Source organism: Gasterosteus aculeatus, chromosome 12 (assembly GCF_964276395.1).
Source record: "Gasterosteus aculeatus chromosome 12, fGasAcu3.hap1.1, whole genome shotgun sequence".
Lineage (NCBI taxonomy): Eukaryota > Metazoa > Chordata > Actinopteri > Perciformes > Gasterosteidae > Gasterosteus > Gasterosteus aculeatus.
This window is the reverse complement of record NC_135700.1, coordinates 23,766,724-23,836,804: the sequence shown is the minus strand read 5'-3', so window position 1 is coordinate 23,836,804 and position 70,081 is coordinate 23,766,724. Positions and strand designations below refer to the sequence as shown.

The 70,081-nt window shown below is 48.5% G+C and overlaps 2 protein-coding genes and 1 long non-coding RNA gene across 6 annotated transcripts in view; 2 read left to right on the top strand and 1 right to left on the bottom strand.

Moving 5' to 3' along the window:
- The first annotated feature begins 14,954 nt into the window (after positions 1–14,954).
- Positions 14,955–44,829, top strand: iqgap1 (IQ motif containing GTPase activating protein 1). Its single transcript, XM_040195478.2, has 37 exons — positions 14,955–15,367; positions 16,559–16,661; positions 27,742–27,898; positions 28,149–28,226; positions 28,814–28,890; positions 29,467–29,534; positions 29,778–29,891; positions 30,393–30,571; positions 30,799–30,886; positions 30,961–31,118; positions 31,202–31,286; positions 31,364–31,527; positions 32,043–32,203; positions 32,940–33,064; positions 33,257–33,420; positions 36,473–36,563; positions 36,638–36,805; positions 37,280–37,422; positions 37,521–37,691; positions 37,779–37,862; positions 38,189–38,260; positions 38,620–38,689; positions 38,829–39,193; positions 39,269–39,432; positions 39,958–40,182; positions 40,296–40,436; positions 40,563–40,647; positions 40,856–41,088; positions 41,167–41,299; positions 41,638–41,740; positions 41,982–42,117; positions 42,202–42,289; positions 42,586–42,795; positions 42,883–43,049; positions 43,581–43,703; positions 43,973–44,081; positions 44,390–44,829. Exons 1-37 carry the CDS (start codon positions 15,322–15,324, stop codon positions 44,501–44,503), a joined length of 4,962 nt encoding a protein of 1,653 aa, XP_040051412.2. The 5' UTR covers positions 14,955–15,321; the 3' UTR covers positions 44,504–44,829.
- Positions 44,830–46,169: 1,340 nt separating this feature from the next.
- On the top strand, positions 46,170–68,497 carry crtc3 (CREB regulated transcription coactivator 3). Of its 4 annotated transcripts, none has more exons than XM_078085925.1 (15): positions 46,170–47,545; positions 49,856–49,963; positions 52,270–52,401; positions 54,597–54,655; positions 57,564–57,626; positions 58,581–58,684; positions 59,441–59,479; positions 59,578–59,663; positions 60,556–60,605; positions 61,156–61,376; positions 62,387–62,622; positions 62,959–63,264; positions 63,952–64,035; positions 65,396–65,597; positions 65,966–68,497. In XM_078085925.1, the coding sequence occupies exons 1-15, from the start codon at positions 47,414–47,416 to the stop codon at positions 66,169–66,171; spliced, it is 2,028 nt and encodes a 675-aa protein (XP_077942051.1). In that variant the 5' UTR covers positions 46,170–47,413; the 3' UTR covers positions 66,172–68,497. The 4 variants fall into 4 exon arrangements, with proteins under 4 accessions (XP_077942051.1, XP_077942050.1, XP_077942054.1 ...); XM_078085924.1 differs by having other exon boundaries at positions 59,429–59,479; XM_078085928.1 differs by lacking the exon at positions 57,564–57,626.
- Positions 68,498–68,818: 321 nt separating this feature from the next.
- Positions 68,819–70,081, bottom strand: part of LOC120830695 (uncharacterized) — a 7,568-nt gene continuing 6,305 nt past the window's right edge. Inside the window, exon 2 of the long non-coding RNA XR_005713934.2 lies at positions 68,819–69,154. This is a non-coding gene — a long non-coding RNA (uncharacterized LOC120830695). The remainder of the gene's footprint in view (positions 69,155–70,081) is intronic.

Below are 70,081 nucleotides of genomic sequence, written 5' to 3'. Positions count from 1 at the left end.
AGAGCTGAATGGCGTTGGCGATGCGGTTTATGGAAGCATGCATGAGTTGGAATAGAGAGAAGAAACACACTGCTCATATCCACCGAGTTGCACCTGAATCAAATCTAAATGCACGCATAAAAATACTCCCACTTTGGGTTCGACTCACTGCCACAAATGATATCATGTTACCGGTCATGCAGCCGGTGTAACGAGGCGGAGGACCAACGTCTCCGTCACAATGCTGCTGCAGACAGATGTGTTCCTCTCTGCGCTGATCGCTGGTGTTGGAGCCGCTGACGGAGACGGAGGAGCAGGAAGCTTTGATTGAGCTCCGGGCTGCATGACTCATGTTTCTGTCTCCCCCACTTATAATGACCGAGGCATCAATTTAGCGTCTCGTTCACAACCACCGGGCGACATTTCATTCACCGCCCCGACTTCATTAGTGCATGCGCGTCGTCCCCGGGAGGCCCGCGAGGACGGGAGGTCACGTGGCCCGAATCAGCGCCACATAACAGGTTATGAGAGAATAAGAATTCCCAAATTGTGGTTAAAAACTGACTTAGCTGTCAATCACAGAAGCCCCGCCCTAAAGCATCATTTCATGAATGTTCTATTTGTCTCTAAATGGACCATAATTCACTAAATGAACATCATGATGTGTTGAAGAACACTTTAAACTAGAGACTGAGACCGTAAACTCATGTTTACAACGTTTACTGAGGGAATAAATCAACAGAGAAGTAGAGTCATTTCCTCATAGACGTCTATGGGAGCAGAGGAGTCGCCCCCTGCTGGTCACTACAGAGAAGTAGAGTCATTTCCTCATAGACGTCTATGGGAGCAGAGGAGTCGCCCCCTGGTGGTCACTACAGAGAAGTAGAGTCATTTCCTCATAGACGTCTATGGGAGCAGAGGAGTCGCCCCCTGCTGGTCACTACAGAGAAGTAGAGTCATTTCCTCATAGACGTCTATGGGAGCAGAGGAGTCGCCCCCTGCTGGTCACTACAGAGAAGTAGAGTCATTTCCTCATAGACGTCTATGGGAGCAGAGGAGTCGCCCCCTGCTGGTCACTACAGAGAAGTAGAGTCATTTCCTCATAGACGTCTATGGGAGCAGAGGAGTCGCCCCCTGCTGGTCACTACAGAGAAGTAGAGTCATTTCCTCATAGACGTCTATGGGAGCAGAGGAGTCGCCCCCTGCTGGTCACTACAGAGAAGTAGAGTCATTTCCTCATAGACGTCTATGGGAGCAGAGGAGTCGCCCCCTGCTGGTCACTACAGAGAAGTAGAGTCATTTCCTCATAGACGTCTATGGGAGCAGAGGAGTCGCCCCCTGCTGGTCACTACAGAGAAGTAGAGTCATTTCCTCATAGACGTCTATGGGAGCAGAGGAGTCGCCCCCTGCTGGTCATTTAATGCAAAATATTGATAAGATCAGCTTTGATCACTAGAAACATAATTAATAGAGTGGGAACTTGGTGGAGTTCTTTTTGTACCATGACAATTTTTACTTCTATTTTCAACAAAACTATTTTCAGTGGTTCTCCCACGAGGCAGCGGAGACTAAACGCGAGTCGAGAGTTTCCATCAGTGCTTTGTACAGTTTATTGATCAGCTGATTGATCCCCCTGAGAGCAGAAAAGGAAAGTTATCAGAAACACAGCTTACATGTCTCACATCCAAATGCTCACAAGATAATAAGAGTTCTCCTTTATTATCATTGAATCGTTTCCTCACCAAGGAAACATATAGAATTATGAAGATAATCACATACCTACAGGAAATGTTACATCTGAACTGGGGCAAAAAAGTATATGAGACCAAGCAGGAAATATACTGACGAAAGAAATACAATCTATTATAAAATATTATAAAAAGTGGTTTCAAACTGTGAAGCAAAAGGGCGATGCGAGTCCATTTATTTCATAATACACACTCAATGAAATTGAAACAACAGAGATATTAAATAAAATGAGCTTCCTTCACAATGTTATATATTCAAAGCAGTTTTTCTTTTTTCTTTTATTATTTCAATACACGTTTATATTAATTCTCATCAATATCTCTCGTGTTTTTTTTTTAATAGGAAAAAAAACAGTTCCTTGAAATCCAGGATAAAGAAGCAAAAAGGAAACCCCAGACTCTGCATGTTGTGCTTCCTTCTCCTCCTCATCGTTTCAAGTAGAAGTCTCAATAAAATGCTTTTCATCATTACAAACACATGGATGAAGGTGCAGAGTGTTAGGGATTTAAGCCAGAAGTGCACCCCTAGTCAGGGAATTATAGTATGTGTAATAATGTTTAGTGTTAGAATTATAGGTTGTGTGATGTTAGATATTAGTTATTACATTAACATGTTAGATGAAGTGAATGCAATTTCAATCAAACACAATTCATAGTCATGTTAATCATATAAACACTGTACACATTAACATTCTGTCACAATGTGATGTTAAAACCTGGGGACGGATGCCAATTGCCGTTCTTTATGGATTTCTTCCAATTTTTCCCCAAAGAGGGTTTTTTGGGAGTTTTTTCTCCTGTCAGGTAATAAATGAACAACTTATTGCGAGGCAGCCGACTGAGGCAAATGTCTTGAGAATTGAACCACATGAACTGTCTTAGATCTTATGATGAAGTGTGATGAACGGTGATCATTAGTGATGGGTTGTTGTAATTAAAGTCTACTAGTTATAAGATGAAGACTTAAACGATGTATGCTTTGTTAAATTCACTCATTGGGGCATAAAGCCGAATGTACCTACATTGAGTGCATTGGAGTGTGAGGGACAGATAGGACAGAGAGGTTTCAGGTTACAGCTGCAGCTTCACACCTCGACGTGAAGGGGACAATGGAGGAGGTGACCCTTTGGAGAAGAGGCCAATGACATTCAAATGCACCAAGGAAGACACACCTCAAGAGGTTTCAAAGGGCCATGGCGGGGGAAAGACTGTTAGATCTTCTCCTGCAGCCGCGTTGATAAGTCACTTGTAAGAATACGTGTTCAAGATTTGGAGCCTGGTCGGGGTTATCAAAAATTCAGCCGAATGACTTCTCTCGTTCTGGAAAATTTATTTGTCAGATCACAGGTCAAGTATCAGCGCTGCGTTTGCAAAGGCAGGAGCAGTTCAGGCAGCACACAGGCCGGAAGAACAACTAACTAACATCAGCAAGAACATCATGTTTTATAACCCTTGAAAGACAGAGAAGGAAATATTTCTATTGGCCCTAAACTGGCGTAGAGGAGGACCTTCCACCTCCCGCATCTAAGATCCGGTCACATCCAATGTCCAGACTCCTGACTTAACGTAAACATCGTAAACAGAGTGTGTATGTTGAATAGTGTTGGTGTGTCTCTAACCCCCTTTGGCTGGTAAATCTTCTAGTTGACCCGCAGACCTTACATTCCTCAGCCAGGACAGAAACTGACTCCCCATCCTGTCAGACTCGTGTCTGCCTGCTTGGCAGATCCTGCTTACCCCCTTACCTAACTCTTAAATCAAGACAAGACAGCAAACCCCCAACTAAGCCCATGAAAATAACTTTTGATTATCACACTTCAGACTTGCTCAGAGGATTCTCTATTTCGCGAAATATTCCACTGTTCGCTTAGTATTTCACTTTGTAATTGTAATCCCTATTACGTTGTTCAGTTATTAAATAACTTTTGATTTTTGAATTTAAACGAATTGACTCATTCGTGTCCTCGTTTCCGGCCGGGACGAGAACAAAGGATTGAGTCCTCCCTCGAGAGCTTCCGAAACCTTAACAAGAGATATTCTTATGAATGATATCTGGTGAAACGAGACTTCCCGTCTCTCATCTCGGGGCGCCGATCGGCCAGTTGGAGGAAGTGTTCTCCTCGGCAGGTGAGCCCACCTGTCGCCCCGGCGATGATGAGAGTTCATCAGCAGCCGGCGGGAAGGAAGAAACACGGGTGCTGCTTCGAGTCACAACCGATGATTGGACCTTTTTTTGCTGCTGCCGGTGGGCTCTGGTGTGTTACGTTGTGTCTGTGTCTGGAAAGACGTTTATTGTGTGTTTTTTGCACGTGACTAGACGTCACCAGAAAGGCCTTTTGTGTGAGGATGTGAGATTCAAGATTATGGTTCTGAACAAATGACATTTCTGAGCATTTCCTGTTGCTGAAATAAGGTTCAGATAACCCTCGCTGCTCTACTTGGTCCCCCACAAACGGCATCAGAATCCATCAATGAATGATTTCCTCTTATTTCCCGGCCTGATGGGATCCCCCCCATGTCTCTGGAATCAGATAAACCACCAAAAAACGTCTCCAGACCTAAAAATAGCCTCCTCTCTTTGCTCTGGCGGTGTCCGATCACAGAAACCTAGTTCAGGTAAAAGTAATAAAGGGGATTATGGTCGGGCTTAAGTTATTCCTCTGATTACATAACATCTTTGTCACGTCTGCAGTCGGTAAATCGCCGGCTGAATTGTTCTTTAAACTGATGCATCAGTTCCTCCTCTCGGCTCGTTTCACTGCTGGGATCCTAATCTCGTGTCTGTGTTATTTATGTGTCCTCCATCCGTCCTTCTGTCAGTCCCTCTGTGTCCTCCTCCTTCCCTCCATCAGAAGTGCAGGGAGGGTGGAGGGGGGGGGGGGGTGGTGTCGTCCATCTGCAGCGCCTTAATCACACTCACAGCATTAACGCTGCTGCTGAGCCGAAGCAGGAAGACGAGATGACATATAGGAAGATTACTCTAGAGCCGTTCTGTTAATACTCCTGTCCTCCCAGCGCTGGGTTCTGATTGGTCGTCACATAGCGTTTGCGGCCAGCGCCGCCTGTAAAGGACGGCGAGGGTCGGGAGTCCGTTCCTGTGATGAGTCATTGGTAATTGCTGTATCTCGAGTCCCAGGCGGTCGCCGTGAAACACGAGCCGGATCGATGAGCGCCGTCACGTCTCCTGGTGTGTGTTGAAGGCTCCGCGAGTCCATCAGTCGCCGTCACGTGTGATCTCATGACCGAGTGACCCGTCGGCGGGATCGTCCTCCTTCTCAGACTGAACAGTATCCTGCGTAAGTTGAGTAGGTTCTGCGAGGAACGTTCCTCGGGGGAAGACGGACACGATGCAGGTGGGCTGCAGGTTAAGGCGTCCGCGAAGCAAAGAAACCCTGATTATTGACACGGACGCTGACACCGACGGCTTCGCTTGGGCTTTGGCCTCTTGACCTTCCCGCCATGTGTGATTCTTGATAGCCTTGATTTGGGATGAGTGGTTAAACAAGACGTGGCAGGTGACAATTCTACAGCGCCAGAAGCCAAAGGAAGCCAAAGGAAGAGGGAAAGACGCAGCAGGGGTTAGCCGCTAACCGTTAGCTTCACCGTGCTCGTTATTATGACCCACTCGCTGACACACACACACACACACAGATGTTCTGTGTCGACGGCCGTGGTGAGGAGCCCGATCAGACCCGGCCCGGAGAAAACATCCGGCCTGTGGATGTGTTTTCAAAACCCTGCGTGGGTGGAGGAGATGATTAATGCAACAAAAAAAAAAAGGAAGTAAATCCTCAGTTGCTGCCGTGAAGCCACAATGCTAATCCGCTAAAAGGCTGCCCGCTGCACTGAAGACACGAGACGCGTCCCAGCGTGGGTCACAGAGGTCCATTTTTAAACTGTCTGTCATGTCGCGGGAACATTTCAGGCGTGTTAAAAGGGAAGATGAAGCCGCTTTGATCCTCCCCTCAGCGGGATTCATATTTCAACTTTCATCAACTGAGAGAAAAGAATACTAACGAGCAGAATATCAAAGAACAGAGAAATGCAACAACGTCGCCCTGAATAATGAACTATTCGGGAGGACGGGCACCTTGCTCCGCCCTTTTCCCTTTTGAACCCTCTGAAAGATTAAAAAAAAAGCTCTGAGTTCACTGGATCGGTAAATAACATACACAAGTTGACTCTGTCAGCCCGGCGTCCCTCGGAGGCGCTGTTGTGCGTCACTGTGTGGTAATTAAGGGTTGTGGGTTCTGGACCTTTCTGCCTCTCTCTGCCTACGGTGCTCCTTAAATAATGCACACTGCTCCCCGCGCTCTAATTGCAGTGTGGAGAAACAGTCCGGTGACAGTTTTTGCAGCAATAATTTCCCTCATTTCTGCTGCCTCTCTACACGCGTGTGTGTGTGTGTGTGCTTGTACGGCTGTCCTTGCGAGGACCAGAGACATTCAGAGTGAGATACTTCTGGCCCGTCCTCAACCCGGCGGTGTGCTCCGGTTCTGCCGAGTGAAGCCGATGTTACGCGTGTTAAAGCTGCATTTAAGGGGGCGACTCCTCTGCTCCCATAGACGTCTATGAGGAAATGACTCTACTTCTCTGTAGTGACCAGCAGGGGGCGACTCCTCTGCTCCCATAGACGTCTATGAGGAAATGACTCTACTTCTCTGTAGTGACCAGCAGGGGGCGACTCCTCTGCTCCCATAGACGTCTATGAGGAAATGACTCTACTTCTCTGTAGTGACCAGCAGGGGGCGACTCCTCTGCTCCCATAGACGTCTATGAGGAAATGACTCTACTTCTCTGTAGTGACCAGCAGGGGGCGACTCCTCTGCTCCCATAGACGTCTATGAGGAAATGACTCTACTTCTCTCTTGATTTATTCCCTCAGTAAACGTTGTAAACATGAGTTTATGGTCTCAGTCTCTAGATTTAAGTCTTCGTCTATACAGCGTGACGTTCATTCAGTAAATGATGGTCCATTTAGAGTCAAACAGACCATAAAGCAGAGGACGTTTTGGGTCAGCACCTGGAGCTGATTCAGGATCAGTTACTACCTGCAGAAATGGCTGTTAAACAACAGGCATATTTAGTTTGATATTACATAACATACAGAATCATGAAATCTTTGTTCTTAATTAGAGCTCTACTCCCAACGGGACGTGAATCCATTTCAATCTAAAGTTTCTGTGATTGTCAGGAGATACAAAGTCCTCGCTCTGAGCCTGAAGAGAGGAGAAAAGAATCAATAATTCCTGAACTATTCCCAGCTTTTCACAGCCACAACGGAGCAACTCGAAGAGACAAGGGAGGTCACTTGGAAGCAAAGATACCAACAGCCTGGAAACAGGGACCAGGTTCCATTCTCTAACAATTCTCAAATAAACAATCTGCTGTGTCCATCAGTTTGAAGATCACGCTGAAGATGGAGCGGTGTAATCAAACAGAAGCCACCTCGTGCTTTCCAACCAGTAAACAACAATGGCCGCTTTTCTTCCTCTGAGGTGTTTGAGGGTTTTCCAGTGCAGAAAGTCTCCCAGGACACCAGACTGGTGCTCGGAGGAGAGACGGCTCCTAATGAACCAGGAAAAGATAAGCATGCATCCCAACAGCCTCCTGAGTTAAGGGAAGCCATCAGCCTAATGAGGTACGTTCAAAAGCTGCTTTTTATATATATATATATATATATATATATATATATATATATATATATATATATTTATATATTTATTTCATTTTTTGTGTAATGAAGTTGGTGAAGTTTGAGAACTTTTTTTTGAAGGAGCACAAATGTTATGAACTTAAAAAATCCAGCATGCACCTGTGAACACAGTCCAGATTTCAGATGACAGATATCTCACATTTCTTTTTTTTGTGTTGATAAAGAAAGATAACTGAGAAAACATTATATGTAAGACATTATATAAACAGCATGTTTGTAATCATTATGCCAGTAATCAGTGAGGAGAAATGCAGGCGAGCCTCCTTAAACCTTTACATCTACAATGACGAGCAGCAGCGGATTCCTTCAGGAGAGACATTAGAAAAATGTCAGATGTGTCTATTTTCCTCCCGAGACGTCTTCAAACTGTCATCTCCGTCGACGCTCACTCCCAAAGGAAACTCTCACGCTGACTTTCCCCAGACGCTCACTTGTTCTACTCTCCCGTTTCCCTTTTCCCCCTTAATGGCTTTCTGAGAAGGTTCCCAATTTAATCGGGTCGGATCGGAGAAGGCCGTGCGGAGAGGGAACGTCGGGCGGGACGAGACGTGCTCTCACTCGCGAAAACAGAAAAAGCCGCTTTCCAACGAGCATCCAATTGTGATCACGGCTCCTGGATAATGAATGTCTGAGAGCGGCGGTCATTAGAGGAGATGTGATGGCTCACATTACTCACTGAGCTTCTTTCCTCCTCAGCCTGGTTGCGTTTGACAGTCGGAGGAGAGTAACGTCTCCTTTAGCGAAATGCCTCCAGGCCCAAAAGGTCACCAGGGAGCATCTTTAATCGAATCCCCGATGAAGCATCAGTCACGTCGGAATCTGCAGAAAGAAGAAAGCGTTTTATTGTTTTAACGTCTCTCGTCTAACAGTGAAACGGACATTTAATGATTCACACAGCGCTACCCTCTCATCAAATGTCAAGGTGGTGACGACGATTTCTGTACTTTTGGATCCAGTTTTGTTATTCTGTCTCTTGTATAACGGCATTGACCTGAAAGAGACGATTCACTTTAGCTTTTATAAAATCCTTCCTGACGAGTCTTCACTCCGCTTTATGCCGAGGTTCATAGTTCCTTCTAAAACCAATAAATATCAAATCCATCATCTGGAGAGTTCACTCCATCTGAAGCTGTGGGCGGTAATATGGAAAAAACTGCTGGATTCCAAACCCAAAACTAAGCTTGCTGAATATTTTCAATAGCTCTAAAGGTTGCTTATTATAGCAAGAAAATGGTTGTCTCTCACTCCCCTGCCCCTCCCCCAAAGCCCCTCCCCCAAAGCCACTCCCCCAATTTCCTCATGAAGATAAACAGGAAATCATTGCATCGCCCAGAAAGGCAATCAGCTGGTTGCGTGCCCTGTTTTTCTTTGCGTTTCGGACGGTTCCCCAAAACCCGACAAAGTGGTTTTGACGCCTCAACTTAACTTTTGTTTTGCTGAAAAATTATCATTATTTGAACCAAAACATGTTACTTTTTCATCTCTGGTTTACATCGTGCAAGAAGCAAACAAACAGGGAAAAAGCCTCGTCAGATATTTTTTTGCTTCTTCACGTAGAAGATAAACGAAGGAGAAGCTGCACGTTTCAGAAACCAAGCCGACGTGTGTCTCCAGAGGAGGAACCAACCAGTGGACTCTGCTGCGGTGTGTGTGTGTGTGCGCGTGTGTGTGCGTCGTGGGGCTCAGCGGGTATTTGTGAAGAAACGGCACCACCGTGTGTCAAAGCTCCTTCTTCTGCGTCCCTCTGTGCTCCAAGCTGCATTTTAACGACATTGTTAGGTTTCCACAGCAGGTGAAGCACTAAACATCCGTTAATGAGTCATCAGCATGTGTGCAGATAAGAAGACGTCCAATGGCCCCTTGAGATTAATCTATGCCACGTTCTTTCTAAATGGAGGGGCGTTGAAGGAATGAGCCGACGTCGAAGGTTCATCACAGCCTGGCGGAGAGGAGGTGAAGCGGGGGAAGCTCTCCTCGAGGAATCATTCACAAATGACAAGAGAAATCTACTTTTGGAGATTTGCAGGGAGGCAGATTTCAGTTCTCCACATGCTGAGCACAGAAAACGATTCTTTTGTTGGAGTAGATACTGTCAATGAGCACATGCAATGTGCCTTTAGTAGCAGAAGGAGATTTTAAAAGCTACTGACATTAGATGGAAGAGGTGAATGAATTGTTGTAGGGGGGGTGGGCGTTGGCGTTCTCCTCCCCTGCAGGTTTATCCCTATGCAATAATGTGAGACGCCAGCTGGAACCCGCAGTGATCGCATCCTCGTTGTTGTGCGTGCATCCATAAAACACACGCGACCAAAGTGTGTTTGTTAAGGTGTCAAACACCTCAACGTAATGGATGTCCGTGCACGCCGCTGCGCTCGCTCACCACTGGAGCACTTTCACATGAAGGAAACAGACACACAATCACACGCACAAAGATATGCATGATGGATCCTTTTCATAAGCTGCATGGTGTGCAGAAGTGCATTATTATGATTCATGAACACGGAAGGTGGAGGTTTTTTCATGAACTGATTCTTCTATTAATCTGAAGAAATGTAAATTTAACTCATGGTTCATTTAAACTAAATTATTCGGTTTATCTTCCCGTCGCAGAAACCCTCTCTTGTTGCCGTACATCACTTTCTGCATCATCCATTTGGATTCACTCAACGCAGCGGTCATATTTTTCTCACTGTTCAGCCGCAGAAACACGATGACAGAATCTGTAAACTGATTAAATGTGCACAGGTTTATCACCTGGTTCCTCTCCTCTTTTACTACTTTTATAGGAAAAATGATCCTGGTTTTACATCAATTAACTTCTGAGCAACTAAGATGACTTCTTATTTTTTAAAGTTCCAATAATGTCTTTTGTTACCTGTAATTTCTCTGAATTGTATTCGATATTTGATATTTTTGGGGTGAAAAAATGTGTTGTTTTGATTTGCCGTTGACACTTTCTGTTACTTTCCCCTCAGGTTCCTCTGTCAGCACTGCTGTTGTTGTTAGCACGTTAGCACGTTAGCTGCTAGCCACGTGCTCAGCTTTAGGCATGTTGAGAGCAACGTGGTGGGAAGTATTATTAATTAGTGCATATGTAAAGTGTTTCCCACTCTTTCTATGGAAAGCACATAACCGTTAGCATTGAGATAGATTGATACTTTATTGATCCCTCAAGAGGGAAATTTTAGTATCACAGCAGCATGTGAAGAAAATAGAATAAAAAGATACACATTGTATACAATATAATAAGATAGAAATATTAAATTAAATTAAACTAAATTAAATAAACTAAAACTGAAACAAAAGAATAACCTTCCAAAAGAGACAATAATAATAATTTGTAAAAGGAGAAGAGGAAGAGCAGCAGCATCACAGCAGTACAGGGTTGTTATTGTCATTATTTAGCCTGGGATGATTTATTGTAGAGAGTTGTTGCACTGGACAGGAATGATCTCCTGTATCGGTCCTTGTGACAGCGGAGCTGAAGGAGTCTGATGGAGGACGTGCTCCGCTGTCCCTGTAGCAGGTGGTCAGGATTATCCAATATGGATAACAGTTTCTTCAGTGACCTCCCCTCCAACACCTTCTCCAAGCCGTCCTGTTTGCAGCCAACGATGGAGCCGGCCTTCTTAACAAGTTTGTTAAGTCTGCTGGTGTCACCGGCTCCAATGCTGCTCCCCCAGCAGACCCCGGCAAGTACAAAGCACCGACCACAACAGACTGATGGAACATCTCCAACATCTGGCTGCACACATGGAAGGATCGAAGCTTCCTCAGGAAAAAGAGTCGACTCGTCCCCTTCCTGTAGACGGCGTTGATGTTGGTCTTCCAGTTCAGTCTGTTGTCGATGGAGACACCCAGGTACTTGCAGTCCTCGACCACGGCCACCTCCTCTCCCAGAACCCTCAGCGGTAGCGGAGCCGTCGTCTTCCTCCCGAAGTCGACCACCATCTCTCGGGTCTTGGCCACGTTCAGGAGCAGGAGTTTTCTGCCCGCCCACACCACAAAGTCCTCCACTGCTGCCCTGTACTACTCCTCCCGTCCATCCCACTGCAGAGTCATCAGAGAATTATATACAAACTTTGGGTTTTTGGCTGAAATATCTTTGTTTTAATTGTCTGCTCTGCTTCTGAAATATAACATGTTTTTCAAGTTTCTGGCACGTTATCAGCACACAACAAGTCAACCGGCTCGCACCTGATTTTTAATCAAAGGTTGGCATCTGCAGATGTATTAATCAAATTTATCTTTTTACATTTGTGTAGCTTGTCATGGCACCGGGGGAAGAAAACACATTCATTTTGCAAATTGCACGGGAGAAAAATCAATTTGCGTCTGTTTTTGTCAATTGTGCTTCATTATCTTTATTGTTTGCCATGAGGCCGTAAAAGAGAATAATACCGTAAACATGCATTAGCTTCTGTCTGTATGAGTCACCCTCCACCATCCATCCCCTCAGAGGGGATCCTTGGTATTGATCAACTTTCACTGGGCTGGAATTGATCCATATTGTGTCTCTCAGTGTGTTGAGTAAAATAATGAGATTGGTGCTCTGGTCATCACCGATTAACAAAACCTGAGGACGTTATCATGTGCAGTACACCTCTGTGAGAGGATGTCTTTCCATGCACAGAACATCCTAAAAAGAAAGAAATGCTTTAGAACATTCAGACACTGTACTGCACCTGTTATGTGGATGTCCACTCAGCACTAATAAATTAAAAAAATAACTGATTAAATAGGGAGTTGTTCTTTATTTTCACAGTTTTCAGTCACAAAATGAGTGTGCAGCTCCTTTTTGCGATCTATCAAATCTCTAATCAGTTATTGGTGTTGTGTAACAGACGCAGCGCAGCAACACTATTTCATCCCAGGGTCAAAGGTTAACAGCAAACCCACCATGACATTTCCTTCACTAAAGGACTCTCCATCAGTCTGCAGGTTGATTGAAGTGATGAAGGTCTCTCCATCCATCTCCAAGTCTCCTGGTGAAACGCTGTCTGTCTGGAGCAAAGGATCGATGATCAATAACCTTAATGGTCTAATTTGAACAACACTGGTAGGAATGACAGCGGCCCGGTGCTCGTCCACTGCAGCGAGATCGCATTACGCGAGTGAACGCCAGGAACAACCAACACAGGGCCTCCTGGTTGGCATCCATTGAGCCAAAGACGGGAAGATGACAGGAAAGGGAACATGTTGTCTCCCCGGGTTGGACTCTAAATGGCCTTTGTCACGACGCCTTTTGTGAAATAAAATACTTTGGGAAAGCAGAGGCTTGAATAAAACACCCGTAGCATGGATGATCAAAGGCTCGGCACCGGAACCATTCATCTCATGCCCTCATTTAGACCAATGACAATGTGGGTTTGAAACAGGAATAGCAATTCTTAATAACAGCGACCCTTCCGCTCATGACATCACAATAGGTACTAGTCTGTGCTGCAGCAGTACATCAAACACAACATGCACAATATAATGAAAAAAAACAGTATTTCAGAGACGCCCGACCGGACCCCCCCCCCATGGGAGCTGTGTGGATGAAGCCAGAGAAACGTGGTTGTCTTGTGAGCGAGTGAGCAACTATTTCACGCAACTGATTGTTAGCTGGCTTAGCCGTGTCAGTGCAAGATGAGGCTTGCAGATTGAAGAGCTGTCCGCTCAGCGCCGTTTGGCAGAGGATTGGCCAGTAGACTTCCACGTGGAACCCGCCGGCTCCGTTTCCTGGCTCAAGGCCCGTAACGAGGCAGCGTAAATGATCAAAAGTGATTCGTCTAACAAAGGGATAAGCGTCTCTGTAACTTGTCATGAGCGCGCCGAGCGGCGTGCTCAGGCCCTGGTTGACGTCTGGATCGCAGCGAGGAGAGCGAGGTGTAGCCTGACCAGGCGGCGCTTTATCCCCTTTGGCTCACGGCTCCCAGGTGCACCCGACCTGCCATCAGCTCAGCACAAAGACGGTGAAGACCAGAGAGACGTATCACTCCCACAGAGCGGCCTCACCCAACCGCACAGAGGCCGCCACACTATTTAAATATATCCGCCGCGAGGAATTGTGGGTAGGAATGATCTCCTTTCCGTTGGGGAAGGATGGTCCAGTGGTTCCTAAAGTAGGGAAGCATTGAAGCTCCTTTCCTCAACATTAGACGTACTTACACTACTTGCTCGTTTCACTCAGTTAGGAAGAACATTTGACAATTCAAATCCAGCCCAGGACTCGGGGAGAAGCGGGTTGGCAGCAGGTCCACCGCCGCTGTCAAGCGTTAAGCCCCGCCCCCGCAGGCCTCACGTGATTATCCAATTAGAAGTAGAACATGGGATCATGCGTCTCCAGCTGGTCCCATCAGGGGGGAAGGAAAGCCACCCGGTCACGTGATACAGGCTTTAATTCAGTCAGCTACTTTTTCATTAAACACCGTAAAGCACAGAGAAACTCATTAAAACACCATCATTTATTACAATGAGTGTATTATTGATCCGCCTGAGGTCTCTAAAGTAAGTTGTGACTGTTATTAATGAGTCAATCAGACGTTTCTTCAGCGGTGATAGGGGGACGTGTTCAACACAACCGGGAAAACTTCTACTAGTTGATTAATGCTGTTCAGACCAAAGTTGTTTGTATTGGGAGTTTTCTGCAAATACAACACAAGTGTGTGTTCCGCTTCATGTTGTTGACATGTTTGAGTCAAAGGCAGGAGCCCCTTGCGCGTGCGTGTCCATTGCGTGTCTTTTCACCCCCCGTCTTGCGTGCGCCGAAGGTTTATTGTAAGAGTTGAGATTTGTAAGAAGAATTATAACGATGGAATCCTTTGAATTTTTGGTTTAAACTGAATACTTAAGCCTTAAATCAAATGAAATGTAATCACCAAAGACCCCTCAACCCACGGTCAGCATATTTGATGAGATAACAATTTAATATAACTGTGACAAAGAATTCAGTTAATGAAGACGTTATGTTGGAAAATTAACAAAAACTCCTCATAAACTTGAGGCCACGTTAGGATGCAATTTGTTTCTTCTTAAGTCTTGTGAGAAGAGATTTAAGATGACACATTCACAAAATACTAAAAATAAGATATATATAAAATATATGTATAGAGCATGCAAACAATGTAAATTAAATGAATTAATTTAAATAAATGTTTTAAAGTTTAATAAAAATAAATCAATGCAACAGAGGTGAGAGTAGAAGTGAAATAAAGGAGTATTTTCTTTATTGCACAAATTACACTGACCATATGAAATGAATACAAAACATTAGGTTATTAATTACTTTATTATTTTAAAGAGTTTTTTAAAAGGCGAAATAAACCATTAAACCATTCGACAAAGAGACAAAAATAAAGCTGATTACAATAATACAAAATTATTTTTGTAACATTGTTTTTTTTTGTCATTTTTGTTGTCATTTCATTTTCTTTCTCCCCGTCGTTTTCAATCAAACATTGAATTGAACCCACTCGGCTTTCTGTATGTTTTTGGTAACTGAACCATAAACCCTCAACCCGTTCGGCTCGCAGTGGCCCTGTTGAGGGTCCCCGGACCACAGGTTGGACCCCGGCCCGTCAGCCAGCAGGGGGCGCTGCGCGCGCAGGTTCGTCCGCCCCGCGGGCCGCGAGCTCCGTTTCCTGAAACGCATACTTCAGGATCAGGAGGAACACACCCAGTGACATCAGTGAGGTCTGAAGAAGAAGAAGAAGAAGAAGAAGAAGAAGAAGAAAAAGTCTCCAGTCGCGCTGCGAGGGAAGGAACTGCGGCGCCGAAGGTTTCCGTCGCTGTTCGGGGACTTTTCTTTTCTTTTCTTTATTTAAAGTGTGGGAGACAAACTGTCCGAAGCTGCGCGTGAAACTTTCTACTTTGTTCGCTGCAGCGCTGAAGAGGATGTCAACTTCTGACGAGACGGACGGGCTGCGGCCGAGATATGGCTGTAAGTTCCCCCCCCGGCTCCTCTTTCTCCTCCTGTCTCCTTCTCCTGCTCACCTGGACGGCCCGGCCGGGCGGGGGCCCCGCGGGCCCCCCGAAACCCCGCGCGGGGTTGGTTCTGTGTGTCGTTCGGACGTGTGACAGCGTGGCTGCAGCCGCATCGTGACTTCCGCCTTCTTAATTGTAAAGCGGCGCGCGGGCAGGAGCGAGGAGGCCCGCGAGGAAAGTCCCACGCGCACGCTCCTCGCTCCTCGCGCCTCGCTTTTTATTTTTTTTTAATTTTTTTTAGGGCCTCTGAGATGCTTTTACTTTAGTGGCAAATATTGAAAACAAGCCAGAACGTGTTTTTGTTTTGTACAGTTTTGTGTTCGAGCGCTTTATAAAAACGTTATGGAAAAGGTGGGATCTAGTCCTCCATCTTTTATCTGGATTACACAACACTGTACACTCCTTTTTTATCCAGAAAGCACGGAGAGCGAGGAGCGTTTAGCCTAGCTGGCATTTGTTTACACTTCTGTGTTTTGGGTGAAAACTTTTAACTCGTAAAAAGGTCAGTTTGTCGAGTTTCTCCAGTGTGAGGCCCCATCTGAAATCAGGATTTACCTGTTGATGGCGTGCCCCCCCCCCCCACACACCTCTGATGACAGGGGGCTGCAGTCATGTCAGCATTCTGTGTTTCCAGCGCATTGATAAGCGTGCACACAAAGCCGCACTGAGCTGGCATGTGGACTAATAAGCGACTTTCCTTTTGTAAAACTTCCTTCACATCATCCGCCGCAAACTAAAGACACACCTCTTCAGACTCTATCTCGACTAAAGACTAACAAATTGTAGCACTTAAATTGTACTTGTGACGTCACTCATCTATAGCAAATTGTAAATTCGCTTATTTGAGGAAATTGCACTTTCTTGTTTCTTGTTCTCCTGAGTTTGTACCCTATGGTTGAATGCACTTATTGTACGTCGCTTTGGATAAAAGCGTCAGCTAAATGACATGTAATGTAATGTAATGTAAAACGCCTCCTGTGTTTACGCCAGGTGCTCCCGAGAGGCCGCTGAGCCGCTGGAAAAGTCCATAAAACGCTCTTTTATCACCCTTATTCTTCCTGCGCCTTCGCTGTAAATTCCGCCGTGCCCTGGTCACGTTGGCTGGCGTTCATCCCCGTGTTTGTGTTTTTTGGTGTGTTCCCTGCAGCCGTGCTGGATGGCGTGGAGCGGCTCACGGCGGAGGAGATGGACGAGCAGCGGCAGCAGAACATGGCCTACGAGTACCTGTGTCACCTGGAGGAGGCCAAGAGGTAAGCGCTGCGGCACCGCCGGTAGAAGGGTGGATTTGGCACTTACTGCGACCGTACTAAAGGTTCCACGCGGGGAGGAATTAAGATTTCAAACTTGGTTATGAGGAAGTCATCCAGATTCATCCTGCAGGTCACTGAGGCGAACATTAGTGTGCTATTTATTATTATTATTATTATTATTATACAGATCCGGCTGAAGGAGGAACGATGCTGTCGGGGCGGCTGGTTGTGATCTGATCGCTCCAGATTAAAAGTATTATTTCGCCTTTCATCGTTTCATCGTTTCATCTTTTCAGTCAATTGCAGCTTGGTCCCGCCCCTTTTTTGTTTTGATCATTTTTCAACTCCAGAGTCCTTTTTTTTTTTTTTTTAATCTTACTTCCATGTGGTCTCCCATGATGCACAGCACCAACGCATTGGGACGCGACTGTATTCCACACACGCGTGTAACGATTCTGACGCGGCGTGTTCGATCCAGCGACTCAGAACAGAATAGAAGCACAACTTGTTTGTTGTTGTTGTTGTGCCAGATTACTTTGTGTGTCTGCCCATCGTACATCTACGAAATGAGGTCTCAGCGGGGTCAACAGGAAGGGGCGGGTCTTGAGCTCTGATGACATCAGAACCTTTTCGACTCCTTTTGCAGATCAAAATGAAGGTTCTCGCAGAGAAGGAACGTGAAACGGGACGCTTGGTTTAGGGGATTTATCCGATGCGATTTCCTCGACACGGAGATCAGATAATTATAGAGCGGTTCAACGTGACGGGAGAATAATTGAAGAACTTCAGCCTAACTACTATCTTTTCACATGAGGCCTTTTGTGAAGACGTGTGCGTGCGTGCGTGTGCACTAAGGGCGTTAGCAGCCGTGTGTGATTGCAGTAAGTGACTCTGGTTTGGAGCCGCTTCGCTCTCCGCTTCAAAAGAGGAAGAACGTGCGCGAGACAGGAAGTGACTCAGTCGCTCAGTTGATTTGAGTGTTTCCCACTGTTGCTACAGAAAACCACAGTTGTCATGGCAACCTGTTCCGGTGTGTTGAGTCCCCCCCCTGCTGCTGCTGCTGAGGTGATGAACGCTGCTCCGATCAAACAAAAAGAACCACAGGTGCAGTTTTCCCGCTAATCTCACCTGCTCAGACGTCCTCGTCCGGCTGTGGTCTGTTGGGTCAGAACTCGCTTTCACGGAACGCTTCTACCTCAGTTTGCGCTCTTTCCTTTCAAATTAATACCCAGGAGAGTGTTCACCAAAATAAAAGCATTTTGTCACCGTTTGAGTATGAAGAAAAAGACAAAACTCCTGAGGTTCTCTCCGTTCATTACTTCGGTTTCAGGCGCGACGGCTCTGACAGGTGCACAGCAGGGGGTGTGAGTCAGGTGTGTTGGGGGCAAAGACAACCTGAACACACACACACACACACTTTCCCTCTGCAGACAGATGCAAACTTCTGTTATCGCTCTCATTTTCATGTTCCCATCAAACGTTATCGCGCCACATTTGAATGCTGTGCTCACGGCTCCTGCAGCAGAGACGTGCTTCATGTGCCGAAGACGTGACTCGGAGACTCTCTCGCCATCTGAGGCTGTTCCTCCCGCGTGACGCAACAATTGAATGTTGACAACGTTGTCACGTAACTTTAAGCCAAACAACAATCTCTTCCTAAACATAACTTTGTACTTTAGTTGTTTCAACCTAACTAAGTACTTTAGCTGACTAAACCTCTCTTTTGCATTGATGCAATGGCACTGGGGAAAATGAACGGTTAAGAGCGGTTGTATGAGGACATGCTGTCCAGGGCCAAAACGACGACCAACCCCCCCCCCCCCCCCCCTGCCTCCCCCAAAAAGGAATAAACCAATCAATCTAGATGACTCTTCCTTCTTTTGGATGATCTACTAATTGGTTTAGTCTAAAATGTCTTGTTGCGAGGAAACCGCAGTCAGCGTCCGCGTGGCAGCCGACTTCTCGATGGACCCCTGGTTGTCCTACTGTCCCTTTAGGAGCGGACGATGGACCCCTGGTTGTCCTACTGCCCCTTTATGAGCGGACGATGGACCCCTGGTTGTCCTACTGCCCCTTTATGAGCGGACGATGGACCCCTGGTTGTCCTACTGTCCCTTTAGGAGCGGACGATGGACCCCTGGTTGTCCTACTGCCCCTTTATGAGCGGACGATGGACCCCTGGTTGTCCTACTGTCCCTTTAGGAGCGGACGATGGACCCCTGGTTGTCCTACTGTCCCTTTAGGAGCGGACGATGGACCCTGGTTGTCCTACTGTCTCTTTAAGAGCGGATGATGGACCCCTGGTTGTCCTACTGTCTCTTTAAGAGCGGATGATGGACCCCTGGTTGTCCTACTGTCCCTCTAAGAGCGGATGATGGACCCTGGTTGTCCTACTGTCCCTTTACGAGCGGATGATGGACCCCCGTTTGTCCTACTGCCCCTTTAAGAGCAGATGATGAACCCTGTTTGTCCTACTGTCCCTTTACGAGCGGATGATGGACCCTGGTTGTCCTACTGTCCCTTTATGAGCGGACGATGGACCCCTGGTTGTCCTACTGTCCCTTTAGGAGCGGACGATGGACCCTGGTTGTCCTACTGTCTCTTTAAGAGCGGATGATGGACCCCTGGTTGTCCTACTGTCCCTCTAAGAGCGGATGATGGACCCTGGTTGTCCTACTGTCCCTCTAAGAGCGGATGATGGACTCCTGGTTGTCCTACTGTCCCTTTACGAGCGGATGATGGACCCCCGTTTGTCCTACTGCCCCTTTAAGAGCAGATGATGAACCCTGTTTGTCCTACTGTCCCTTTACGAGCGGATGATGGACCCTGGTTGTCCTACTGTCCCTTTAGGAGCGGACGATGGACCCTGGTTGTCCTACTGTCTCTTTAAGAGCGGACGATGGACCCTGGTTGTCCTACTGTCCCTTTAGGAGCGGACGATGGACCCCTGGTTGTCCTACTGCCCCTTTATGAGCGGACGATGGACCCCTGGTTGTCCTACTGTCCCTTTAGGAGCGGACGATGGACCCCTGGTTGTCCTACTGTCCCTTTAGGAGCGGACGATGGACCCTGGTTGTCCTACTGTCTCTTTAAGAGCGGATGATGGACCCCTGGTTGTCCTACTGTCCCTCTAAGAGCGGATGATGGACCCTGGTTGTCCTACTGTCCCTCTAAGAGCGGATGATGGACTCCTGGTTGTCCTACTGTCCCTTTACGAGCGGATGATGGACCCCCGTTTGTCCTACTGCCCCTTTAAGAGCAGATGATGAACCCTGTTTGTCCTACTGTCCCTTTACGAGCGGATGATGGACCCTGGTTGTCCTACTGTCCCTTTATGAGCGGACGATGGACCCCTGGTTGTCCTACTGTCCCTTTAGGAGCGGACGATGGACCCTGGTTGTCCTACTGTCTCTTTAAGAGCGGATGATGGACCCCTGGTTGTCCTACTGTCCCTCTAAGAGCGGATGATGGACCCTGGTTGTCCTACTGTCCCTCTAAGAGCGGATGATGGACTCCTGGTTGTCCTACTGTCCCTTTACGAGCGGATGATGGACCCCCGTTTGTCCTACTGCCCCTTTAAGAGCAGATGATGAACCCTGTTTGTCCTACTGTCCCTTTACGAGCGGATGATGGACCCTGGTTGTCCTACTGTCCCTTTAGGAGCGGACGATGGACCCTGGTTGTCCTACTGTCTCTTTAAGAGCGGATGATGGACCCTGGTTGTCCTACTGTCCCTCTAAGAGCGGATGATGGACCCCTGGTTGTCCTACTGTCCCTCTAAGAGCGGATGATGGACCCTGGTTGTCCTACTGTCCCTCTAAGAGCAGATGATGAACCCTGTTTGTCCTACTGTCCCTTTACGAGCGGATGATGGACCCTGGTTGTCCTACTGTCCCTTTAAGAGCGGACGATGGACTCCTGGTTGTCCTACTGTCCCTTTAAGAGCGGACGATGGACTCCTGGTTGTCCTACTGTCCCATTAGGAGCGGACGATGGACTCCTGGTTGTCCCATTAGGAGCGGACGATGGACCCTGGTTGTCCTACTGTCCCTTTAGGAGCAGACGGTGGACCCTGGTTGTCCTACTGTCCCTTTAAGAGCGGATGATGGACCCCTGGTTGTCCTACTGTCCCTTTACGAGCGGACGATGGACCCTGGTTGTCCTACTGTCCCTTTTACGAGCGGATGATGGACCCCGTTTGTCCTACTGCCCCTTTAAGAGCGGATGATGGACCCTGGATGTCCTACTGTCCCTTTACGAGCGGATGATGGACCCTGGATGTCCTACTGTCCCTTTACGAGCGGATGATGGACCCTGGATGTGTCTTGCTGAGCTTCTATCTCTGCATTGTGCGTGTGTGGGAATGCAGTGGGACATGTTCTGGCGATACTTCTGTTTATTGATCCGTCCTCGTGGCTGACTGCTCAGCTCAGTGAACACCTGTGCAGCAGTCAGGTGATGGTTGGATCCCGCCCCCATTGGACGAGGGAAAGTGAGCGTGAGAGGCAGGAGACGAGAGAGTAACTGATAAATCTTAACATGGAACTTCCCCACTTCATTAATGTTTAGACAATTGGCATTTGTACATTTTATCACAATCTTTCTGTAGGAAGTTTGGGTAAATCTTGGTTGATGTATTAGAGCCAAATGTTTTCATACAGAATGTAAAGTACATTCTATTTCCTCCACGTTAGAATAACTGTATTATAACTCTAACAAACCTCCTGAATGCAGAGAAGGATGTTTGATGGTGTCCGAGCTGCTGAAGACTTCTTGATCAGAAACAAACTCATTTTAAAGAAACTTTATAGTTTGTTTTTTTACAGCCGGTGGACTTTGTTGTGAAACGCCCTTTAGAAAGTCATTGTTGTGCGTTTGTGTTGCCCCGCCCCTGTTTAGATGGAGCTCAACAAGGGTGTTACGTCCAAGTTAAACGCCGTCTAATTAGCGTTTGGTGTCATTTCTTAAAATTACAGGGTTCAGTGTAACCATGTAGTCGTTCCAAGGTTTAAGGATTTGATGGAAAATATACACACTTTCTGTAAATTGATGGTCTTGGAAATGCTTCTGTTTCTGATCAGAGTCTGTACTGATTAAACATGAGTATTTCGTCTTTAAACGTGAGTGACGTCATAAGAAGCCTCTGGGCGCTTTGACTATTAGACCGCGCTTTCGTCAAGGAGCTTCCATTTGTCTTTCAACAGCATACTTGTATTTAAATCCGTATTTGCATGCAACTGAGCTGCTGAATAACTGGGCGCACTCGACGGGAACATTTTGAGGCTTCTCAATGAGTCCGAAAATACTGCACGGTGGAAAGTTTGATTATAAGGAAACACAATATGCTTATTTGTAATGTTAATCCGCAGACAAATCCTCCTGGGTCTGTGTGTAAAACATCAGATACCCTTTATGGAACAGCAGTGGACGTATCGGTTGTATTTGGTGGTATTGAGACTGTGTGACGGCTTCAATAGCAGCCTGGATCAGGCCTGAAATGACACCGGGCCCAGGGAGGAATATTTATTTGGAGAGTTGCAATACGATTCTATGACACGTTGCACGTTTTAATTTAAGTATGCTGACTGTACCTGTGAAAATAAAACATTGTTTACCTCAACAGCGCAGTGATGTCATAGTGACGGTTGCCTAGTGACAGCGGAGTTCGCCTGAGGGCGACAGGGCTCCTCCTCTGCCGAGGCCCGACACATCTGCGCTTGTCGGCTGAACCTACGAATACAGATGTTTTTTTTTCTGCGGTTGTCGCTGAGTCACACAAAAAAAAAACAGCTCGTGGCAAAGTGAGTGACAGCGAAGGATCCGGCGTCTCCAGGCGCGTACGTTCCTACGCGTCAGGGCACGTTGTTTTTAATCCGCCCTCCACGGCCAGCAGACACGATCTCTGTGTGATCCCACGTCTTTTCACTGCATATCCTCAAGAAATGGATTTATTAAGGCTTTCTGTTGGTGTTTTAAAGCCGATATCAGAGGAAATGATGACCCGTTAAACCTCATAACAGTTGGTTTAAGGAGCTCATGAAACATTATTCAGATTAACAAGGGAGGTGAAACATCCGGCCTGATGCTCAAAATTGCTTAAAGAAATCCGATTGCAAAAAAAACCCTGTTAATTCTTAACAAAATGGCTGATGTTCCAGTATTGGGATAATTTAGTGAAACACAATTATTTTGACTAGCATGAACTTTTGATAAATTGTAATAAAATGTCTCCAGAGAAAAAGCAGGGCGTAAACTTGACTCCACCTTTTTGGTCAAAGGCTTCTAAATCTAAAGCTACTTTCCCTTAATCCCAAATGAAAAGTCTCCGTTTCTCTGGTCTCTGGCTGTGACGCCGGCCCAGTTCCTCCTCGGGCTCCGGACGTTCGCCCATCGTTTCCTGTTTGCACAAACCTTTCCGACCGCCTCTTGCGTACGGCGCCGCTGCAATGGAGGTTCTGTAATCTCACGCTCCCACATGGTGTTTCTGTGAGGAGAACAATGTGGCCTCGACAGCGATATGATCTAACCCTGTGGAGGGGAGGACGGTGCCTGAGACGAAGCCCTTCATTACATCCCAAAGATGCTGATTGAATAACGATCCAGTGTGTAACTCAGATTGTTGTGTGAAGGTTACTCCTGAAACCATCACGTTCACCGCAACACATTTGAACTGTAAGCTCCGGCACACCTGACGAGAGGAATGTAATCTCAACACTTTAAGGTCACTTTGTTAACAGTTGAATAGCTATGATAGGAAGGGGGGGGGTTAGGAGTCCCAGAATGCATTGCTTTCACAGCCACACGGGTAACGCGTGTCACAGTGGGTCCCTGTTCCGTCGTGGATTGACATGGAGGTGTGACCTGCCGAGGCCTCCCGGGACTCGGGGGGCGGGAGGGGGGGGGGGGGGGGCTCCGGCGCGGTCAACAGGGAGAACGTGGGAGGGGAAAGGGGGAGGAATCAGTGAGCGAGAGGGCCCACAGGCTCCGCCCCCCTCATTCACCTGGCCGTGGGGGAAACCTGTGACCGCTAGTTGCTTTTCCAGTTTATTGTGAGCGGTAAGAATCCACCAAAAGATCAATGCAGTTAGAAATAGAAGACCAACATTATTGGTCTCAATCTGCTGACGCTTCAACCAGCTGTGCGATGTGTTCCAGTGAGAAGGAAGACCGCCTGCTGCCGCCCCCCCCCCCCCCCCTCTAACACGCCGTCCAGCTGAGGGGACGAGGTCAGTTGGTGCAACAGATTCCAGCGTTGCAGAGAAGCATGTAATGGACATCTTGGCTCCCATTCGCCCTCTTTTCTTTCCTCGCGTCGTCGTTCTGCCGGTTTCGGCCCTTTTGTGCGTCGTGAGCGCTCGCTTTGTGTCTCTGCTCACCGTCCCCCCCCTGCAGACTGGTTGAGACCACAGTGGGGGACACTGTTGTGTAGCGTTAGCATAACGCTGGGCCTCGTATGCCCCGTTTTATGTGCTTCTGGCTGGTGGTGTTGAGGATGTGTATTTGTGTACTGAGGGGGGGGGGGGGGGGGTCCACGCGCTGGCTGAGCTTGTTTAAAGCTCCTCACCGGACAGAAAGGGGGAGTTTGTCCTGTTCGAGGACCTCAGTCCTTTTACAAAACCTCCCACTTTACACGCAACCTTCTTCATAAGTTCAGAACGATGACGAGGATCTGTTGCTCTGACGCCTGCTTCTGCAGGCGGCGTCCTGCTGTCCCCCTTCTGTCTCTGATTTTACCTGGTTCACAATGGGGGCGGGTTCTATTTAATAAAGAAGGTGGGTGATCTCATGGTTTTTGACATTGAGTCCTCGAGTTGTCCGTCCGTCCGTCCGTCCGTCCGTCCGTCCGTCCGTCCCATGCTGATGGTCGTGATATCCCAGGAACCCGTCGAGGGACTCAAGAATGCACTGATTACAAACGGAGGTCGAGGGTCGCCGAGAGCTCACGGAACACGTCCGCGGGTTAATTGGGCGGCTTTCAGAGCGCCGCGGTGTTAGCGTTAGCCTTCATGTAGCCTGTCACAGAAGAATCTCTGGCAGCTCCTTTTATCGGTCGTCGTCTATTTGTTTTAGACTTAATTCCAGGCTCGCGCATCCGCGTCGAGATCGCAGCCACACGTCTCTCGTTCACGGCCTCGTTGGCGGCCAAGGGGAAGGGCGTGTCTGTGTTTGCGCTAGCCTGGAAAAAGGGCGTGTGGGCCCCGATATGAAAGAGCCGCCAGTGCGCCGGTCTCTATGGAGCCTCACACTGCTGCTCCAGTGTGGCGTGAAAGGAGGGCGTTGGCGTCGGGGCCTCAATAGCGGGGCCTGTCTGGAGGCCCCGTGTCACGGCTTCCTGGCAGGAGGGTTTATGGCGGCGGGGGGGTCGGAGGAGGAGGAGGAAAGGAATCTTTTTAATCTCAGGATGTAGTTGACCTTGTCGTTGTTTGACAAAGAAGACGGGGAGTGTTTTCGTAGCAGGTGAGAAAACAGAGCGGCTGTTTTCATTGTGAAATGACTGTGGTTTTCTCATGGAGGGAGACTGGTCTTGATAAAGCCGATTCATTGAAGACAAACGCGTTGCTTGAGGAAAAGAACGACATTACCATTGAAAGGCACCTTTGATGGTGGAACGAGTTGAAGCGGAATTTCCCACAGATGTGTTCTAAACGTAAAGACCAGTGACCTCCGACCCACATTTGTCTACATGTATCGCATGCATCAGTCTGCAGCGCAGACCGTCGTCAGACGTTCTTCATGTCCCGGCCCCGTCTGGGGGATTATCGGCTGTGACAGCGTGGTGGTGTAGCCGCGGGGGGCCGGCGGGACCTTTCCCAATGAGGATCTGGTCTGTGTCAACATGGCCCTCCACTACATCCTCCAGCATCTGGACTCCCCAGGAACCTACGCCAGGATCCTGTTTGTGGACTTCAGCTCTGCCTTCAACACCATCATCCCGTCTCTGCTGCAGGACAAACTCTCCCAGCTGCACCGCCCGACTCCACCTGCAAGTGGATCACTGACTTCCTGTCTGACAGGAAGCAGCACGTGAAGCTGGGGAAACATGTCTCAGCCTCTCGGACCATCAGCACCGGTTCCCCCCAAGGCTGCGTTCTTTCCCCTCTGCTCTTCTCCCTGTACACCAACAGCTGCACCTCCAGCCACCAGTCCGCCAAGCTCCTGAAGTTTGCGGATGACACCACCCTCATTGGACTGATCTCTGGTGGGGACGAGTCCGCCTACAGGTGGAGTCTGACCATCTGGTGTCGTGGTGCAGCCAGAACAACCTGGAGCTCAACGCTCTAAAGACAGTGGAGATGGTTGTGGATTTCCGGCGGAACAGAGCCCCACCCTCCCCCATCACCCTGTGTGACTCCCCCGTCACTATTGTGGATTCCTTCCGTTTCCTGGTCTCCATCATCACCCAGGACCTCAAGTAGGAGCTGAACATCAGCTCCATCACCAAGAAGGCTCAGCAGAGGTTGTTCTTCCTGAGGCAGCTGAAGAAATTCAACCTGCCAAAGACGATGATGGTCCACTTCTACACGGCCATCATGGAGTCCATCCTCTGCTCCTCCATCACCGTCTGGTACGCTGCAGCCACAGCCAAGGACAAGGGCAGGCTGCAGCGTGTCCTCCGCTCTGCAGAGGGTGATCGGCTGCAATCTGCCGTCCCTGCAGGACTTGTTCACTTCTAGGATCCTGAAGCAGCTAAAAAGATGGTGGCCGACCCCTCCCACCCCGGACAAAAACTGTTTGTGCCCCTTCCATCTGGCAGGAGGCTGAGGTCCATCAGGACTAAGACCTCCCGCCACACCAACAGTTTCTTCCCGTCGGCAGTCGGGCTCATCAACAGAGCCGGACCCCCACTGACTGACTCTGACGTCCCACCGGTCACTCTGCTTCATACTGCACACGTCACTTTAACTGTTATTCATCACTTTGTCGCCACTCGTCACATTGTTACTTCTTCGTTAGTGCACTTTATGCTTAATATATCTTTTTTTTAACTTTTTTTAATATTTAAAATTTTTAACTTTATTCCCTTGTTTTATACTAACCCATAAGCCTTATTCTACTTACTTTATTTTATTACTTGTGCACTGCTGTCTTGTCTGTCTACTACTATATTTTGGTAATAAATGTTTCCTGATGATAGATGGTGAAAGCAGCAGGGAGCTAGGTAACGTTAGCGGTTAGCTAGCTCACAGTGAGTGACTTCACGCTGCGTTCAAGCTTTATTAAAAAAAACTTTTGGGGAAAGTATGTCAAGTTTGTTTTTCAGGCAAAGATTTGAGGAGAATCGTCGCGGATTGATACTAAAATTCCAAAGTGCTGTAAGAAAGGACTCTGTTGAGGTACATGGGACGTGACGCAGCATGCGGCTGGATTGGGCCGCATGTTCAAACACGGCGTGTTACAGTGGAAATAAGAGGTTTCGCTGAGGTAGGCGGCCCGATGATAACTGACTGGGGGGGGGGGGGGGTTGGGGGGAGAAGAGACGCCGGTTCGATTCTCCTCCCTCCCCAGTTCCCAGGGCGGCACTGACTTGAGTTGGTGGAATCCGGTGCACTGGGCCCGACCCAGCAGGGGGGGGTTTGGCGCGTCTCCTCTGGGGCCCACGTTGCAGGAATGTGACCTGAGAGAAATGAAATGTCACACACACACCAGGAATGCTGGGGTGTGTGTGTGGTTCTGCAGAGCCGTCGGTTAGGCTGGTTTTATTGGTGCAGAATAATTCATGGGTTGGTGCTTATTAGAGAATGTGAAGGATCTATGATGCAATGCTAGTGGCTCCCTTTTAACTCCTCCCGTTTAGAACACATCTGAGCAACATTCCGCCCCTCGGCTCTGGTTTGCTTGCTGGGAGATTTAGTTTTTTATTCCACTTCTTCACATCTGGTTGTGTGTCTTCATGGCTTCTTAAATAGCTGGCTGTTGATAATTGCACTTTAAAATGCTGTAATTATAACTGAACTCAATTACTTTCAGTTTTACTGTATGAAGGATGTGATCTTTGTCCTTTGTGTGTGTGTGTACAAATGTATTTGCATGTTACGCTTGCGGGTGTCACATGCGTGTGTGTGTGTGCTCTCCTCTGCAGATGGATGGAGGCCTGTCTGGACGAGGAGTTGCCCCCCACCACCGAGCTGGAGGAGGGGCTGCGGAACGGCGTCTATCTGGCCAAACTGGGCAACTTCTTCGCCCCGAGAACCGTCTCGCTGAAGAAGATCTACGACCGCGAGCAGACGCGCTACAAGGTGATTGGCCACAAAGTTAAACAAAAAACAAAAAAAAAACTCCTGCCTTTTTTTACGGTGCTGTTGGAAACGCCGCGTTGATCCCCGTTATTTGGTGGTGGGACTGGGAGGCGTCTCACGCTCCTCCGCGGATCCTCGAGTGCGTTTTCCCCGCTTCGTCCTGCGACCCGGCTGAAGCCGCGGGGCCGTCGGACCCTCGTTGTCGGGCCGAATGAGGCGGTGATGCTGATGTTTGGTTTCTCTCTCTCAGGCCACCGGTCTCCATTTCAGACACACGGACAACGTCATCCAGTGGCTCAACGCCATGGCGGAGAAGGGACTGCCGAAGGTGAGCAGGCCTCCTGCACGCACCTACAAGTCAAACCATACAGGGGGGGGGACTTTATTTAAATTAATATCAGGCATTTGTTTCACCTGCTTCTGCCGGGATCCGTGATTTGACCTCAAAGGACCACTTCAATAGACAGAGCAAGCAAATCAGCTGATCTGGTGATATTTAGTAGAAAGAGGGTTCACTCTCTGAATGTTTTGAGAAATGCTTTCAGACTAAATACTTTAGTTTTGAATGGGCTGGTATCGGATGGCTTCTTGCTGTTGATATGAAAGCTCAACACTCGGGGAAGGAGAGAAACCGTTTGGTTTAGTCCGTTTTTAAATGCCTATTTAGACTGAAAAACAGTTGCCCGTTATATCAATCAAAGGCTTTTCTTGATGAATGTCCCCATTGTTAACTCTGGAAAAGCCTAAATGTCATTATGTTGCCACAAAAAGGAAAATCAGGTCAAACAATGACCGCTTCAACAGAAAATGGTCCTTTTTCACGTGTTAAATGCTCATTTCCACTGCGTCAGAGCCGCTAACCCGAAACCGGACGAGCCCCCGGCTCCAATTACCCCTCCCCCGTTTGTGTTTCAGATCTTCTACCCAGAAACCACCGACATATACGACAGAAAGAACATGCCGCGCTGCATCTACTGCATACATGCACTCAGGTACCCCTCACCTGCAAAGCTCACACTGGTGTGTGTGTGTGTGTGTGCTCCGGAGCGCTTTGTTTCAAGTTATATTAAATAGTTATGTGTGTGTATAAATATGCACATATATTGTCCCAAACACAAAGCAGTACCAGATGCCACAGAGGCTGTCGGTCTTTTGATTAATGCACCGCAGGAAACGAGTGTTATTGTGTTGCCGCGATTGCAGAACTGCAAAATTTGAACAAAAACAAAATCGGGTTCCACTGCAGGACTATTATTTCTTTTCAGAGGTCTATTGTAACTTCGTCGGTCTTATTCACGCTCTGGTTGTACTTAGTTAGCTCTTTTATCACCTCCCTGGTTGCAAAAAAAACCCCCAATATGGCGACGGCCAGGACGCCGCACTCGAGGCTTTAATGTGACCCGACTGGGTGAGGTCACGTGATCACGTCCTATACTTGTGTGCGTAAGTCACTTTGTTTCAGACGTCAAACCCTCCGGATAATCTGTTCCCTCCGCTTTATAGTACAGGACTGTGTCCTGATGCGGCTCGCTCGGACCGGTCTTTGTCTCACTGCTTCTCTTCTTCAGCCTCTACCTGTTCAAGTTGGGCCTGGCGCCTCAGATCCAGGATCTGTACGGGAAGGTAGATTTCACCGGTAAGCCCAAACCAGAATCTCTCTCCTTAAATCTACCAATGTCCCGTGTTGCCAAAGGGACGGTTGAAATGTGAAAGTGGTGCTGAGAGAAGGGGGTGGGGGGGGGTGTACTTTTTTTCCAGCATGCCGCAGTTTGGAGGAGCTTCAGGAAATGTGAAAAACATTTCCAGAAGCTCCTCCCCCCCCCCCGGCCCATCTGCTCCGTCCATTGATGTTTTCCTTCTGCTCCGTCTTCTCCCACAGAGGAGGAGATCAACAACATGAAGAGTGAGCTGGAGAAGTATGGGATCCAGATGCCCGCCTTCAGCAAGATTGGCGGCATCCTGGCCAATGAGCTCTCTGTGGACGAAGCTGCACGTGAGCCGGGCAAGGGGGCGGGGCCTAAACGCTCACATGATGTACAGCGCATCCGTGAAGTATTCACAGCGCTCCACTTTTTACACATTTTGTTATGTTACAGCGTTATTCCAAAATGGATTAAATTCATTATTTTCCTCATAATTCTACACACAACAACCCATAATGACAAAGTGAAAACTGTTTTTTGCAAATTTTTGCAAATCTGTTAAAAATATGTACAGGTTATGTTTTTGTTCTTTATTTTTAACAGATTTGCAAAAATCGCTGTGAATACTTTCCGGATGCACTAAACTCATTCTGTATTGTCTACTTAATAAAACCCGGTATTCTGCATCATTTAGTTATGATCAGTCAATTTAATGTCCTCAAATGTAGAACTGGCGTTGCTTGTGCACAAGATTGAAACTTAACACGAAGATAAAAGAATACAAAATGCAGATTAAAGTCCACAAAATCTGTGTGCGTCATCCCCTCACCGCCTCCTGCCCCCCCCCTCAGTACACGCCGCTGTGATCGCCATCAACGAGGCCATCGACCAGGGCGTACCGGAGGGCACGGTGGCCGCCATGCAGAACCCCAACGCCATGCTGGTCCAGCTGGTCCCCGGCGCCGCCCGCCAGTACCACGACACGCTGTACCAGGCCAAGGGACAGAAGGTGGCCAACTCACGCAAACGGGTACGTGGAGGAAGAGGCAAAAATGGTGTCCCCCGCTTCCAGATCTCAGCCACGGGGCAGCGTCTGAAGCGGAAGAAGAATTGGGCGTTTAAAAAAAAAAAAAGCTGAGGTCGACAAAAAAAGGAAGAACGTTGGCTGGAAGATGGAATGAAATCACTGCGTCCTCTTTACGCAGTTACGATTTTAAGAGTCGGGAAGGAAATACCTGTTACTTTCTGTTCCAACAGCAAATGGAGAACGCCGACGCAGAGCGAGACATCTACGACGAGCTCCTCACGCAGGCCGAGATCCAGGGCAACGTGAACAACGTCAACGGTGAGTCTGCGCGCGGGCTTTCCGTCGCCACGGTTCCCGCCGCGCAGCCGTGACAACCTCCGCTCTTCCTCCAGTGAGCAACGCCCTGAGCGCGGCCGAGCAGGCGCTGCTGAGCGGAGACGAGGACAAGCTGTACGACGCCCTCAAGGCCGTGGGGGTCCAGAGCCTGCAGGTCCAGAACAAAGGCTGGTACCTCAAGCAGCTGCAGGCCGACCGGGAGGCCAAAGACCAGGTGGGGATCAGCGTGCAAAAAAGACAAGTCCGCGTTGTTCCGTCTCCTGGCCGTGGCGTTACCTCCTCTTCTCCCCCCGCCAGGCGTCTCCAGGAGAAGCTCTGACCCGGGACGAGTTGCAGAGCGGCGTGGCCTTGGCCAATGGGATCGCAGAAGGCTACCTGAAGAGTACGCACGTCATCCAGGTCTTCTTCCCCGTCGCCACGTCTGTAACTGCTCTGATAATTAACCCCGTGTGTGTGTAGTGCTGAGGGCGGTGGAACGCATCAACGCCGCTGTGAGGGCGGGCGTGCCGGAGCAGACGGTGCAGGAGCTGATGAACCCTGAGGCCCAGCTGCCGGAGGTCTACCCCGGCGCCGCGGACCTCTACCAGAGGGAGCTGCTCAGCCTGCAGCAGCAAAGCCCGGAGGTACCGGCAACTCGCGTCTTCAGCTTCAAACAGTTGCTGCTTCTTCAAATGTTAGCTCATGCTAATTGCTGTTGACAATTAAATCATATTTGGTATTTGGATTATTGGAGTGACACAAGCGACTGAAGAGTCATCCGGGGCTCTGGGAACGATTGATGGGCCTGTTTTGTTTTGACATGTTCATACGTTTCAGATCTAAATGGTGGTTATCTGCAGGCATTACTTCTCAGAGGGAGGAAGATTATGAATTAGTTACAACGTACGGTCTTAAAACCTCAGAACTTAATGGAATAATGAAGGCGGAGAAGGTTTGGAAAGTTTTGGAAAAGTTGCTTGATAATAAATATGTGGTTATTGAGGGTCAGTGGAACAATATCTCAAGGGGACAGTTGACCAAAGACAAAATGCTGTGCTTTGTGTCACTGGGTGTTGGAGATATTTGCTGCAGACACATCCGTCTTTAATTCCAGTTGATGGAATAATAGTAGAGACATTTGTCCTCGTTGTCCCCGCAGGGCTCGCTGTCCCACCCCGAGCTGCTGGTCGCCGTGGAGATGCTGTCGTCGGTGGTGCTGATGAACCAGGCGATGGAGGTCGGGGACCGCGGCGCGCTCTGGAAGCAGCTGGCGAGCGCCGTCACCGGGCTCAGTAACGTGGAGGACGAGTACGCCCAGAGGTGAGCGCGCACGCACACACACGCTAAACATCTGGCTTTTGTTTGGAGACGCATTGAATATATAGTAAATATAATTTACAAGCAGCAGTTTTGACAACATATTATAGTTTATTAATGTTCTCTGAAACTCTCCACGTCTTATAAAATAAACATCGGTTTTACTTCTTCATTCGTCTCCCAAGAAGCAAACGTTACGTATCAAACAAACGTTCCTCGGAGCCACCAGACTCCATTGACAGGAACATTTACCCAACTAATGGGGGTTAAACACTGAGTTCATTCAGACTCGACAAAGACCAAGTGAAACTCCTTAAAACTGCTCGTTCGTCTTTTCTCTTTTACAACAATCACCAACTGTGGTTTGTTAATAAATAAAAGCTTAATTCACAGAAAGAGATGAGAACATTTGACCTCGCTTCACTCAAACCGCCCAGAGGCTCATCAACCGCACCTTTTGTTTGTCTTTCCACTCTTCTGAAAGCTGTGAATTATAAACCCGTAATATTCAAGTTGTATAAAACAGCTGTTTCTTCTTATTATTATGAGAAGAAACGGCTGTTTTATACAACTCTTCAAACTAAGAGACGCCATCGACTAACAACAATCTGAGAGTTTACGAAAAAATGTTCTCTACTAACTTTTTTTTTTTTCTGGGTTCTCCCGTCTGTAAGCACCCACATTTCAGTGCGCGCCCGTTGTGTGTTTCTTGACCCCGAGGCCGCCGTGTGCTCCTCAGGTACATGGACGAGCTGATGCGTCTCAAGGCGGCCGCCAGAGAGGAGGGAGGCGACTTCCTCACCTGGAACGACATCCAGGCCTGCGTCGACCAGGTCAACGCCAGCGTGCAGGAGGAGCACGAACGTAAGGACGCGCTCGCATTAGCTATTAGGCTAACAACAGATCCATCGCTTTGATTATTTATATAAGTAATGCAGACCAGTCGTGGATGAAGAGGGACCATTTAGATTTAGTTTGCTAAGTCCCGCCCTCTGCTGCTACTCCCGTCAACCTGCGTTGAGAAGAACCGCGCGCTGTACGCCTGTGCGTCCGCAGGCATCGCTGCCATCGGACTGATCAACGAGGCGCTGGACGAGGGGGATCCCGCCAAGACCCTGTCCATGCTGCAGAGTCCCTCGGCCAAGCTCACCGACGTGGACCCGTCCGTGGCTCAGCACTACCACGACAAGCTGCTGGAGGCCCGGCGAGAGAAAGCTCACGTGAGTGCACACGGACACAGACGCACACGCGCACACGCAGCCTTGTGATGCAGAGAGGACGCGTGATGAGGTCATGCGTGGAAGACATGGTTCACTCCGGCTCTCCTCGGCGTGTGTTCAGGGTGTCGTTATGCAAACGGTTGCATCACACGCGTCGGGCGTGTTTTAAGGCCTCTGAGGCTGAACGGAGGCTCGCTAACTGCTCAGACGATATCTGGTCGGGTTTGAGCGAACGCCGCTGGATGGGAACTCGTTTCTGCTCCAAACTATCGGCCCGAAACACAAACGGGTAGTTTTCTTACATCCCGCGGTAGTCGCTGACCATTGACCTCTTAATATTCGCCTTAACGTAGAAAATATGTGATATATTTAACTAAAACACAAAACGTGTTTAGTTTGTGTATCTTCTGTGGGGGGCGGGGCGCTCTGAGTGACTCAGGCCCCGGAGACCAGTCTGCTGATTGTGCGATTTCCCCCCCCCCCACCACCGCCGCTCACTTCCTGTCGCATGGCGGCGTTTCTCTCTCGCGCTCCCTGAGGTTTGACCCGTCTCATTTGCCTGCGGTATCTTCCCCCGACTGTGGCGAGCCGATGCATGCGCACGTCTGCGGCACATTTGCGTAACGCTGTCACCGGGAGACGACCATGTTTGGATTTACTCGCGGCGCCGCAGGCCGGTGAGAGCGGATCGCCGCCGTTGCTTCCATCAGAATCGAGGCGGCTGAACAGAAGGGTTCTCGGAGCGTTGCGGCACGCGGGGCCCCGCCTCTGTCCCGTGTAAACACGGATAAAGGAGGCCTCTTATCACACTCGGGGCTCCCAAATATTTGGTCGCGCCGCTCGCGCTGTTTTTGTAAACTGCAAGAGCCGTCGATTGAAGCCGCCGGAGGCGTCGTGCGCCGACTCGCCACACGTATAAAACGTGTGCAGAAGAAATTACAAGTTAAAAAAAACAGGAAAGAAAAAAAAAAAAAAAAAAAGTATTTCCCTGATGTCACAGGCAAAAGAAATGAGAGGCCTCAGCCAGTCGCTTCCATAAAAGGGCAGAAAGCTGCCCACTAAAAGGAGAGACACACACACACACACACACGCACGCGGCGGCCTCTGGTTAGCTGTTTGAGGCGATTAGCTGTAGATGCAGGAAGTAGTTGGCTCAGTGAGGACTTCCTGTCCAGAGGTCCAGCTGAGAGGACAGCGAGCCGCCGCCACTCTTTGAGTTCTGCAGGAACCCTGAAAGTTAACAGAGTCACAGAGTTTTAACGGTTCTTTTGGGGTTTGGTGCCCGATGCCGGCTGAGGAGGTTTGAGGGTAAACAGAAGGTGGCAGAAACCTCTTGCTCGGCGCAAAATGAGCTTTGCGACTTGGAACCAAAAGTTTCCTTTCGTAAAGGGCGACGAAGAGAACGCTAAAAATAAGTTTGACTGCATGACTCGCTGTGTGAGATGTGGAACGCCGTTCGCTGGAACGTGGTATTTTTACCTGACCAATGAATAAAAAAATTGTTGACGTGAACGGAACTTAAAGTCCCAGAAGACCTCGTGCAGTTATTAGAAACGATCCGAGGTCTTCTGGGGGGTCGGGGGGGGGTCGCGGTTAACACAGGAAGTCCAGCAGAGACTCGCCTGACTCACCTCCCCAGTGTGTTTACGCACGGCTCACTTTGCAGCTGCACCAATCAACAGCTGGCCGCCTCCACACAAGTGAATGAGCTCATGGTGTCTGAGGGGGGGGCTGAAAACGCCCAGCAGCCCTCAACTCTCACTTCCTTTATGTGCTCATAACGTCTGACGAGCGCCACCAAGCCACGCCCCCCCCACAACCAACACACACACACACACAAATAACAATTGCACTAAAGTGTAAGCGTGATAAACAGAGGTTAGTACTCGTCAGGTAAAGCCTGAGCCCCCCCCGCCCCGCCTCTTTCCCACACACGCCTCCGCTTCTTCCCCTGAAGCTCGGCTTGAAGGGGGCGGGACCCGGAGAGCGCCGGGGGGAGGGAGGAGCAAACCGCCGTCCCGCAGACGTGGGCGCCGTGCGCCGCCTGCAGGCGGTTTGCCGTCGCTTCAGTTCTCAATGACGTTTTGGGTTTTTGGCGAGCGGGTGGGAGCAAGTGAAGTCTGTTCAGGCATCAATATGTTGAAATAAACCAAACCTCCGGCGTCACATTTATATTACGTACGTATGTTTTTACATTTGGATGTTAATTCCACCGTCTTAAAATGTCAAAAGATGTATGAATATCTTATTACAGCCATAGTTTATATCTACTGGTTCTTACAAAGTACGGCGGATGTTAACGCGTCATGATGACGTCATCCACCAACCCAGAACGCGCGCAGCGGTGGTTCTTGTGCACCGACTACGGACCGCGACGACTATTTTACGCTTCGGCGAGTTTGAACGTGGCTTCGTTAGTTCAGCTCAGCTGTCTCGGGTTAGCTGACTGTTAGCGGGCTGAAGCCGCGCTGCTTCACAGAAACATGAAGACACGTTTAAAGACTGTCGGACCTTTCTGCTCTGGTCCTCATCAAGTTGTTACACCTTTGCCAATTTGTTAAATTGTCTTGCAAATAAATGCTTTTCTATTTGTTAAAATCCAAATCCTTTCATGTAATGATTGTTCTTGGCCCGGCTCCTCCATCACATTTTACAACCCACTGTGGCCGCGAGTCAGAAAGTTTGCCGACCTGCTATAGACCTGTCCCATAGGAGGGACATCTATAGGCCTGTCCTATAGGAGGGACATCTATAGGCCTGTCCTATAGGAGGGACATCTATAGGCCTGTCCTATAGGAGGGACATCTAATGGACAACCAACTACTGCAAGCTAGACTATTATGCAGCTGTAGACACACCACAGGGGTCCCTGGGCCTGAGAATGGAAGAAAAGGAGTTTAATGTGGCTGTTAAATGGGACTAAAACTAATATGCATTTTTCGTCTAAAGACTAAGACTAAATCAAAAATAGCTGCCAAAATGAACACTGCACACAACCATGATGGATTAAAGGCGTGTGTGTCTCTGATCATGTGGTCCCGTGTCCCTGCAGGAGACCCAGGACCCCTCTGCTGTGCTGTGGTTGGATGAGATCCAGGACGCCGTTCTGAGGGCCAACCAGGACACCCAGGAGGCCTTACAGTGTAACTTATCTCGTTTTATTTGGGGGGGGGGGGCGGCGCTGCGACATCTCTATGACCTTTTTTTGATTCTGCAGTCTCGCAGTCCATCCAGGCCGTCAACCAGGCGGTGGACAGCGGCGAGTCGGCTCAGACCTTGGCGGCGTTGAGGAACCCGGGGGCGGGACTCTACGGCGTGACCTCGGAGTGCGCCCAGACCTACCAGGACGACCTCTGGAGGGTCAAAGGCGACAAGAAGGCCGAAGGTGAGGAGAGAAACTCAGGGACGACTTCTTTTCAGCGAGGAGACGCGGTTGTGATGATCTGTCGGCGGTTTTAGTCTGCGATGTTTGTTTCAAGGGAAACGGAAGCTGTTATTTCTGCTCTCTTCAAATCCACAAGACTCCATTGACAAAATGAGCCGTTTTCACCTCACAGAACACAAGGGCCTCGGGCGGGTTCCTTTAACTCAAACTCAACATTTAAAACAAACTGAGCAAAGGAGGCGGCCGCCGACGAGCAGCTCCTTCGCTCTGTGAGCAGAAATCAGGGCTTTTGTAAATGAAGTCTGGTTTCCTTGAGGAGAACGTGGAGGGTGGAAATGGTCACAACTGACCTCCTCAAGTGATGCTGACTTCACGTATCCAAAATAGTTCAACTTAGTCGTACCGAGTGGAATCCTCCGCCCGCGCTGGGCCTCCACCTTGTTCACCGGCTCCCGCGTTCCTCTGTGCGTCCAGGCGACAACGGCAGCGAGTGGGTGAAGCACTGGGTGAAGGGGGGACACAACTACTACTACAACCTGCAGAGCAAAGAGGGCACGTGGGTGGAGCCTGAGGACTTCCTGCAGAACAGCTCGCACCTCAACAAGGAGGACATCCAGGTGGGTCGCGCCGCCCCGCCGCAACTTCTCTCTTTCACATGAAGTATTTTTTCCACGGCCGTGTTCAACCGGTTGCCTCGGCGCCTTCCCCTTTTCAGTCGGTGGTTTCCGGGGTAACCACGGCCTACAATCGAGAGCAGCTGTGGCGGGCCAACGAGTCTCTCATCGCCCGGCTGCAGGCCCGTTGCCGAGGCTACCTGGTGCGGAACGGCATCAAGGAGCGGCTGAGCTTCCTGAAGTCCCAGGACCCCGCAGTCACGCGCATACAGGTACACCCGCACGCCGCGGCACCGTGGAAACGTCCGCCGAGACCTCCCCGGGGTCTTGTTTGCTGACCGCGTGTTTTCTGTCGTCAGGCCCACTGGAAAGGCCACAAACAGAGGAAGAAGTTTAAGGACCGCAAACAGTATCTGCAGGACCACAGCGCCGAGGCCGTCAAGGTACAAGAACGGATGTGATGTCGTTCTGACCTCGTGACCTACGACGTGACTTCTTATAACATTGCGCACTGCTACGTTTCACTGCGCTGTTTCTATCCGCTTCTACTTCATTATACAATTTATATTTATCTTTGTAGTTTTACATGTTTTGGATAATTTATTCTTCTTCTTCCCTTTTAAGATTTTATGCTCATATATCTTTATTTCCATTCTATTTGTTGTAATCTTTGTTAAACTCTGGCACCAGGTGGATTCATAAAGTGAATTGCGGGTTCTTCCTCCCGGGGTTTAAGTTTATCCTGATGGTCTGTGTCCGTCCTCCTCAGATCCAGTCCATGGTCCGGATGCACCAAGCTCGCAAGAAGTACAGGGATCGTCTGAAGTACTTCCAGGATCACGTGAGTACTCAAAGCCTGAACGTTATCTTCTTTGATTCAAAGCGGAAAGATCCCATTTGAGACGCAAAATAAAAAGGGCAACATTCCTGTGAGTTGGAGGTCAAGCAGACGAGTGTTTTTCAACGACCCTCCGGAGAGACGAGGGATCGTGAACATCGGCGTGTGCAGTAAACGGTGCTGCGTCGTCTCACAGAAGCGTTAAATGTCCCCCGGTGCCTCCGTGGACATTCAGTCCTTTAGCTTGGGGGGGGGGGGGGAGTCATTTAGCCCTGAAGTGTGCGGGGTCGTTTCCACCGAGACCCACGGCGGATTCTTCTGTTGTTACGATGAAGACTATGGTTGTTGTTGTGCTGCTGCAGATCAACCAGGTGGTGAAGATCCAGGCCTTCATCAGAGCCAACAAGGCCCGAGACGACTACAAGACGCTGAGTGAGTAGAGAGCTTCTTCTTTCTAATTTATATCCGTTTATACGCATATTTAGTCAGTAGACCCCCCCCCCCTACTTGCTGATTCTTTTGTCAGTGCTATGACTCATAACCCTCAAACATGCCCCGCCCCCCCCCTCAGTCAGCGCCGAGGACCCGCCCATGGCGGTGGTGAGGAAGTTTGTGCACCTGCTGGACCACAGCGACCAGGACTTCCAGGAGGAGCTGGAGCTGATGCGTCTCCGAGAGGAGGTGGTCACCAACATCCGGTCCAACCAGCAGCTGGAGAACGACCTGAACCTGATGGACATCAAGATCGGCCTGCTGGTGAAGAACAAGATCACGCTGCAGGAGGTGGTGTCCCACAGCAAGAAGCTGACCAAGAAGAACAAGGGCCAGCTTTCCGACATGATGATGATGAACAAGCAGAGGGGGGGGCTGAAGGCCCTCAGCAAGGAGAAGAGGCTCAAGCTAGAGGCCTACCAGTACCTCTTTTACCTGCTGCAGGTATGACGCCGCAGAACCGCCTCTAGATCCCCGACGGAAGCAAACCTCTAACCCACTTCTGCTCGCTTTCCTCAGACCAACCCCACCTACCTCGCCAAGCTGATCTTCCAGATGCCGCAGAACCGGTCCACCAAGTTCATGGACTCTGTGATCTTCACCCTCTACAACTACGCCTCCAACCAGAGGGAGGAGTACCTGCTGACCAAGCTCTTCAAGACCGCCCTGCAGGAGGAGATCAAGTGAGAACCGATGTGTTTGTTTCTCGGGCCTCAGCAGATAATAAGATGAGATGATCCTCTAAAGGGCCGGATGAACGCTTGTGTGTCCTCTAAAACAGTTTGATTTGGCTGCTAAATATTGACTCAAATGTACAAATTGAAGACGTCTTGTATCTAAAGAATCTAGAAACCGAAATACTACTTCATAAAAAACCCTGATAGGATAAACGGTATTGAGAGTTAGAGTCGGCCTCAGAGGTTCTTCACCTGTAATAAATTCTTATGATATAATCTATAGTTATAAATACATCTTAACTGAATTTAAACCCCCACGCGGTGTGACTGCTCGTCCCGAAGGAAAGATCTAGATTCTTCTTCTACTACTCGGTGCCGTGCGGAGTCTTTAGTTTGAGAAGATGCTGTGCGGCTCCGCACGCTCCTTGTGTTTCTTCACATCCCTTTGAGATAAAAGCACCTGGGGGGGTCAGGAGGACTACCAGGCCGGAACCTGGTGAACAAGAAGTGACGCGTGTCACCCATCCGCAGGTCAAAGGTCGACCAGATGAAGGAGATCGTCACGGGCAACCCCACCATCATCAAGATGGTGGTGAGCTTCCACCGGGGGGCGAGGGGGCAGAACGCGCTGCGGCAGATCCTGGCGCCGGTCGTCAAGGAGATCATGGACGACAAAGCCCTGAACATCAAGACCGACCCGGTGGACATCTACAAGAGCTGGGTCAACCAGATGGAGACGCAGACCGGGGAGGCCAGGTGAGGGGCGAGGGGGGTGGGGGTGGTAGATGGCGATGATGTCATAGCAAGGCAACCCGGAAAAAACGACCTCATACGTTTATTAAGGGTTAATTTCCTCCGTTCCTCCACAGCAAGCTGCCCTACGACGTGACCCCGGAGCAGGCCATGGCCCACGAGGAGGTGAGGACGAGGCTGGAGGCCTCCATCAAGACCATGAAGAGCATCACCGACAAGTTCCTGTCCGCCATCATCGTCTCTGTGGATAAAATACCGTACGCTCCTCACGTGTAGCATCACCGCACGTACAATACAATACAATATATATATGTGTGTGTGTGTGTGTGTGTGTGTGTGTGTGTGTCCGGCCTCACTCTGTCCGGCTGTCTTGTGTCCGTCAGATACGGGATGCGCTTTGTCTCCAAAGTGCTGAAGGACACGCTGCATGAGAAGTTCCCAGATGCTACGGAGGACGAGCTGCTCAAGGTTTGCCTCTTCGTCGTAGCAGCTTTAAAAAAAATAAAACACCAAATGAAAACACAGCCAGTCTTTAAAAACGTGTTGTGAGAAGTTGGTAGAGCTTCGACCTGGTGACATTTCTGTTATATTTCATTGGGGTCGGATCCAGATGTGCTATTTGAACTCCTTGTTCAGGCTACAATGTGTTTTAATTTGAGCTGAACTGACCCGTCAGATCGTGGGCAACCTGCTGTATTACCGCTACATGAACCCGGCCATCGTGGCGCCCGACGCCTTCGACATCATCGAGGTGTCGGCGGGCGGCCAGCTGACCACGGAGCAGCGGCGGAACCTGGGCTCCATCGCCAAGATGCTGCAGCACGCCGCCTCCAACAAGATGTTCCTGGGGGACAACGCCCACCTCAATCCCATCAACGAGTATCTCAGCGCCTCCTACCAGAAGTTCAGGTTTGGCTCCTCCCCTTCTGTCCTCTGTGGTCGTCCGAGGCTCCTCTGTCCCTTTGACGTTCCTCTCTTCCACCGCAGGCGCTTCTTCCTGTCGGCGTGTGACGTTCCCTCGCTGGAGGACAAGTTCAACGTGGATCAATACTCCGACCTGGTCAACGTCACCAAGCCGGTCATCTACATCTCCATCGGAGAGATCATCAACACCCACACGGTGACCTCACAGCACGCGTCCCCCCCCCCCGTGACCACCACCAGCGTGCCATCGCAACCTCCCCTGACCTTTGACCCTCACATCGGCACAGGGAAAACACACCTTGGGGAGAGTGGCAGAGGATTGATATTTTATTTATATATATTTATGAGCGTGGAAAGTCAAATATTGATTCATAAATTGCTAGCAATAACAGCTGTAGAGGTTATAGATTAACGAGGATCACCGTAGCAACGGTGTCCGCAACAGTCATGTGACTCCTCCTGATAATGAGTGTTTCCAGATGTTTGTGAGAGACAAACTGACTCTGAGTCCTCCTGTCCCCCTCCCCCCCCCAGCTGCTGCTGGACCACCAGGACGCCATCGCGCCGGAGCACAACGACCCCATCCACGAGCTGCTGGAGGACCTGGGGGAGGTTCCCACTGTGGAGTCCCTCATCGGTGAGCGGGCCGGCAAATTACATCAAAGCAATTCACCCCTTTTAAATGATCAGCATTTTAGTCTTCGTTTTTAAGATGATTTCATGAGAAAAAAAATAATGTTGCGATTAATTTTTATATTAAATGTGAATATCGAAAAACAAACTTTAGAATCCAATACAAAAAGTACGTTAGTTGCATCGCTAGAGGATGGCATCTATTACCTGAACCACGTGGTCATGTGACCCTGTGTGCCGCCCAGGTGAAAACCCTCTTCCTCCAGACGACCCCAACAAGGAGCAGATGGGGAAGACCGAAGTTTCTCTCACGCTCACCAACAAGTTCGACGTCCCGGGCGAAGCCAACGTGGAGATGGACGCCCGCACGCTCCTCCTCAAGTAGGACGCCGCGGCTCTTTGGTGGTTTGTCACCAGTGAGGTCCCGCGCGTGTCTCAATGGCCTCTTCTTCTTCTTCTTCTCAGCACCAAGAGGCTCATCGTGGACGTGATCCGCTTCCAGCCCGGAGAGACGCTGACTGAGATCCTGGACTCAAACCCGGGAGCCGAACAGGTCTGAGAGAAAAGGGAACATTTAAGTGTTTGGGGGACGTTGCCGTGTCTCCGTCTGCCAACTCTCTGCAGACTCTTTGACATTTTACACCTCAAGTGCTGCTGGTCTTTAGCGTAGAGCGTAGCTAAAAGAATCTGAGCCAGATGAATGCGACTTTGTGTGGCGCTGCTGTGCGCCGTAGGAAACCCTCGGGTCGCGCGAGCTGCTTCTCCATAAGAGACCTCAACGGTCACGTTGCTTTTAACCGAAACCAGCAAAGTAACCAGAACCTGTGTTGTTGTGGCGGCGGATGGCAGGAGGCGGAGTACCAGCGGGCCATGCAGAGGCGGGCCGTCAGGGACGCCAAGACGCCGGAGAAGATGAAGCAGGCCAAGCCGGTGGTGGACGACAGCCTGACGCTGCAGGGCAAGAAGGACAAGATCAAGAGCAACCTGCAGCGGCTGGCCGAGCTGGGGAAGGTCCACCCCGAGAACCGCTACCAGGACCTCATCAACGACATCGCCAAGGTAGCGCCGACCCACCGGGGACACCAGGCACCTCGCTGTGCTGCCCTTTTCACTGACGCCGTGTGTGTGTGTGTGTGTGTGTGACAGGACATCAGAAACCAGCGGCGGTACCGTCAGCGGCGGAAAGCCGAGCTGGTGAGGCTTCAGCAGACCAACGTGGCGCTGAACTCCAAGACCAACTTCTTCAACGTCCAGATCGACTCGTACAACCAGTACATCAAGACGTGCATGGACAACCTGGCCAGCAAGGGCAAGTGAGTGACCTTTGACCTCAGCGAGCGGAGTACATAAGAACCACGAGATAACAACATACCTACTTGTGTACAATGATATGAGGGATCAGTTAAAACAACATTGACATAGAATTCTGTAATTGTGACACCTTGGTTTTGATGAAATATATTTTATAAGAAAATAAAATCTAATATATTATAAATTATTACTAAAATAGCATTAAAATATAATTTACATATGAAATAAAATAAAACAATTTACTGTTTACACTGCAAAAATAAGTGTGTATAGTTTGTCAAAGGTTCCAGATTTCACCACTTCTCTTGGATCCTCTCAGCCTTCCAGTATAATCTGTAACTGAGAAGATCTTCTCTACTCTCGTAGTTTGGAGAAAAAAAGAGTGTGTGTGTCTTGTATACGAGTTCTGGAAGAACAGAAGACGTGGTTTTCTTGTTTTGTTTCCCGTTGTCCTAAATGTTAAATACGACGCGGTCCTCAAACGCCACGACGCCTCAATGATCAGCGCTGAGTCGGTTTCTCTTTTCTTTCAGGTTGTCAAAGAAACCGGGCGACCACAAAGCCAAGAAGAGCAAGCAGGTTTCTCAGAAGTACACCGCGTCCCGCCTCCACGAGAAGGGCGTGCTGATCGCCATCGAGGACCTGCAGCCCAACCAGTGAGACATTAGAGAGGACTCGCCAGCTTCCTAACACGAGCTGTGTAGCACAGCATTAAATGCCAAGTACTAGCTTCATGCTCATCCATTAAGGTCATTTGTGTTTTGTGTTTTCATGAGTCATTTCTGACGGTTCACTGACTTCCAAACGGTGGAATGGATTTTTGCGACGGCGGCGAGAAAATAAATGCGTCGTTTATCTGCGATTGGCCGTTTAATTCCTGAAGGTTGATGAGTTTCCTGTTGCGGGTCTTTCTCTCTCTCTGCAGGTTCAAGAATGCCATATTTGAGATTTCTCCGTCAGAGACGGTCGGCGTGTTTGAGGTGAAGGCAAAGTTCATGGGCGTGCACCTGGAGACGCTGCAGCTGGAATACCAGGTACGCTTCCGGTTTTTCCATCTTCTCTGTAGACACCAGGTATCAATCTAATGGAGAGACCTGTCAATCAGTGTGTAGCCCCGCCCTAAAGCATCCCTGCATTATGGTCTGGTCATGAACATCATGCTGTATTGAAGAGGACTTGTTTACTGAGGGAATAAATCAGGAGCAGTAGAGTCATTTCCTCATAGATTCTATGGGAGCAGAGGAGGCGCCGCCTGCTGGTCACTGCAGAGAATGCAGCTTTAAGCCTCCTCATTGGTGAACTCGTGGAGGCTGATCTCCTTCTTGCTCCTTCCGTCTCTCAGGATCTCCTCCAGCTGCAGTACGAAGGCGTAGCGGTGATGAAGCTGTTCGACCGGGCCACCATCAACGTCAACCTGCTCATCTTCCTGCTCAACAAGAAGTTTTATGGGAAATAGAAAAGGGAAAGAGGCAATTTAAAAAAGGGCTACAGACACTGATCCAAAAACTACAAAACTCAATTTGTGAGTTGCAGAAAGAAAAAAAAAAAAGCCCTGACCTGAACCCCCCCCCACTGCACTTCTCCCCCTGCTTCTACAGCTGTATGTGCATTATTTTTTAATAATAATAATTATTCTGTAGATCACCATTTACGTGCTTTAACGGCCTGAGTCGTCGTCAGTTTAAGATTTGTACGTTTTATTTTGCTTTCGACTGTCATGACGTCTCTTGTGCTTGAGCCTGGATTCATTATAAAAGAAAAAGTATGTTTTATGTCCAGCGATCCAGCTTTGTGTCTTATTTCATCTGCTCCGGCACTCAAGGACACGTGTCTTGTATCGTGTTGACATTTCCACGCGAGCGATAATGGAACGCACACTAGTCAGTCTTATGTTCCCAAATGCCACGACGTGAATTACCGTGTGCACGTTTATATATTTTATAACGTCGGCCCTCAGCTCTGGTTAGATTTTGAGATTTATCCAGAACTTCTTTATTCTTCGTTTGTGTTCAAAGAAATAGATTTTCCATGTTGTGTGATATCCTTCCAATGTCAGCGCTCAAAATCGATGATTTCTTAGTTTGTGTAATTGGTATTTTTTAACATTTTAATACGACTCTCAAAAAAAGGCTCACATTGAGCTGTTAAACCCAACTAAAAGAAAATACATGAACACACACACATATCTCTAGATCTGAATGAATTAGTTTCATGCCTAGATCACATCTCCCGGTGAGTTGGGCTCTGGTTTTAGTTTGTTGTAACCTGGACCAAGCTGCCTATCAGTCACTTTTCCTGGAAATGATACTACTCTATTTTTTAAATTTTACCTTCCAGAATCTGTTCAGAACACAAACTTTGTGTGAAAAAAATAAGTTTCCAGCTGATATATCACAAGTAGTCTTGACATTTTATTTTGAATAAAGTTTTAACGAAGAGGATTCATGATATTTCCGTATCACTCATTTTTGCCATGTTTTTCTTAATGATTATAACAGAGTCTCTGAGGTCTGAACAAACCTCCAGAATCCAGAGAAGAACGAGGCTGTAAAGTTTGAACAAAACTTCCTTTAAAGAGAAGTTCAGTCACACGATCGACCGGTTGAAAACACTACAGGTAAAAAGGGTCAAAGAATTAGAGTAGATATTAACATGAAACTTCACCACTACATTAAGAGTATTTTGGGGATCAAACGTTTTCTGAAATGTTATGTATATGAAGCATTATTTCATACTAAATTGAGTGAAATAGACAAAGTACTAAAATAACGTGTGTATTTTGAGTTATCTTTGATCTGAAGATATTATGGGAGAAGAATGGAAGTTAAAATAAGTATCTTACCTGACTTAGAATAGAAGATAAGATGTGCTTTGCGTTAAGTACCTGAGCGTTGAGTCGGAATGTTGACAACATTTCTCATTCAAAGGTTTGTCATTATATAGAAAATGTTTGAATATTTAGAGATCCTCAGTTAATTTTTGACCATAACTGATTATTTTGTAGTTTTGTATAATGTATTATTTTATCTCCAGTAATTATTTTCATATTCAAACTATTAAGTCCTGCATTGTTAGTAAATACGCCATCATTTTGAGAAAGCTTCTCCCTACAATGAATCGGTGGATGATCAACAATAAAAACAAAGACCTCCTGTCGTCACAGACGGGAACAATGACCGTTCAACGTCTCCCACCGCTCAGTCGCTCCGGCGCCCCCCCGCGGACACCGCCGGTACCGACGCTGTTTAACGAGGGGATGTTTTTCTGTCGTGTGAGGATAACGAGCCAGCGGATCCGAGTCTCCGTCAACAGACCCGTCAACCGACGGCCACGGAGCCGAGAAACACGAGCAGCTACTCCGCGGAGGACTTCTGGGTTTTAACCGCCTTCGAACCGGAGACGAGCGCTCTTCTGTTCTTCTTCTGCGCGGCGCTGTTTGTTTGTCTTCGCCGGACTGGTGGGAGTTCGCCTGAGATCGGTGGATTAACACACTGAGGACTCCGCTGTGATATCGGGCTCAAGTGTCACATTTGTGGATTAACGTTACTTCCGTGCGCACATTTGTGTCTGTGGTGGTTTCCCAGCTGGTTATTTGGAGTTAGTTAATTTTTTTTTTTTTTTTTGTGAGTCCGGACAAGAGACCAACGGACACTTGTTGAAATACAACATCTCGGGAGCCTTGCTAACGTTAGCGGCGAGAGTTAGCCTCCACGGCTAATAACTTTCTCTAAAAACAAAACAAACACAAAAACGGAGACAAGTTGCTTGTGATACGCGCCAGTTAAGCGGTGGACCGATGTCCGAGTGTCGGCAAGGCGGCGAAGCGCGTTCGTGCGACAAACAAATCCGATGAGATGACACTGACAGCGGCTTAGCTAACTCTGCTAGCTGCCGCGGCTAGTTTACTCTGGATTCCCGCAGCGGTTCGCCTGTTAGCAATGACGGCTAACGTTATGCTAGCGCTACATTCAAACAAGTGGTTCGCTGGATAACGTCAATATGAAGTTGGACTGTGCAGTTAACTCATTTTAACCCACACCTCGTTCGGTTGGAAAGTAAACCGCGACCTCACAACTCGCACCGGCTTGATTTACTTCGCTCTACGGGCACAAGACAACTTTTATTTAGGGTTAGCTTAGCTGAATTAGCCTAGCGGCTTTAGCTAACAGCGCTAGCTCGGTTTACGGTAACTAACTGGTGGTGGGCTGCTCTCTGAAACGACTTTCGCTCAGTCGGACTTTTTGTTTTTAAACGGTGATGTGTTCACTCAAAGACTTTGGGCAGTAAGACTCCGAGCGCCTAACAGCACTTTTTTAACCCTTCCAACACCACAAGTAGCTGAAGTTGTGAAACTGCGGCCCGCATCATGTCCGGCTCCCCAGGCACAGGTGGCTCAAACCCCCGGAAGTTCAGCGAGAAGATAGCGCTGCACAACCAGAAGCAGGCAGAGGAGACGCGGGCCTTTGAGCAGCTGATGACAGACCTCACTGTTTCACGGGTAAATGCACTTCTCGTATGTTGTAGTTGTTGTGGCACGAAGCCCCCCCCTCGGCCACTGCCTGAGACTCCTGGTATTCTACCAGTACTTCTGGTTCCTCTACACGCACGCATCCTGCAGCGACTAGCGCCATGTTCTGCACTAAGAAACATAAGATTTGTCTGCAGCAGCTTATCGTAAAACCGGCCGTTTGCAGACATTTAAGAAGACCTGTTTGTTTTAATTGCAACCAGCAGTGAAACAGGAAATGGGGAAAGTCGCTCCTCTACATCTGCACGTGCAGTTTGCACAAGCGGCTTTGCGCCTTATTCTATATTTAATTCACAAAGGACAGACTGTAATGAATTAGCACATCTTACAAAACGTAATATAAAATATTGAGACATAACTGCTCATATTATTGTTGTGTTCATCTTTAGGACGGCAACTATTTATATTGATCTCAAATTCTTATTTGATTAATCCAATTAATTTTATTTTAGCTACAAAAAGTCCATTACGATGTATTGAGAAGTTCTTTGTCATAACCCAAAGGATATTGAAGTTTCCCTGATGTCAAATAGAGAAAAGTATATTAAACTCTAATTTATGAGGAATGTCATCAGTAATATCCTCCTGGATGATTGAGGATCAGGGAAAGATGATCAATAATACAAATAATAGTCATTTCATATCTGTGTGTGTATATATATATACACCACGTTACAGCAGCTGTTTATTTTATGACAGTCACGTTGTAAAGCAGTGTATTTACTTAACTGAACTGAAAAATTATCAGTTTTAAGAGATTAAAAAATGAATATTTCCACACAATGAAAATTAATTAGATTAAGTTTACTGTGGAGGAGGATTGGATTTTGAGTCATTTCATTCAATAGATGTTACCGATTTTAAACATTTTTTAGTTGTGCATCACAATATGTCCATTTCCATTGTCGACGTGATAAAATATAACTAATATACGTGTGTTTTCAACGTGTGTATCTATCTGCAAGTGTAGCTTTCGTCTGCATTCCTTCATTAAGAATCGGCCATTTTTATCGTTCTTAATTGTTTCTTTCACAGCGTTTTTTTCAAGCGTACACACGGCACATTCCGAGTAATAAAGCGGTCCTTGCTGGTGGGGGTGCGGAGGAGGGGGGGGGGGCATAAAGGCCCTTTTCACGTTGTCCTCACGCCGATGGTTTCCCACAATGTGCTCCTTCTCCGAGAGGCCGAGTGCAGCTCGCCCGGTCAAAGAGGATGTGGCCTCTACTGGGGGAAGTTTGCCACGAGGTGTGAACCGTCGGTCACCCGGAGTGAGACTAACAGCTGGGGGGGGGGGGGGGGCAGCAAACAGCTGGAGGTAGAAGAAGCTCCTCCAATGTTTACTCGAATCACAAAAGGACTTTACCCGATGTGTCTGTCTCCATTGTCGAGGTTGCGTAAGATGCAACGCCGACACTTGGTCAAGAGCTTAAGATGGGGATTTGTTTTTAAATATAATGTAATTTATTATTATTTTCTGTCCTAGATGGAAGATTGATTGCTGCTGGCAGGAAATGTGTTTTCGGCACTTGATGTCCGTCTGTATTTAGGCGGCGGGGACGTCCTAATCCCACATTCATCGGCAGCGTATCAGAGGAACAATTTGGTTTGCTGGTACATTTTGTATTTTGAGGGGGGGCTCTCATAAGTCAGCCAGGTCTGTTCTAAATGAGTAAAAACCTCGCTACTCGGCCCAACGCCTAACAGTGTATGGAGAAAACAAATATACACAATGTTTTTGTCGTCCGAACGGTCGGAACCGTTGATTTTAAAAAGATCAACTGAACTGCCAGGAGAGATGGATCCCCACTTGGATGAACAAAGTGTCGTTGTTGACGAACCTGTGAAATGTCCCATGAGAGGACTCGCTCTGTTCACGGTGCGTCTATTGATCAAATCAAAGAGATTCACATGTTGCCCTCTCGGCGGTCCGAAGGACAAATGTCCCTCTGATCTGCCTTTTCCCCCTGACGAGCTCCGCGCGCCTCCCCTCGGCCCAACGACCCGCCTGCTGTCTATCTGCCAGCTGATCTTCTCTGGCGTCTCCTGCCGGAGCCCCGAGAGGCCCGTTTCCTGCGGTGTGTCACGGCTTTGTGCGTCCCCCTTAAACTTCGCAAATGTTGCTGAGTCTCAATGAATTGTGACGATGACGGGAAGGAAAAGCCCAAATCCACATCAATCCGGGCTTCCATCCCAAAGCTTAACGTTCCACACACACACAGTGAGACTCCAGATGTGCAGGATCCGCAGACTGATCTGTCTCCTTCCTCTTTTGACCGACAGGTGCAGTTTCAGAAGGTCCAGCAGCTCCGTCTGACCCAGTCCCGCGCGCAGTACTACGGCTCCCTGCCCAACGTCCACCAGATCGGCAACGCCGCCACCGAATTCCAGGTGGGATCTCGTCACGGGCCGAACTCACACACACACACACACACGCTTATGGTCCATGTAAAATAACTAGTTTTATTGTTCCAAGGTTTAATCTCCATTTTTTATGCATTGATTATTTAAGCATCGCAATATTAAAACTAGCCGCGTTCCTTCGGTCACGAATATTATTGAGCTGCAGACACACTGAGTCCGTTTTCTTAACGCCAATGACTGGAGATCTTTAAATTCTTTTCGCTTGGTGTTTATTTCCACAGCAAAAAGCCTTAACCAAATACACAAAAATCACATCCCGTCACACGGTAGAAAACCTGCTCTCGTGCCTAATCAGCTCCTCTAAGGTGCACCTGCTGCAAACATGACGCCAATATAAGCAGGTAAATAAAGGGGGCGTCATGCCAACATGTATATCCAATATAATGTCATAATATAAGAAAGTCCAATTAAACAATAAACACACTTGGGGCTCTTAGAAAAGCGATACCTGACAAGTACACTTATTCAAGTATTAGTCAGTAAGTACATTTCAGGTTCCTGTAGCATACTCTGGTATTTTGTTTCCATGTCACTTTCTACTCCCCCGCGTCTCGGAAGGAAATTATCTTGATAGTTTCTTTTTTCACTTTATTACTTGAGTGTTTTCCTGACTTAACTAGTATGCCTTTAATCAAGTAACATTTTCAATGCATAACTTTAAATTGTTAGAGCCTATCTTCTCACAGTGGTTTTAGTTCTGTAATACAATATTCATAAAAGTGTGCTCACTAGTGTTGAGTGAGCAGATTCTTGCACCAACGAGGTGGTTGCTATCGGCAACCTCACCGCTGAATTGCACCGCATCCTGTCCCTTTTTTTTTTTTTTTTTTTGATAAAAATCTTGGTTATTTTTGCTTTTTTTTTACCCCTTCTCTTTTGATATTCTGAAAAAAACAAAATATGAGAACTCTGAGAACGTCTGGTTTAAATGCAGAAACAGCAAAGCGCTGCACTGGACCTTCTGATCGGCTTCAGATCAGCTGAATGTGTTCAATAACTCTGCTGCAGACTGGAGATAGTAGGTGGAATAAGAGATCAGAGCACAAGTTGCCAGAACTCATTTAAGTCGTGCAGGCCTGTACGCGATGTAACCCGCGGGTCAGCTCTCTGAGGAGCGGTGCATGCTGGGATACAGTCCAAAGTGCCCTTGTTACTCAGCAGAATGACCCTTTTTGAAGGTGGATCAGTTACAGCAACTGAGTGGGTGAGTGCGAGTCGGCACACGATCGCCACACGGAGCGAGAGCGCTGTAGAAATTCAAAAATGAGTTCTAATTTCCCACGCTGCAGTTTTGTTCAGGCGGTGGTCAGATGAACAAAAGTCACGATATTTGGACTGAGGACGAAGGACGTAGAGGCGCTGTAAATGTTTCTGGTAGAGACCTGTCAATCACAGTGGCCCGCCCTAGCGTCCCCTGCTTTATGGTCTGTTTGACCCTACATGGACCATCATTTACTACATGAACATCATGCTGTATTGGAAGACTTGAAACTAGAGACTGAGACCATAAACTCGTGTTTACAATGTTTACTGAGGGAATAAATCAAGACAGAAGTAGTCATTTCCTCATAGACGTCTATGGGAGCAGAGGAGTCGCCCCCTGCTGGTCACTGCAGAGGATGCAGCTCTTAGACATCGACGTCCTCTTCTGATGGTCACGGGTCGTTCCTTTAAACCCCAAACAACGGCGGTGTCTACGGCAGCCAGCTATTACGCGTGTGGACATCCTGTGGGCCGTTCTTAGTGCATGTTTGAAAACAATAAACGGTCAGAGTCGGATCATGTTGTGAGCTGCAGCTCGTAACGTCTCCCTGGTGTAACGCTACTTACCAAATACACATGCAGACACTTGGTATTTGGCCACTTGTTGATGAATTCTACTCACTCCCGCTTTGTCAACGTGAATGTCTTTCCGTAGCCGGCCAAGCTCTCAAAGGCGTCATTGACCCTGAGGCCGAGTGTCAGATCTTTACGTTGGTGTCATTCAAAGCTGCTGTTTGTGAGGAGCAAAGTCTTTTTGATTCCCATTTGTGCTTTTGTGACAGGCCTTGTGCAGTTTGCTATTTCCTCCGTGGCTGCAGCGGTAAGCGTCCGTCCCTCTGTGTTTGAAGAGGCGACAACGTAAACATTGCAGCCGTGACGTGACCCCTGCGATAGTCGCTGCTTATGTTAATGCCGGGTCGTAAACGGCTCGATCTGACCGATGCCCCTCGTCTCCCAGGCAACCTGCGAGGAACCGCAGGTCTCACGTGTCTCTCGCTTTTTCTCTGCAGGGCGGCTTTCCGTCCGGATTGGACTCGGCCAGAGGGACCCGCCACCACGGGCTGGTGGAGAGGGTCCACAGGGACCGCAACCGCATCAACTCCCCCCACCGCCGACCCGTCGACAAGCACGGACGGCAGATATCCTTCCCAAGCGTGACGCCTCGCGTGGGTGTCGCTCTTCAGTCTTGATTTGTTCGCCTCCGGCGTGACGCCGCTCCCCGGTGGAGGCAGCGGTTTTATGGCCTCGGAACTGAATTAGTCATTATGAAAAATTTGATGTGTGACGCAGATCTGCACGCTTTGTTTACGCCTAATGGACGTTGACAGTCGGACATTCTCGCCGTGCGTCTGTGTGTATTGCATAGTGTGTGTGTGTGTGTGTGTGTGTGTGTGTGTGTGTATTGCATAGTGTGGCAGCAGTAGTTGTGTTTTCGTGGGAAAGCTGCTGAGGTTTATGATGGCTGTAAATGCGATGACACGCAGCGTGAGGAACATGTGCGTGAGTGTTTGTTCTCCAGGCTTTTTAAACCCATTTGCGCATCTCTGAGTGAGTAAGAGCAGAAAAATCTGCTTTTTGTTTCCAATCACAGCGAGGGGTTTGTATGATTGGGCCTTTGAACATCTGGTCCCCATGAATGTTGTCAGCCTTCACATGCATTCAGATTCACATTTCATTCAGGAGGATTAACAGACATCTTTGAGTAACGCACACACACACACACCTAGTAGGATTGTGATAGGCGAGTGTGTGTTTGCTGCCTGGAGGCGGAGATGATTCACTGACCTGTCACTACGCTGTCCTGCCTCCCAGCGTGTGATGTCACGGATGTGAGGCGCAGCGGCTGCCGTTGGCTGCCTGTTTCCACGTAGGGGGTGGTGGGGGGGGGGGGGGGGTCACGCGTGTTTCTGTTCATGTGTGTTAGAGAACACGTCGACTAGCGGGTTTGGCGGTTTCAGTTGCCTGAGGTCGGAGCAGTAAAAGCGCACTTGGACGTCTCAAAGGCTTCCAGGTGGATCGCCTGAGTTCATTTGGTCCAAGCGAGCTCCGGTTCGTCTTGGATGTTCCTGTTTGTTGTGTTTTTACATGGAACACTCTGAAATGTACAGTGTTGTTGATGCCAAAACATGTCGGAGCTCCCAGCATGTACGGGGGGGGGGGTTATCGGGACAGTTCCACCTGTGTTTGGAACTAGAGCTTCACGTTAACGCCTCGTGAAAATGCAGCAACTCTGTTGTAAATGACAACATTTACAACACAAAACCTTGAAATTCCACAGACGAAGCGCTCTGGAGACGCTCATGGAGTCAAAAGTGAGCGAAAAGAAGCCCTTGTTTTAACGTTGTTGAGCTTTAACCGGTCGGCTCCTGATCCCTGTGACCGCTGTAGTTTGTATGGAAACAAAATGTGATGCGTAATGAGGAAAAGGGTTCAACTGAAATTAACAATAAGAAATGGCTGAAACTTCACAGCTCCACTTGTCTTTGAAAACAGACCTTTGTGGTCGGACGCACGGAATCAGACCCGTGTCCGCTTTGTCAGATGGGACAGACAAACTGGACACACACTTCGTTTGATGAAATCTCTTCCATGGCCACAGAAGTAGCACCAGTCTAAAGTATAAAGGGGCGAGAAAGAGGGCGACATCCCACTTCTCTCACGTGTCGTTTTTACTCGCACACGCCCACAGCTGCGTGTGACTTTAGTGTTTAGTACCCCCCTATTATGGCTTCACGGAGCAGGCTAATAACTGGTCTGACAGGATGGTTTCCGTTCCACCACGCTGACCTCTCCCCCGTGCGCGCGTGTTAATGGCGGCTCCAGTCTGCTCGCTCTCTGCTGATAACGATTACTTTGAGGCCCAAACAGAAGTCGTCCTTGTGTGGCACCCGGCGTCCGCCTTAAGCGCTGAGCGATGGTGACGGAGCGCCACCTTTTCTGAAGTCCCGCCCCCCCCCCCACAGACAAAGCCAGGAGCTGTCCTCCCGCATTCAGCAGTGAATCACACAGTGCTCTCATTGTTTCATTAAATATTTGAAAAGGACGGCTGCATTGTTCCGCCCGCTGCGCGGCGTCAGGGCCACGCGGGCGCTTTGCTTTGAACGTGTGAAACGCGCTGTGATGCGCCGAGCTATAAATAGAACACGGCCTTGTTTCCTTCTCCAATCAAAGTCTCTGATGACGTTGGAAAATACATACATGTAATGTAACCTGTTTTACAAAACGTGATGGCTGACAAACCAAGTGAGAGGTTGGAAGGATCACAAAGAGGAACCTTAATAGCACACTGATGTTTTTTCTGCCTGTGCCAATAATTCCCTTAACTGAAGCCCACATAGAAAGCTCCCCGTACGGAGCGGTGTACCTGTCCCCACCTCTGGACAACAACTGGAGAAGGTGAGTAGTGTGTGTTTGTGTTTGTGTAGACAATGTGATCATTGTGCTTCTCTTTGAAACTTGATCCCCCCCCCATCAGACACCAGGGAGAGAATGTTTCAGGTGTTTAGTTGCCGTGAAGGCGGCGTCTCCCTAAAGGTGTTGTGACATGTTGACCTTTTTGGCTTTAAAGGTCGAGGCCCCAACAGCAGCAGCCGCCCCCCGCCCCCCCCCCCCCCCCCTGTTCTATGTTCACAGCCGCCCCTCCTCCCCCCGGGTCAGTCGCTGGAGGACCTCGATGTGAGCTCTCTGGTTGTGGCAGACAGTTTCTCCTCAGTGTTTTCAAGAAAGTGAATTAAGCCCCTGGGATGATTAAAAAAAGAAGCCCCCCCCCCTCTGTTATTTTCTCTCTTTACGGCCCTTGTGCTGCAGAAGAGAAGCCCTCCGCGCCCTCTCGTCGTTGTTGACAGCACATACACATAAAATCACGGACGGAGGGACGGGGAGCGTTTCTCTGGAGATGTTAAAACACATCTTTATTTGCATTAGATAAGGTGGCGGCGAGCAGGACCCATCGTCTGCGTTCTGCAGGCGAGCCGTGTCCCTGCAGCCTGCTTCTGGTTTTATTCCCTCTGGCAGGTTGTGACAAACTGATTCTCCGCTCATGCCCACACATGGTCTCAGCGCCTGTTTGTGATTCAACTGCTGCCCCCCCCACACACTGGATTTTAGGCTCGTTACACAAGTTTCCCCTTTAGTGCAGCAAACACGAAATTACCACCAATCTGACCATAAGATTAAACACATAATCGTGTTTTAGTCTCAGGGAGCAACGTAACTTGTAAAATGTGTGTTTGCACAATCTATGTTGTGTTTTTCCTCTGACTGACGGACTTGAAGCTCCAATGAAGACATAACAAGTTGTTGGGAGGTGAATGGGAAGTCACAGCAGTCCGGGGAGGTGCCTGCTGGGAAATCCCATTGAAGAAAGCTCTTTTGTTACGCTCCTTTTTTAGAAGAGCAAAGGTTTATTTTCCTGGTCGCTGCGTCGACACAAAGGCGGATGACCTGCTTTGCCTTAATGGCAAATGTAGTCAATAGCAGCAATAAATTCCTCGGTGGTCTTATTGACTGTGCCAACAGGGCCTTTTTGTACCAGCATGCATTGCGCCTCCTCTCTGCGTTTCATCGTCCTTTTCACGGTCACACTCGCAAATGTTTCCCCGCCAGTGACAATTGTTGGAAACGTAGTTAGTTTACAGATTTTAACTCTTTATTATATGACTTATGGCAGACACTGGATATGAAAGCATGATCTAATAAATCCACTTGTCCATCCTAGAAAGTGTAATGCTTCTGTTGACCGTCAGCGCTGGCTGGGCTCCCACATAGAAAGGTGCTGATTGGTCCCGTAAGTAGATAAATGTAGTCAATAGTGATCCTGTTCAGAGCGGAAGCAGAGCCGGGATTCACGCAGCCTCGAACCGCAGAGTCCTTCGTCCCTCCGGATTCAGCATTTCCCATCATTTAATTACAAACCCACCCTCGCTGATCTATTCGTCATGAGAAGACCTTCCTGACCCGTCACTGACCTCTCCGCATGCCCACCTTGTCCAGGTGAAGCAGGCATTTGGAATAAGATGAAATAAGAAGTATGTTTGAGTCATTTCAAACGGATCCAATGGAAACCACTCGATGATTAAGATCAAATGAATGCGTTTGGGTTTGGTTACTCCTCAGGTAAACAAAAAGAGTAACCTGTTGATATTGGAGTCGACAGCAGGAGCAATGTAAACATGAGCAGATAGAGATGTTAAACAAAGGATTAGTCGGCCTTTATGAAAGTTGGGTATCAGGTCTGGTCGAGTCTCCTGACTTGTGTGTTGGTTCTGGACGGCTCGACATCGTAGACCATCTGCTTCAGGGTCAGAGCCTCGGCCCAGTCTCACGCCCTTCTTCCTCCTCCTCCTCGTCCGCTCGCCCTTCTTTGGGCTGCTATTCCCGTACCAGCCTCTCGGGAGGACTTTTCTCAGAGCTCTCTCTCTCTCTCGAGACTCGATCTGCCTCTCGTGTGTGCGTTTTGATCATCGCCTGTTTACGCTCGCAGGAGAGAGAGAGATACATACATTAAAGAGGGAGGGAGAGAGAGACACACACACATTAACCAGATTCAAAACGATTCAGCCAATCTGAACTGAATTCTAATTCTCCGTATCGGTCAAGTCCCACCGAGGCTTTAACGGTCTCTTGCTCCAGCTAAAGGAGGAAGTCCTTTCCCTCATTGTGGAGGCTTAAGGGGGGACTTGACAACCTGACCCAGCCTTTATGCCTCACGCACCAGACCATCGGGTGGGGGGCCTCCACCCTCCTTGACACTGACGTGGTTGGCACCAAATCTGTCTGGCAGAATGCGAGAGGAGCTTCTGATGAGGTCACACCGGAGAAGAGCGCCTCGCTGCAGACTCTCTCGCCCTCCTCAGGGAGCCGGGGGCCACTCTGGTTCTTTTGTGGACCTTTTTGTGGGCTTTCAGAACACTGTTTGTACTGGTTAGTGCTTTCTGCCCGAGGACTCGTCGAGTGCTGCAGAAGAATCCACTCAGTCAAGGTTTGAGGACGATGACCCTCCACATCGAGGGTTCTACGTGGTTCCTCTCTGCGGGAAGCCATTTGTTCAGCAGTCGCCCCCCCATCCCGATTAGCTCATCATTTGTGTCTTCACATTTCCCCCCTCAAGTGTTGGCCGGTGTTTGGTTGTATTTCTCAGGGTCTTTCTTCCTTCCACACAAGGCTCGTCGTTCTTAATGTGTCTTCTCTTCTTCACACAAACGCTTAAAGGCCGGAGGCAGAAGGGCGGGGGTTCTCCTCCCATCCAGTAAATGTCCGTCCTGTGTCTCTCTCTCTCTCTCTCTCTCTCTCTCTCTCTCTGAAGGGAACAGCAGCCATGGACCGAGGACAAACGGCCTGGGTTGAGATTAATATCACAACTCAACAGGTGACCCTTGACCCCTCCAACTCTCTTGCTGCTTTTCCGTGTGGCTTTGCCGCTTCGCTCCTCGCTCTCAGAGGCGACGGTTCTGCTCCTTGTCTTTTTTGCAATGTCTGTTGTCTTCACTGCGTCCTGGTCCCAATCCTTCTGTAAATCTCCGTCTGATCTGCGATCTGATCTCAGTAATCCCCTTTTCTTCCTCCCAAGCACGCAGAAGACACAAATCTCATCTCAAGGCTTTTCACGGTTGATTTGTCTTTTGTTTTTTCTTTCTAACTAATAGTTCCTCTCTTTACTAATCCGGCTTTAGGACTCACGGCTCCTTCATCCTCTAACATCAAGCCTCCTTTTTGACATTTTCTAAGATTTTCTGAATTCAAAGAGAATCCACTTTGAGCTGACCACCACCAAGACATTTTCTGACCGTAGATCACACTGACTGCTTGACACTGGCCCTTTACACTCTGATCACGACGCCCCTATTCGAGCGCCATCATCCCGAAGCATCACATTGCGGAGGAATCAAGCGTAGCGTTTTTTATGCTACATGAGAAAGTAGGGAGTCACACATGGAGTCACACATGGAGTCACACGAGAAGAGAAGGCTCGCAGCTGGAGACATACACAACTGTGTGGGTGTGAACTTGACCTCTGACCTCACAGCTCATATTAGAACTGTGTGACCAGGAGGACAACTCATCTGTTGTAGCTGCCATTTACCTGTATTTGTTCCTTTATGGATAATGAACGTTTGCATTGTTATTCCATCCCCCTCGAACGTCTCCCAGTCCAGTTCTGTGAGGGCGTTTTTGTGAGTGAAGTCGGTGCGATCAGCGCAGATTGTGTGTGTGTGTGTGTGTGGAGGCGGAGCGGCGAGCAGGATGACTCACGTCACGGCCCCGAGGAATCCAAGGTGCTGGAACACTTCTCATCGTCTTCCTCCTCCTTCGTCCCACACAGAACCAACTCCGACTCGGCTCTCCACACGAGCGCCATGAACCCAAACCCCCAGGACCCTTTTGGCATGAACCAGCAGATGGGTCGAGGTCCTCTGCAGCGCAACGGTGAGAGTAACACACACACACACACACACACACACGCTCTCAACCACGTGCTACTCGCCTTCAAAGAGAGCAGTTTGTGTATTTCTTGTTTTAGTTCTTGCTACTATCGCTAAACTATTTGACCTCTGGTTAACCACTATTTGACCTCTGGTTTACCACTATTTGACCTCTGGTTTACCACTATTTGACCTCTGGTTTACTGCTATCAAGTACTTACGTTTGAGCCAGTACAGGATACCTTTGTCTTGAGTACTTTAAATGTGCCTAAATGTGAATGTAGTCTTTACGCTCCCCGATTGGTCGGCTTCATCTGCGGCGTGAAAGCTCCAAAAAGTTTTCTATGTGGAATAATTCATGACAAAAACCGGTTGAAAAACCTTGTTCGCCCCCGGTGTGTAAAAGCAACGGCTGCCGGTTCAAACGCTAATGTGAAAGCCGTGAGGACACTAGAAGAGGACATCGAGAGACGTCAGAAAAACCCGTCCCTAAGGGGTCCCATACTGCACTGGCATCGGGTGCTCGGTGGGGGGGGGGGCTCCGTGAACAATAAACACAATGGCCGTCTCTTTGCTCCCCATCAGTCTGTGACCCTGCAGGAAATGAAGCGTGTCAAAGCGAGCGATTGTTGAGCCCGACGCGTTGGGATCATTCAAACCGCTGCGTTGATCCTCCAAGTTTGTTTTCTTTGTTTTTGCTTTTTTCCCTCCCAATTAATGGCATGAATCTGTTTTCCTTCTCGTGGAGGCTGGAATGCAGCCAGCGTAACCGAGGCGGAGGCCGACGGCTCTGGAAGCGGTGGGTAGCGCGTTCCTGAAGTCGAGCGCTGGTTTAATGTCATTCATCATTTGACGGCAACACGCGTGTCTTAACTGGCCTTCCTCTCCTCGCCGCAGTGTTCTCCTTCCCCGCCCTGACCAACGAGGAGGGTCTGATCGGGGTCAGTAAGCCGCTGCCCAAGCAGCTGTGGGAGGCCAAGAAGGTGAGAACAATGTCCCTGTGGTGCGCGGAGTGTCCTCTGCGTGTCGGCTGCTCTGTTGCCATGGTAACAGTGAAAACGACTGAACGTCTTTTCAGCGCGACAACTCTGAACCGTCGCAGTGTAGCACAACATTTGGCCGCCGAGCGGAATGCAAATTCTCTCTCGTGTTTGTTGAGCAGCCGTCCGCCTTCGTCCACAGCGGGAACGTCTGCCCAACCTGGCAGGTCTCGTTGGTGTTACCAACACGCGGAGGCTCATAGTCAATGCAGGCCTTGTTTCTGGGCCTTTGAGGAACCTGGTCCCTGCTCACAGAGGAGTGATCCATATTGGTTAAACGCTGGTATATGGAGTGACAGCGAGATCCTCCTTGTGGCAGTGGCAAGTGGGTGGCAACTTTGTGGCAGGCAGCGGCAATCGCCAGTAAATCAGTCGGCGTCACGACGGCACGCTGGGTGGGAGGAGCCAATTTTTCCCAGAAACAACTGTTATTTGTACGACAGGTCAGCTGCTGTAAATATTTAATTTTATTTAATTTTATTTAATTTTATTTGAGACACGTGAGCCCCCGTCTTCTTATTACAGAGGCTAATTTTAGGTTTGGACCGGCGGGTTCCGTGTAGGGGGTGGGGCTCTCAAGTTTGATGCCACCCACTTGCCACTGCCACAAGGAGGATCTCGGCCTTACTGGGTATATGACCGGCTGTCCCCCAGTAAAACAGCTTATTGGACCTTTTTGTTTAAATTCTAGTGCCGGTATACCGCTCGCACACGTATACATGTTTCTGCCTGGAAGCTGAACAGAAATGTACTGTTTGCTATCAATCTGGAAACAATAATATATATTCATTATTAAATAATAGGTTTATTTATAAACTGTATTTTTGTGTTTTAGGTCCAGTCTCTGGCATCCAGGCCTAAATCGTGTGAAGTGCCTGGAATCAAGTGAGTCTGAAAGTGTATTTGTTTTTCTTTTTGTTGCTTCATCACAAAAAAAACTTTTTTTTTTAAATTTTCGTTCCAAAATCATCATCGGCCCGAACAACGCTGATGCAGCAGGTGAACAGAAACAAAACCCGACTCCTCAAACGTCTGAGTTCCTCCTCACACCTTTTACACAGTGATCACACCCGCATTCCGAGGGCTTTGTTTCCCTCTGCAAGCGTCCGCCGGCGTCCTGTCAGGACCTGGAAGCCAACGGGCGTCTCTCTGTTTTTATTAGACAATCATTAAGAGTGTGTGTGTGTGTGTGTGTGTGTGTGTGTGTGTGTGTGTGTGTGTGTGTGTGTGTGTGTGTGTGTGTGTGTGTGTGTGTGTGTGTGTGTGTGTGTGTGTGTGTGTGTGTGTGTGTGGATGCAAATGAGAGGAAATAATGGAGTGGATTCTGCGTGGGGGAGGGGGGGTGTTTAGAAGCCGCTTTTGATTATGTGGTTTGAATATTGACATGAATTGAAAGGTTGACAGCCTGCTTTGTTCTTGATGCCCCCTCCCGTAGTATATTCCCGTCCCCGGAGCAGAACCCGGGCCTGTCCCACTACCAGGGCCTGCTGAACACCAGCGGCTCCCTGCCCGACCTCACCAACCTGCACTTCGCCTCGCCGCTCTCCACGCCGCTGGACCCGGAGGACAACGGGGGCTTCTCCCACCTGAGCGGGGGCAGCAGCACCGGGAACCTGCCGGCCGCCATGATGCACCTCGGTATCGGCCAGTCACAGGGTGTGTGTGTGTGTGTGTGTACTGAGATACACAACAGTTCTGTGCACATCTGGCATCTTCTTCCTCCGTGCTTCTTCCGTGACGTACTGGGGGAAAAGAATGTGAGGAATGTCCGCAATGTCACTTACGGGAATTTGTCGGCTAGCAACGCAGCTGTGACCCGGGTCCACGTTGACTCTCAGCATGTTATTTGTAGGGCCGTCACGATTATTGCACCAACATTTATTGCGATATTATTGCAATTTTCAGACCATTTTATGCCTCTGATAACATAATGACAATATAATAGCATAGTAATACAAGTATACTCTTTCAAAGAAAAAAAAAACGTTTATTTGTCAGAATAGTTGGACAGAATCAGTGTGAAAAAATATATCTTGAATAAATAAAACAAAAGAAATAAGTGCAAGCGACACAGAGCGGGCGAAGCATCGGGCGAAGCATCGGGCGAAGCATCGGGCGAAGCATCGGGCGAAGCATCGCGTGCGATACGGTCAGGTTTGAGAAAATATGTCCAGTGGAAAAGCGCGGCGCTGCAGGGAGAGACGGAGCGCCTCGGCCCCGCCAACAATCGGCCGGCCCGGGAGCAACGCAGGGCGGCGGCCCGGGGACGCCAGCAACTTCAATGTTGACGTGTGACATTCATTTTTATGTAAAATGTCACAGCACCAAAAATGATTGCACTCGATTTCAGATAAATTCACTCGTGGCATATTGACAGGCTCGTGTGCTCCTTATAGGAGGATCGGCGCTTTGGGAGGTTCCCGGCCTCCTCACATTCTGGATCTGTCTTTGAATGACCCCTCTGTCGCTCCCTCTCTGTTCATCTCGGCCGAGCAGCGGAGCTCTTTGACCTCGGTCCTGCTACAATCGTCTCTCTTCTTTTCCCTTCGAATCCCCCCCCCCCCCCCCCCCGTCCTCTCGTTCTCTTTCCCGTGTCCTCGTTCTCTCCCTCCCTGCTCTCACAATACAGTGTTTTGCTTCAGTCGTCTTTTTTTTCTTCTTTGCAGGTCTGTCCTCGTCTCTGAGCAATCCCTCCATTCAGGCGTCCCTCAACAACTGCCAGCTGCAGTCGTCGCTCAGCAACCCGTCCATCAACTCGTCCCTGCGTCTGTCCAGCAACTCCCCCCGACGGCGGCCGGCTCCCATCAGCCCGCTCACCCTGTCTCCTGGCACCGAGCAGCGCAGGGCTCTGTCCAAGCAGATGTCCCCCACCATGTCCCCCGCGCTGTCCCCCATCACGCAGGTAGGCCCGCCTTGGCGTCCCCCCCCGAAGAACCGCGACGTGATCTTCTGTTCACAACTCCCCCTCCCACCCCGCGGAGAGTTACAGCTCCGGTGTTGTTCTTGAGGAGGAAAACGGGACTCTGGTTTGACTTTTGTTGTTTTATTTTGTAACCTTGTTGGTGCAGAATGAGAACTTTTTGTTTCGATTGGACATGTTGGTCTAAAGTAAATGGTCTCGCTGTTTAAAGAAATCCAAAACACACGGGAGCATTTGTCTTTCTCTTGTGCTTCGACGGGGCGAGAACTCTTCACTGAGTCTCCAGTGACTCCTGCTGGCTTTCCCTGTCCTGTGTAGGGAGTTGCTTTGGATACCAGCAACATGCCAAGGGAGCCGCCCCCACCCTATCCGCTCTACCAGCAAGCCCAGCATGCAGTGGACCAGGGCCGGCACCAGCAACAGCACCAGCAACAACAACACCACCACCACCAGCAACAGCAACAACAACAACACCACCAGCAACAACAACAGCACCACCAGCAACAACAACAGCACCAGCAGCAACAACAACAACACCAGCAGCAGCATCAGCATCAGCAACAGCATCAGCAACAACAGCATCAGCAGCAGCCTCTTTCCCCTCTGGACTTCAACGCGAGTCAAGTAAGTCCCATGAAGAGCGTCTTTGTCTCACACACTAAATCATATTTTGTGCAGCAGTTTTTGCGGTGTACTGTTCGCTCTTCGCTTTAGTTCCCTGCGGAGCAGAAATGAATGCAGGAAATTGGATCCAACATTGTAATTTTATTAAACCACATCAGTGGCTGGTGATTGACAGAACGGTGGGGGGAGGCACAGGATGAACCCCCCCCCCCCCCCCCACACACACACACACACACACACACACACACACACACTCAGTCATGTCTTTTTGTTCGGTTTTTATTTCTGTGTTTGCACCTGGGCTTCTATTTAATGTATTCTGTTTACATGTGCAACACATAATTTGTGTCCCGTAGGTTGAGGCTCACATTCACTAAATATTTAATCTGGAAAGAGAAGGATTTATGGAAATGTTTTAAAATTAAAGGTTAAGCACTTAAACAATGGCTCTTAAGTGTTCTGGGAATGAATCTTGTGTGTGATTTCTCAATATTTTCCCAGAATCCCTCGTTTTGTCCAAACCCCAAAGACATTCATCTAGAACCAGAGAACAAGATTCTAATCACCAAACAATAAATCTGTTTTCATTTTTGCAGAATGGTTGGCTGAAAGTGACTAATGTGTAATGTGATTGTCTAAAGTCTCGGTTATGTATTTACATCAAACACCACGTTGTTCTCCTGACAGATCAACAACATGGCGGCACTCTTCAACGACCCCTTCATGGAGCAACAGTTTTCCAATCGCCAGACCAAGACTCACCCCTATCAGGTAGACACACACACACACACACACACACACACACCTACCTCCATGCAGACTATTCAACCAGTGGTGTTCCGTTGTTAATGGCAACAAGGAAAAGACCGTGTCGACCTGTTAGTGTTTTCTTATTACCACTAAAGAAGCTGCCAGTTATGGGCGTTTGTAAGAGGTTCACATCGTCATCGTAATGTTACCAACTGGTTCGTGGACTGATGTTCTGAGATTTATCCGTCCTCATCATGTCCTCTTTTCAAGGACCCTTTTTTGAATGCGAAGCAGTTACGTAGTGACACCGTGTATGCAGGCCTGTGGCAATATGCAATAAATTGACTTATCGCACACCATCTGAAATCGAGTGCAATCATTTTTGGTGCTGCGATATTCATTTAAGTTGACCGCGCTGCCTCTGTCCTTTTCCCTTGTGGGACGCGGGGGCGGGGCTTAGGCAGCGTGCACAGACACACCGACGGGCACCGTGCTATAAAAACATCTACAGCCCAACCCAGTGAGATAAACAAGTCCCAATGGACGTGATTTCAAGGGCTCAATGTTTGGCTTCAGTTTGGGAACATTTTGGCTTTAAGCCGAATGAGGGAGGAGAGCCAATCAAGCACAAGCCGGTGTGTCGAACTAAACTAAAATCTCATCTCAAACAACGACCACCATCCGCCCGGTCTTTACGTCGCCGGACCGCCGCCCTGCGTTTAGAATATATTTTTTCTATTGTGATGAATGGAATGAGCTTGTATTACTACGCTATTGTCCTTGTGTTTATCAGTGGCATCAAATGGTCTGAAATGATGCAATAATATCGCAATAAATGTTGTTGCAATAATCAAACAAAAATGTGATATTGTGACGGCCCTACGTATACGTCTTTAGCAGCAACCTGTCAATCACAGTAGCCCCGCCCTAAAGCTTTTTACATGGACGTTATATATTATACATATTACATGGGCCATAATTTTCTAAATGAACATCATGCTACATTGAAGAAGACTTGAAACTAGAGGCGGAGACCATAAACTCATGTTTACTGAGGGAATAAATTGAGAGAAGTAGTCATTTTCTGATCCTTTATGGGACCAGAAGAGTCGCCCCCTGCTGGTCAGGGGAGAGAATGCAGCTTAAATACGGCATCACAACACTTGTGCCAAAACATGATGTGGATGTAAAAACGGGGAAAATATTTCACAAATCAGATCGATTCAATGAGGAAATGTTCATGGAGAAATTAGTGTCCAATATTTTATTCATGCTCCAGTTGTAATAAACTTCCTGTCAGAACACACAGCAGAAGAAGGCGGGACTGATTATCGTCTTTCGTTTGCCATTTCCTTTCCCTCCTCGCCGTCTTCCCGTCTAGTTGGACCAGTTCGCCCTGTTGGAAAACGCGATGAGCTCCACGGCGGGGGGCTCCTTCTTCGACCCTTCCTCCGCCCCTCTGCTGTACTACTCCCAGGCCGCCCTCTCGGGGCTGGGCGGCAGCCTGCAGGACCCGATGCACATGAGGTCCAACATGCTGTACCCCAACTGCAGCGGAGGACTGCCCAACATCATACTCACTGGTGAGGATTCAAGGGGCGGGGCTTCAGACAGCTGCTCCCTGGGAAAGATGATGGCTTTTTTTAATCTTTTTAAAGTGGTGGTCTTGAAGATTTTCATGAAGTCCAATGCAGAATGAGGTGACTTGATGTCTCTGTTGGCGTAAAGGTCAAAAGTCGACAGGTGATGAGCTCTGGATGAACGTTGTGCTCACGTTAGAGAGGCCACCAGGCTGCGTTGATGTTTCCTCCAGGGGAAAGTGAGCACATGGAGAGTATTTGTTAGAGGAGCCGTCGTGACTAATGACGAGGGCAGCGAGAGCGAGCGGAAGTGTTTCTCCAGAACACAAGCAAACCTCCACCAACCATCACCTCCCTTCTCTCCCTCTCAGATGACTCCAATCCCAACCTGTCGAAGGACATCAGCAGCGCCCTCTCCACGGTGCCAGAGTGCTTTGACTCGGAGGGCTGCTTCCCGCTGGAGGACGAGCTGCGCATCGAGCCCCTCAGCCTGGACGGTCTGAGCATGCTCAGCGACCCCGACATGGTGCTGCCCGACCCGTCGGTGGAGGACTCCTTCCGCAGCGACCGACTCTAGAGCGCGGAGGGGAGCGAGCGTTCCCATCTCGATGCGCATGCCGGGGCACTAAGACTCATTTAAATGTGAAAAGACGCCGTGTGCACCGACACGCACACATGAACAAACGCTATTTACACGCAGAGGTCCTGTCGTGATGCTCAAGACCTTGTTTGAAACGCGGCCGATCGATGCAGTTTGAGTTATAACCCGCCCCCCCCTCCACTAACGAAGAAGACTCGGACCAACATGTGAGACTAAATCCCACTTCTCTCTCTCGCTCACCAGCTCACAGCCCCCTGAAGCCATGGTAACCTAATTGCCATGGTTACACACCGTAGCAACCCGCGGTGCACTGCTGAAGAGCAGCAGAAAAACCAACACAGACACTAACTTTACTGACAACACAGACATGTGTCGGTGCCTAAACATCTGGCAGCCCAGGAGCAGTGACATGTGTCGGTGGCTAAACATCTGGCAGCCCAGGAGCAGTGACATGTGTCGGTGGCTAAACATCTGGCAGCCCAGGAGCAGTTACGTTTGTTGGTGGTAAAACATCTGGCTGCTTAAGGGTTGTGTTGGTGGTAAAACATCTGGCGGCCCAGGAACAGCGACATGTGTCGAGTGAAAGCCAGCTGTTCCAACGTGGTTACTTCAGGCGCTTGAACAATCGTGGTAGAAATGAAGACTGAAGAGATGACCGCTTTTGTTTCAAATATATTTCTTTACATATGGTATCAGATTATTTTTTAGATGTTTATGTACATGTGTGTGCATATATACAATATATTATATACATAGATCTATATATAAATAAATATATGTAAAACCCTCAATTTCAGTCAGATTAGAATGTGTTTTCAAACGCGAGACAAAAAGGGCAAACTGTTTACAAGATGATATTTTAATAAGTAAATATTACTTAAGGATATAGATTTTTGAATTTCTAATAAAGAGATTAAATTCGAAGATATTTTAAATAAATGCTATATTTTTCCTTGATTTGGTTGGATACTCTCCGTCTCCTCGGTCCACTGGCAGAATTTTGACGGCACTGCGACCGCCTCAAATCCATCGAAAACAAAAGTCTAACTTCTTTTCTTTTTTTTTATGTGTACAGTCATTGCTGATCTTTTTATTTTACATTTTGTACCGGCTTGTAATGGCGCTTTTATTGTACTTGTGTTGTGAATAAGGGCACGCTCTGTTTCTGTGGGTTCGCCCCCCCCCCCTCCCCTCCTTCCCGGCTGTGAACATGTGGACACTGGACGTCATGTAACATTGCACTTAACCTCTTTTGCACTAATCGGTTCAACGACATGTATGTTGTTTTCTACCTGCTAACCCAAAGAAGTCGAGAGAATCCATCACTGAGGAAAGTGAGTGAACGTTTCGTCACTGCTCACATGTTAGAAACACCAGCAGCGAGTGTTTAGTTTGGATGTTAGGAAATGTATGTTTTGTAGGCTCTCGTGATCCTATGACGTTGACGTGTTTTTGCAAAGCGCTATGAGTGGTTATGTAAGTACTCAGCCACACGTGGCGGTGAGCGCCCTCTAGTGTCCCTTTCTACTGAGTCAGTTACTTTCTAAATATGTTTTTTTTTAAAGCTATGCAACTCTTTAATCAAGCGCAACCTGTTGAACAGGTCATGCAATTTTTATTTGCGCAATGTGGGAGGAGTCAAATTAGCCCTAAATCACAATATTACACGTGTCCAGTGTCCACGGTGGAAGAAGAGTCAACAAGAGCAAGTTTATACCGAAACCTTTTTTTTAATTTTTTTTTAAAGAAACTTGTTTTTTCTTTTCTTTTTTGTAAACTGCCTGCAAACAACGGTGGCACTTGTTGTTTTTCTTTTTTGTTCTGGGCCCGAAAGTGCTGAAGCTGCACTGTGTGGACGCACTTATACGTGACTATGAAATGAAGTTTATATTCGGTCTCACCTGTTTTGCTTTGTTTCCCTCTGGTTAGCTCTTAAAGACACTGCAGTTTAATTTCCCCTTTTCTCTGTTTCCTGCTGTAAACGTTCGCCTTCTGCTGCCTTACTTTATTATTTTGTGACTTTTCATATTCCCGCAGTGAGCTGCATCATAAAGTGGAATCTCTAACTCGCTTCTAGCCGCCCGTCCGTCTCTCTCCTGCTCTCACTCTTTATTTTGTTACTATTTTAGTTGCATATTAAAGAATGTACAGTTCTGTTATTTAAAGATATTTTTTGTGCACTCTTTTTTTTTTTTTTTGGTGTAATGTCATTTTATATAGATATACAAATGTTCTTGTATAATGTATGTTTATAGTGCTTCTCTTTTCTGATTTAATATACAATAAACCCTGTACCGTGTCAGGTCGCGTGAAGGTCCTTCCGGCCACCAGGTGGCAGCAGTGTGCTGGAGTTTTGCCCTTTATTCTTCTTCTTGCAGCTCTCGGAGTCGTTCCACCTGTTTAGTAGTTTGTAGTCCTTTATCTCCACAGAAGAAGAGAACAGGGGTCAGAGGTGAATGGACACATCTCTTCCCCTGAGCTCTTGATGTAAAATATGTCTTTTGTCCTCAGCCAACATAATGTTTGAGTGTTGGTAATCTAGTCAAAGGGGAGAAACTGCAAAAATGAAAAGCCCTTCGATGGAGAACTACGGCCAATTAACACCACAGAAATGAGTCAGATGTTGAGCAGTGATGTTTATTTGGTGAGATCCTGAATCAAAGTGGGTTAAGTGATGGAGACAAAGTGCTCCACAGGATTCTTTGTTCTTCTTGCAGAGCTTCAGCAGTGTAACGTCTATTGTTTCCTCCATGGATCGCAATGGAATTGTGTTACAACATCAACATCAATTTAGTTGATCGTTCATGAGAAGTGGCAGGAGTCCGGGTGACGGAGTCCGGGTGACGGAGTCCGGGTGACGGAGTCCGGTCCGTTACTCGTTGGTTTGTGGTTTCCATCTTGGATGAACAGACGCATCCATGTTGGTAGTAGACTTCTATGGGACCAGAGGAGTCGCCCCCTGGTGGAAAGAACCAAACATCAAGCTTATTCTTCACTTAATAAAGACTTTAGTGCCTGCCTGCGGATTCAAGGCACACGCATGTATGTATGTGTATGTACATGTGTATACACACACACACACTGTGTGTGGGGACGGTATCGTCCAGCAGATGGACAGTGTGGGCTGCTGTACGTCGGCCAAACCCTCGAACTCTGAAAGCAATCTGGGAGTGAGTTCCCAAAACAACGCACGCACACATACATACGGACGCACACACACACACACACACACACTTACACACAGTGATGCAGCTGAACAGATAATCACAGTCATCAGTCAGAGCTGGAGTTGGTCCACACAGGGAGTCTGGGCAGGTCAGGATGCCAGCCTCAAATTCCTGTGTGTGTGTGTGTGTGTGTGTGTGTGTGTGTGTGTGTGTACACTCACCATCCAGCTGGTGGGAACCTGACGTAGAACTGAATCGAGCTGCTGCCTGAAAGTAATTCATGAGCTCTGACTGCAAACTGCTTTTATTGTTCAGTCTGAATTCATTTTCATTTTTTTCACTAAACCCGGTTCACACAGAGCATCAGGACTACACTGAACCCGGTTCACACAGAGCATCAGGACTACACTGGACCCGGTTCACACAGAGCATCAGGACTACACTGAACCCGGTTCACACAGAGCATCAGGACTACACTGAACCCGGTTCACACAGAGCATCAGGACTACACTGAACCCGGTTCACACAGAGCATCAGGACTACACTGAACCCGGTTCACACAGAGCATCAGGACTACACTGAACCCGGTTCACACAGAGCATCAGGACTACACTGGACCCGGTTCACACAGAGCATCAGGACTGCACTGAACCCGGTTCACACAGAGCATCAGGACTACACTGAACCCGGTTCACACAGAGCATCAGGACTACACTGAA

What these genes read in the sequence shown, in the direction of transcription:
- iqgap1 (XM_040195478.2), top strand. Translation starts at nt 15,322, where the DNA reads ATGTCAACTTCTGACGAGACGGACGGGCTGCGGCCGAGATATGGCT. An exon ending in CGGAGGACGAGCTGCTCAAG is followed by an intron (nt 40,648 to 40,855) that starts GTTTGCCTCTTC and finishes CTGACCCGTCAG; the next exon opens with ATCGTGGGCAACCTGCTGTA. An exon ending in TCATCAACGACATCGCCAAG is followed by an intron (nt 42,796 to 42,882) that starts GTAGCGCCGACC and finishes TGTGTGTGACAG; the next exon opens with GACATCAGAAACCAGCGGCG.
- crtc3 (XM_078085924.1), top strand. Translation starts at nt 47,414, where the DNA reads ATGTCCGGCTCCCCAGGCACAGGTGGCTCAAACCCCCGGAAGTTCAGC. An exon ending in ACAAGCACGGACGGCAGATA is followed by an intron (nt 52,402 to 54,596) that starts TCCTTCCCAAGC and finishes GAAGCCCACATA; the next exon opens with GAAAGCTCCCCGTACGGAGC. An exon ending in CGGTATCGGCCAGTCACAGG is followed by an intron (nt 61,377 to 62,386) that starts GTGTGTGTGTGT and finishes TCTTCTTTGCAG; the next exon opens with GTCTGTCCTCGTCTCTGAGC.